Consider the following 72,089-nt stretch of genomic DNA (forward strand, 5'->3'; position numbering starts at 1 on the left):
TGTGCTGGACTCTGATTTTGCTGTTTTTATTACTCTGGGCACTTTACCACTGCTAACCAGTGCTAAAGTGCAAGTGCTCCTGTTTAAAATGTGTACGTAATTGGTTCTCCATGATTGGCATATTTGTTTTACTGTTAAGTCCCTAGTAAAGTGCACTAGAGGTGCCAGGGCATGTAAATCAAATGTTACTAGTGGGCCTGCAGCACTGGTTGTGCCACCCACACAATGACCCTGTAATCATGTCTCAGACCTGCCACTGCAGTGTCTGTGTGTGTATTTCTACACTGTAAATTCGACTTGGCAAGTGTACCCACTTGCCAGGCCTAAACCTTCCCTTTTCTTATATGTAAGGCACCCCTAAGGTAGGCCCTAGGTAGCCCCAAGGGCAGGGTGCAGTGTATGGATAAGGTAGGACATATAGGGGGTCATTCTGACCCTGGCGGTCGGTGCTAATGCGGCGGCCAACCCGCCAACAGGCTGGCGGTCTAAAAAATGGAATTCTGACCCTGGCGGGAACAGCCAACACAGCCCGCCGCTTTAACACTCTGACCGCCACGGCGGCACAAACAAACAGCGCGGCGGTCACCGCCAACAGCCAAGCGGCAGACCAGACAATGTACCGCCCATCCTATCACGACTCACCAATCCGCCACCTTTTCCGGGGCGGGAGCCCCGCCGATAAAAACACGGCGGAAACAGACTTTTCTAACGGAAAACGCTCACCTCGACACACTCCACGCGGAATCGGGACAGCATGGAACCGGAACTCCACATCCTCCCAGCCACTGCCTTCCTGCTCTTCTACCAGGAGCACGAACGTCGCCGCAGACGACAACGGTGAGTACTGCACCTACGACACAGGGGAGGGGGGAGGAGGAAAGGTTACGGGCACACACATACGCGATACACCCACCCCCCCACACCCCCACCCAAATACCTACACACCAATGCAGATTAACAAGTCAGAGTGACACCCCCAAACCCCAAAGAATAATGCCAAGACAAAAGGAAATGATTGTAAAAATTGAAGTATATTATAGGAAATGTTAAGTATTGTGAAGTATGAAAAATATTAATTTTTTTTTTACATCATTAACTATATATAGATGTTGCAAAAGTCCGGCACAGTTTGGCAAACTTCTAATGTTCGTGGGCCAATGTGCATCAACACATGGGCAAAGCCCACACACAAGACCGAGTTCATTGGAGAGAACACTGCTGGGGCATCACAAACATAAACTACAGGCACCTCAGGGGGAAGGGAAGGGGGGGCACCTCAGCCACATGAGTCAACGACGCCAGATCCACGAAGCTCCTCCATGCCCACTGTACCATCCTGGGGAGTGCAAAGCCTCAGTCTCTCAAGTCTCTACAGTGGGTGGGTTGCCCACTGGACCATCCTGGGGAGTGCAAAGCCACAGTCTCTCAAGTCTCTACAGTGGGTGGGTTGCCCACTGGACCATCCTGGGGAGTGCTAAGCCACAGTCTCTCAAGTCTCTACAGTGGGTGGGTTGCTCACTGCCATATCCTGGGGAGTGCAAAGCCACAGTCTCTCAAGTCTCTACAGTGGGTGGCTTGCCCACTGGACTATCCTGGGGAGTGCAAAGCCACAGTCCATCAGGTGAATTACAGACTCCACTGATCATGGAGGAGGCATGGTGGCCAGAGTGCCTCGTGAAGCCCTGCCCGACACAGATCCGGGCCTGCCAATGGTCCAGCGGTGTTTGAGATGAAGGGCCCAGCGAAGCGGTGCTTGAGATGAAGGGCCCAGCGGAGCGGTGCTTGAGATGAAGGGCCCAGCGGAGCGGTGCTTGACAGGAGGGCCCAGCGGAGCGGTGCTTGAGATGAAGGGCCCAGCGGAGTGGTGCTTGAGATGAAGGGCCCAGCGGAGCGGTGCTTGACAGGAGGGCCCAGCGGAGCGGTGCTTGAGATGAAGGGCCCAGCGGAGCGGTGCTTGACAGGAGGGCCCAGCGGAGCGGTGCTTGACAGGAGGGCCCAGAGGAGCGGTGCTTGAGATGAAGGGCCCAGCGGAGCGGTGCTTGACAGGAGGGCCCAGCGGAGCGGTGCTTGACAGGAGGGCCCATCGGAGCGGTGTTTGAGATGAAGGGCCCAGCGGAGCGGTGCTTGAGATGAAGGGCCCAGCGGAGCGGTGCTTGACAGGAGGGCCCAGCGGAGCGGTGCTTGAGATGAAGGGCCCAGCGGAGCGGTGCTTGACAGGAGGGCCCAGCGGAGCGGTGCTTGAGATGAAGGGCCCAGCGGAGCGGTGCTTGAGATGAAGGGCCCAGCGGAGCGGTGCTTGAGATAAAGGGCCCAGCAGAGCGGTGTTTGAGATGAAGGGCCCTGTTCAGAGGTGCTTGAGATGAAGGGCCCAGCGGAGCGGTGTTTGAGATGAAGGGCCCTGTTCAGCGGTGCTTGTCACGGCGGGGCCCTGTTCAGCGGTGCTTGTCTTGAAGGGCCCTGTTCAGCGGTGCCTGTCTTGGCGGGGCCCTGTTCAGCGGTGCTTCTCACGGCGGGGCCCTGTTCAGCGGTGCTTGTCTTGAAGGGCCCTGTTCAGCGGTGCTTGTCTTGAAGGGCCCTGTTCAGCAGTGCTTGTCTTGAAGGGCCCTGTTCAGCGGTGCTTCTCATGGCGGCCCCTGTTCAGCAGTGCTTCTCACGGCGGGGCCCTGTTCAGCGGTGCTTCTCACGGCGGCCCCTGTTCAGCGGTGCCTGTCTTGCGTTTCGAGGGAACCACACCTGGCCAATACTTCCTGCTCAATCAGCATCGGACCTTTCCGTTGCGGGGCCCTCCTGTGATGGAGTCCTGGGACCCTTGGTGTCCTCTGACACACCCGGAATGGGGCTGGTGGGGCCCTCCTGGCCAGGTCGGCTGCTTCCTGACTTGTCCGCCCTGCTGCCCTTGCCCTCCTTGGCAGAATCTCCGTGGCCCTTGCCTCCCTTACTGGATGTGGCAGGTGACGGGGCAAGGCTACTGTCCTTGGGGGCAGCCGTCTCAGGCCTGTCGTGCCGGCAGTTCACTTTCTTGGTCCTCTTCCCAGGGGGGGGGGCTTGCTGTCCCCTTGCTGCTGGCCGATGTTCCTTCCCTAGGAGCTGGCGGACTCCAAAAGCCAGGCAAGATGGTCTTCGGAGTTGCAGGGCTGGTGGTGGCTGAGGTGTTTTTGGAACTCTTACGAGATGGAGGGGGTGGGTCAGGTGATGGAAAGAGGTTCAATTTTGACAGGAAAAGCTTTTTGGGAGCAATGGGAAGGGTAGCTGGAGTGGGTGTGGGTGTGGAGTAAGAGGATGTGGTTGTAGGAGAGTCAAGTGTGCTGTCTTTGGGTGCAGGTGCTTGTGACGGAGGCTGTCGTGAGGTGGATGGCTGTTGGGTGACGTGGCTGCCTGCGTTTGTGTGGTTTGGAAGAGGGGGTGACAGACACACTGGGAGAGGACACAGGGGACGTGTACATGGCAGTGGGGGTGGTGACTGCACGTGTGCGGACTGGTCTGGAGGGTGTGCTGGTGATGGGCGTACTGGCTGATGGTGGTGTGCATGCAGGTGTGAGTGGAGACGTCACAGGGAGGGAGGAGGGAGACGAGGAGGTGGGAGACACAGAGGAGGTAGTGGCTGTTCGCATGTCTGCATCTGGATGTTGCTTGGGTGAATGTTTGTGTGATCTGTGGTGCTTATGTCAGGATGAGCTGCCCTTGGGTGTTGAGGTGTGTGCAGGCTGGTCTGTAGGTGTGGATGGGATAGGCAGAGGAACAGGGGAGTGGGAATGGGTGGAGGGAGTTGGAAGAGGGAGGCTGGAGACAGGGACAATGGCTGCCGTCAGTGCTGAGGCCAGAGCGTTGAACGATCGCTGCTGGGCAGCCTGACCCGAATGAAGGCCCTCCAGGTATGCATTGCTTTGATGCACCTCCCTCTCCACACCCTGGATGGCATTCAAAAGGGTAGACTGCCCAACAATGATGGTCCTCAGGAGGTCAATGACCTCCTCACTGAGGGCAGCAGGGGTGACTGGGGCAGGGCCTGAGGTGCCTGGGGCGAAGGAGATGGCCGGCTTCCAGGCCGTGCGGGGACAGGAGGGCGGAGCTGGTGTGCAGGGTGGCGGCTGTACCTGTAGTAGCGGTGGGCACGGATGTTGCCGCCACCGCAAGGGAGCTCCCATCCGAGGACGTGTCGGTGTCGCTGACGTCTGCACCGGTCCCCGTGGTGGAGCCCCCCTCGCCCTCCGTCTCACTGGTCAACTCGGAGTCGGTTGCATGGCCCTCTGGGGCCATGTGAGATGCAGCTCCCTCTTGCGCCGATCCCACTTCTCCTCCGCCTGATGATGCTAATGCACACATTAACAGAATGACAAAGAAAATGGGGGGGGTAGAGAAATAAAGACAAGTTGAGTGCATGCATTGGGGACACCGTTGGCGGAGAGGACAGACACAGAAGCCCCCTGCACTACGCTGCGCACTTGGGGTACACTACTCAATCACTGGGACATGCCCTACAAGCCTATGGGCGACAACTGCCCACATAGAACACACAGGTCCAGGACTAGCTTTACTAGGCACCCTACAGAGGTGGGGGGCGGGGGCACAGGGCCATGCCTCACGGAGGGGCCTAGACTACAGAAATCGCCCTGGCCAAGGATAACCCACAGCCCTCCTCCCCCAACCAGGCATCTCCACTGCACGCAAATATAGCTGAATGTGCTGGTACTCACCCCCTTGTGTCTGCTGTGATGTCCTCAAGCGCCCATCCAAATCGGGGTAGGCCACCGCCAGGATCCGTGACATCAGGGGGGTCAAGGTACGACTGGCAACCCTCCTAGGTTGGGAGGCCATCCCCAGGAGAGATTGGCGGTCTTCCTGCTCCCGCGGCGGATGTCCTCCCACCTCTTGCGCCAGTGGGTGCCCCGTCTGTTGTGGACCGCCAGGGCCCGGACGTCCTTGGCGATGGCACGCCAAATCTCGATCTTCTGATGGGCGCTGACCTATGTGACATGTACAGGGGGGGAAAATAAACATCATCACTTTTCTGCATGGTCGATGTGAGTGCCCCCCCCACCCCAAACTTGCCATGTGGCACATGCTCTCATCTGTCGTGCGATGCATTCCTCATTCGCTCCCCTCCCCTCCATCGTACATCCACCCCACTCATCCCAGGCATTGGCCACTAAGCATTGGCCCCCGTGTACTCACCTGTTGGTCTGGAGGACCGTAGAGTAGCGCATACTGGGGGAGGACCCCATCCACGAGCTTCTCCAACTCTTCGGAACTGAAGGCGAGGGCCCTTTCCCCAGTCGCAGCAGCCATTATCACTTCCAGACCGAGTTCACAGCAGCACTTGCAGTATAGGTCCTCTCCTGTGGATGATCAGGTCTCGAGTGATTAAGCAGATAGAAAATGGCGGTTACGGCCGCGGCGGTGCGTACCGCGGCGGTGCGTACCGCCGGCGCACATCGCCATTGGCTCCTGAAACCCATAGGGTTCAATGTTATCCAATGCGGCTTTGCGCCGCGGTCTTCGACCGCCTACCGCCACGGTGTGCCACGCCAGCGCAATGAGCTCACATCACATTGTCACACTTCACAGGTCAGGCAGCCGCCATTTCAAGGGCCCACATGGCTTGATTCCTACTGCGTCACACATGCCTAGGCCTTGCATCGACACTCATACAAGCCATTCACTGCATAGAGATTAGTGTACTGTGCAATCTGTGGAAACGTACCTGTGGGTTGATTGACTCTGTGCTCCATGTTGTCCTTCCTAGGCACCGTCCGCTGGGACTTGCGAGGAGACGGAGGAATGTTCCCGTGTACAGACCGCTGGTGGACCTGTCGACAATGGAAGAACGACATATCATACTCACCTACAGACTTAACCGTGCCACTATACAGGAACTGTGTGCCCAGCTGGAGCCAGACCTGATGTCACCCATCCGCCAACCCACAGGGATTCCGCCTCTAGTGCAGGGGCTGTCAGTACTCCATTTTTTGGCGAGTGGATCATTTCAAACTACAGTGGCCATTTCATCTGGGATGTCTCAGCCTATGTTTTCCAAGGTATTGTCCAGAGTGTTGTCTGCCCTGATGAAATACATGCGGAGCTACATCATTTTCCCTGAGGTGGGGGAATTGCCTACAGTGAAGGGTGATTTCTATGCCCTTGGACACATTCCCAACATCATTGGTGCCATTGATGGGACCCATGTGGCTTTGGTCTCCCCAAAAGACAGTGAACAGGTGTACAGGAACCGAAAAAGTTTTCATTCCATGAATGTCCAGGTGGTCTGTTTGGCTGACCAGTACATCTCCCATGTAAATGCCAAGTTCCCTGGGTCAGTGCATGACGCGTACGTCATGCGAAATAGCAGCATCGCTTATTTGATGGAACAGCTACAGAGACACTGTGTGTGGCTAATTGGTGACTCTGGTTACCCCAACCTGCCGTGGCTACTGACCCCAGTGAGGAATCCCAGGACAAGGGCAGAGGAACGGTACAATGATGCCCATGGGCGTACTAGGAGGGTGATCGAGCGGACTTTCGGCCTCCTGAAGGCCAGGTTTAGGTGCCTGCATATGACAGGTGGATCCCTAATGTACTCACCAAAGAAGGTGTGTCATATCATCGTGGCCTGCTGCATGCTTCACAACCCGGCTTTGCGACGCCAGGTGCCTTTCCTGCAGGAGGATGGTCCAGATGATGGTGTTGTGGCAGCTGTGGAGCCTGTGGAGCCTGCGGAGAGTGAAGAGGAGAAAGACGAAGAGGACAACACAGACAACAGGGACACAGTGATACTGCAGTATTTTCAATAACACACAGGTAAGACTCCACACCAGCATTTTAAATTAACTTTTACAGTACTGGCTTTCTACTGTCTGACCTTTCCCCCCAGTGTATGGTAACTGAGTTGTGATTTTCCCTTCCAATTTCAGAGTTGTGGGCCCCACGGCGTGACCTCTGCTTTGTTTCCCCATGGAATACAGCTGTGTGACAGTGGTATGTTGTCATTACAATGTCACTGGACAATCTTGGTTGGTTTTGTCTAATACATTTGGTTTAAAAAAAAAGGCAGACTCCAGATGGATTTTGTGCAATAATTGTGTTTATTGAAGTGCAAATATTGTGGAATAGTTTGAAAAGGGGGATGGGTGATGGTGGAGGACTGTCCATGGCAGAGTCCAGACTCTCAGTCTCACAGGTGCATTGTCCATATGGCTGTGGAAGATGGAGCAGAGGCAATCTAAGGTTGGACAGGGTGAACAAGTGGGACAGTGGGATGACATCCGGGGGTATCCTTGCTGGGGGTGGTCTTGACACCCTACTCTTTCTTCTTCCTAGATCTCAGGCCTTTCTTGCGGGGTGGTTCTTGTTCTGCAGGGGGTGGGGTTCGGGTGGCCCGTTGCTGTTGTGTAGGGGCCTCCTGTCCACTAGCGCCGGCGGATGTGGTCGGCTGTTCTTCCTCCATGCTAGTGGCAGGGGCCCTTTGGGGGGCCACATGGTCCCGCAATGTGGTGACAATCAGGTTGAGTGCCACCACGATTGTACCCATTGCGGAACTGATGCTGCGCAGTTCTTCCCGGAACCCCATGTACTGTTCCTCCTGCATGGCCTGGATCTCCTGGAACCTGGCCAGGACCGTCGCCATCGTCTCTTGGGAGTGGTGGTACGCTCCCATGATGGTGGTGAGGGCCTCTTGGACAGTGGGTTCCCTAGGCCTGTCCTCCCTCTGTCGCACAGCAGCCCTCCCAGTTCCCCTTTGTTCCTGGGCCTCTGTCCCCTGGACGGTGTGCCCACTACCACTGCCCCCAGGTCACTGGTGTTGTTGGGGTGGTGGGTTACCCTGGGTGCCCTGTAGTGGTAGACACACCGCTGCTTGACCTGTCCTGGAAACAGAGGCATGGGCCCGCTGGGTGGGTGCTGTGCTGGTGTTCCCAGAGGGGGGTAGGTCTGCTGTGGCCTGTGCCTGTCTGAGGGGAACCGACTGTCCAGATGTCCCCGATGGTCCGGGCTGGTCATCTGGTTCCAGGTCGACAGAGCTGCTGTCATCACTGGGGGCCTGTTCTGGGGGTGGGATGGGCATTTCTGGACCCTCCTGGCCGGTGTGTTGGAGTTCGGGTCCTGCAGGGGTAAAAGAATATGGTTATTGGTTCTGTGTGTGCTATAGCGTGCAATTTGGGGGTGCCCTTGTACCCCAGTGCTGGCATTCCCTTGGGGGAGGTGTTGTGAGGGTGGTTTGTGGGGGGGATGGGTATGTGCAGTGGTCATGCTTAGGTGATGGGTGTCCATGGTTTGTGGTGGCATGCAGGGCTTGGTGTTGGGATGGGTGGGTTGTGCTGGTGAGACATTAGCTAGGAGGATGTGTGATGGGGGGGTTGGGGGTGAGGGTGGGGGTGTGGGTTGGCATGCTGGTGGGTGGGGGGGATGAAGTAGTTGAGATTAGACTTACCAGAGTCCATTCCTCCGCCTACTCCTGCGCGGCCCTCAGGATGCAGGATGTTCAAGACCTGTTCCTCCCATGCTGTGAATTCGGGTGGAGTGGGTGGGGGTCAGCCGCCAGTCTTCTGCACGGCGATGTTGTGTCGCGACACCATCGACCGCACCTTCCCCCGTAGGTCGTTCCAGCGCTTTCGAATGTCTTCCCGATTTCTGGGATGCTGTCCCACAGCGTTGACCCTGTCGACGATCCTTTGCCATAGCTCCATCTTCCTGGCTATTGTGGTGTGCTGCACCTGTGTGCCGAAGAGCTGGGGCTCTACCCTGATGATTTCCTCCACCATGACCCTGAGTTCTTGGTCCGAGAACCTGGGGTGTCTTTGGGGTGCCATGGGGTGGTGTGGATGAGGTGTGGGGTGGTGTTTGTGGTGATGAGTGTGGTGGTGTGTGGTGTTTTGTGCGTGGATGTAGTGTGGGTGATGATGTTGAGTTCCTCTGTGTGTTGTGGTTTGCGTTCGCTGTGCTCTCTCTCTGTGTATCTCTCCTTCTCTCCGATTTTCTAGTAGTGGGGGTTTGTGGGTGATGTGGGTGTGTGTTTTATAGTTGATTGGATGTGTGTGAGTGGTGCATGTATGTGTATCAGGTGTGTGTATTTCAAATTGTCCAATGTGGCTATTTTTTGGAGCTGGTGCGTATTTTGACCGTGGCGGGGTATACCGCCAATGGAATACCGCGTTTGAAAGACCGCCGCGTGGATTTGTGGGTCGGAATGGCATGGGCGTATTTCTGTTGGCGTGACGGTGGAGGTTTGGTCATCTCCAGTTTATCGCTGACCGATGGTGTGGCGGCCTTCAGTGGAGGTCGGGTTTTTGGCGGTTTGGCAGTTGCGGGTCAGAATGACCGTGGCGGTTTACCGCGGCCGCGGCGGTGTTATGGCGGTCTTCTGACCGGCGGTAAGCGCCTTTTACCGCCGAGGTCAGAATGACCACCATAGTAATGTGGTTTATATGTCCTGACAGTGAAATACTGCCAACTTCGTTTTTCACTGTTGCAAGGCCTGTCTCTCTCATAGGATAATATGGGGGCTACCTTTAAATATGATTAAAGTGTAGATTCCCCTAGAGAGTAGATGGACATGTGGAGTTTGGGGTCCCTGAACTCAAAATTTAAAAATACATCTTTTAGTAAAGTTGATTTTGAGATTGTGCGTTTGAAAATGCCACTTTTAGAAAGTGAGCATTTTCTTGCTTAAACCATCCTGTGACTCTGCCTTGTTTGTGGATTCCCTATCTGGGTCAGTTGACAGTTGGGTTGTTTTTCACCTCGCACTAGACAGTGACACAAAGGGGGCTGGGGTGTAACCTGCATTTCCTGATTAGCCATCTCTGCTAGGAGGGAGGGGTGGAGTGGTCTCTCTCATCTGAAAGGACTGTGCCTGCCTCTGACAATGCAGACTCCAACCCCCTGGTGTGTGTCTGAGGCCTTGCCTGGGCAAGGCAGGATTTCACAAGTAGGTGTGAGTCCCCTTTGAAGAAAGGTGACTTCAAAGACTAAAATGTGTATAAGAAGGGCACCCAAATCTACAGACTTTAGAAACACTTCTGGAACCAAGAGGAACCTCTGCCTTGAGAAGAGCTGATAGCTGAGGAAGAAGTGCTGCCCTGCCTGTGACTGTGCTTTGTGGAGCTTTTCTGCAGTGCTGCTTCTGCCAGAGTAAGAGGGCAAAGACTGGACTTTGTGTGCCTTCCATCTTGTGAAAAAATCTCCAAGGGCTTGAGTTAGAGCTTGCCTCCTGTTGTTTGAAGTCTCAGGGACAGCAAAGACTTCTCTCTGCCAGCACCTGGAGTCTCTGGAGAGACTCCTGCCCCGACAAGTAGTGCCCTATCCAGACCCTGGGCCCTTGAAAGGAAAGCTGGTGGAAATCCAAGGAAATCGACTTCGGACGACTCCGGACCAACGCCGCTGCTAAATCTGGTAGCGCCACCTGCACCCGACGCCGTGACCTTCGCTGGAACGCGACGCTCTTCGCAGGCCCGACGCCGCAGCAGCCCGCTGAAGTCCGCGACTCCGTGGAAGTCACCGCATCACGTGACTGACGCCGCTCGAAGTGCACGGATTCAACGTTTCGCACAGACGCTGCGATCCCCGACCTAGCGCATCGGCTTGTTTTCACTCTTCACCAAAGGTACTGTACTTGGGGGTCTACACGACTTTGTGTCCGGCGCCGCTGGTGTCGGCTTGTTGGGAATGACTCCGTCACGATGCCGTGTTAACATCTCATCGAAGCATTTTTGTTTCTAAGCGCTATTTTTGAGTTTAATCTCTAAAAATTCATAACTTGACTTGTGTATGTCGGATTCTTGTCGTTTTGGTCTTGTTTTGTTTAGGTAAATATTTCCTATTTTTCTAAACTGGTGTTGTGCCATTTTGTAGTGATTTCATTGAGTTACTGTGTGTGTTGGTACAAATACTTTACACCTAGCACTCTGAGGTTAAGCCTACTGCTCTGCCAAGCTACCAAGGGGTTAAGCAGGGTTTAGCTGAGGGTGATTCTCTTTTACCCTGACTAGAGTGAGGGTCCTTGCTTGAACAGGGGATAACCTGACTGTCAACCAAAGACCCCATTTCTAACATACCCCAACACTGCCTCCACCAATACCACACCATCAACACTGCCTCCACCAAAATCACCCAAAAACGCTGCCTCCAACAATACCATACCATCAACACTGTCTTCACCAATACCACTCCAACAACCCTGCTTCCACCAATACCACCCCACCACTGCCTCCACCAATACCACCCAAAAACACTGCCTCCACCAGTACCACCCAAAAACACTCCCTCCAAAAACACTGCCTCCACCAATACCACACCATCAACACTGCCTCCACCATTACCACCCAAAAACACTCCCTCCATAAACACTGCCTCCACCAATACCACACCATCAACACTGCCTCCACCAATACCACCCAAAAACACTCCCTCCAAAAACACTGCCTCCACCAATACCACACCATCAACACTGTCTCCACCAATACCACCCCAACAACACTGCCTCCACCAATACCACCACAACAACACTGCCTCTATTAATACCACCCCAACAACACTATCATCACCACCACCACAGTTCTTACACCAATAGTATACCATCAGCACTTTCCCTAATACCACCACCAATAGAACACATGACCTGTACCACACACTGCCAATACCACCACTGCAGAAACCATAGTAACATTCCCAGCACCATAGCAATGCCAGTATCACTTTACTACCAATACCAATACTACCACAAATAGTGATAGCAGCTCCGGCAACACTGGGAACTGGCAGAGAAAATAGTTTCGGCTTTGATGAGCTATTTTATGAAAAAATAATTTCTGCTTGGTTGTGTCTCCTTGCATTGTTCCGGTTAACTCAGACCTATTGACTTTGCCAATGGTTGTTTTGAAAATCACCTTGTCTTTAAAGTAGCAGTCGTTAAATCAGTGGACATCTCGAATATCCAGTTTAAATTTGTAGAAGCTTTCATAACAGTTTGAAGGATGTAGCGAGCTTTAATTCTACTTAATTTGCTTACAGAGAACAGCATTCAACGACCAATCTTTTATAGCACCAAACCAGAGCCTCATTTTAATACAATAAACATATTCAATAACACCTCTGTGAAAGACCTGTTCCTCCCATGCTGTGAATTCGGGTGGAGTGGGTGGGGGTCCGCCGCCAGTCTTCTGCACGGCGATGTTGTGTCGCGACACCATCGACCGCACCTTCCCCCGTAGGTCGTTCCAGCGCTTTCGAATGTCTTCCCGATTTCTGGGATGCTGTCCCACAGCGTTGACCCTGTCGACGATCCTTTGCCATAGCTCCATCTTCCTGGCTATTGTGGTGTGCTGCACCTGTGTGCCGAAGAGCTGGGGCTCTACCCTGATGATTTCCTCCACCATGACCCTGAGTTCTTGGTCCGAGAACCTGGGGTGTCTTTGGGGTGCCATGGGGTGGTGTGGATGAGGTGTGGGGTGGTGTTTGTGGTGATGAGTGTGGTGGTGTGTGGTGTTTTGTGCGTGGATATAGTGTGGGTGATGATGTTGAGTTCCTCTGTGTGTTGTGGTTTGCGTTCGCTGTGCTCTCTCTCTGTGTATCTCTCCTTCTCTCCGATTTTCTAGTAGTGGGGGTTTGTGGGTGATGTGGGTGTGTGTTTTATAGTTGATTGGATGTGTGTGAGTGGTGCATGTATGTGTATCAGGTGTGTGTATTTCAAATTGTCCAATGTGGCTATTTTTTGGAGCTGGTGCGTATTTTGACCGCAGCGGGGTGTACCGCCAATGGAATACCGCGTTTGAAAGACCGCCGCGTGGATTCGTGGGTCGGAATGGTGTTATGGCGGTCTTCTGACCGGCGGTAAGCGCCTTTTACCGCCGAGGTCAGAATGACCACCATAGTAATGTGGTTTATATGTCCTGACAGTGAAATACTGCCAACTTCGTTTTTCACTGTTGCAAGGCCTGTCTCTCTCATAGGATAATATGGGGGCTACCTTTAAATATGATTAAAGTGTAGATTCCCCTAGAGAGTAGATGGACATGTGGAGTTTGGGGTCCCTGAACTCAAAATTTAAAAATACATCTTTTAGTAAAGTTGATTTTGAGATTGTGCGTTTGAAAATGCCACTTTTAGAAAGTGAGCATTTTCTTGCTTAAACCATCCTGTGACTCTGCCTTGTTTGTGGATTCCCTATCTGGGTCAGTTGACAGTTGGGTTGTTTTTCACCTCACACTAGACAGTGACACAAAGGGGGCTGGGGTGTAACCTGCATTTCCTGATTAGCCATCTCTGCTAGGAGGGAGGGGTGGAGTGGTCTCTCTCATCTGAAAGGACTGTGCCTGCCTCTGACAATGCAGACTCCAACCCCCTGGTGTGTGTCTGAGGCCTTGCCTGGGCAAGGCAGGATTTCACAAGTAGGTGTGAGTCCCCTTTGAAGAAAGGTGACTTCAAAGACTAAAATGTGTATAAGAAGGGCACCCAAATCTACAGACTTTAGAAACACTTCTGGAACCAAGAGGAACCTCTGCCTGGAGAAGAGCTGATAGCTGAGGAAGAAGTGCTGCCCTGCCTGTGACTGTGCTTTGTGGAGCTTTTCTGCAGTGCTGCTTCTGCCAGAGTAAGAGGGCAAAGACTGGACTTTGTGTGCCTTCCATCTTGTGAAAAAATCTCCAAGGGCTTGAGTTAGAGCTTGCCTCCTGTTGTTTGAAGTCTCAGGGACAGCAAAGACTTCTCTCTGCCAGCACCTGGAGTCTCTGGAGAGACTCCTGCCCCGACAAGTAGTGCCCTATCCAGACCCTGGGCCCTTGAAAGGAAAGCTGGTGGAAATCCAAGGAAATCGACTTCGGACGACTACGGACCAACGCCGCTGCTAAATCTGGTAGCGCCACCTGCACCCGACGCCGTGACCTTCGCTGGAACGCGACGCTCTTCGCAGGCCCGACGCCGCAGCAGCCCGCTGAAGTCCGCGACTCCGTGGAAGTCACCGCATCACGTGACCGACGCCGCTCGAAGTGCACGGATTCAACGTTTCGCACAGACGCTGCGATCCCCGACCTAGCGCATCTGCTTGTTTTCACTCTTCACCAAAGGTACTGTACTTGGGGGTCTACACGACTTTGTGTCCGGCGCCGCTGGTGTCGGCTTGTTGGGAATGACTCCGTCACGATGCCGTGTTAACATCTCATCGAAGCATTTTTGTTTCTAAGCGCTATTTTTGAGTTTAATCTCTAAAAATTCATAACTTGACTTGTGTATGTCGGATTCTTGTCGTTTTGGTCTTGTTTTGTTTAGGTAAATATTTCCTATTTTTCTAAACTGGTGTTGTGTCATTTTGTAGTGATTTCATTGAGTTACTGTGTGTGTTGGTACAAATACTTTACACCTAGCACTCTGAGGTTAAGCCTACTGCTCTGCCAAGCTACCAAGGGGTTAAGCAGGGTTTAGCTGAGGGTGATTCTCTTTTACCCTGACTAGAGTGAGGGTCCTTGCTTGAACAGGGGATAACCTGACTGTCAACCAAAGACCCCATTTCTAACATACCCCAACACTGCCTCCACCAATACCACACCATCAACACTGCCTCCACCAAAATCACCCAAAAACGCTGCCTCCAACAATACCATACCATCAACACTGTCTTCATCAATACCACTCCAACAACCCTGCTTCCACCAATACCACCCCACCACTGCCTCCACCAATACCACCCAAAAACACTGCCTCCACCAGTACCACCCAAAAACACTCCCTCCAAAAACACTGCCTCCACCAATACCACACCATCAACACTGCCTCCACCATTACCACCCAAAAACACCCCCTCCATAAACACTGCCTCCACCAATACCACACCATCAACACTGCCTCCACCAATACCACCCAAAAACACTCCCTCTAAAAACACTGCCTCCACCAATACCACACCATCAACACTGTCTCCACCAATACCACCCCAACAACACTGCCTCCACCAATACCACCACAACAACACTGCCTCTATTAATACCACCCCAACAACACTATCATCACCACCACCACAGTTCTTACACCAATAGTATACCATCAGCACTTTCCCTAATACCACCACCAATAGAACACATGACCTGTACCACACACTGCCAATACCACCACTGCCGAAACCATAGTAACATTCCCAGCACCATAGCAATGCCAGTATCACTTTACTACCAATACAAATACTACCACAAATAGTGATAGCAGCTCCGCCAACACTGGGAACTGGCAGAGAAAATAGTTTCGGCTTTGATGAGCTATTTTATGAAAAAATCATTTCTGCTTGGTTGTGTCTCCTTGCATTGTTCCGGTTAACTCAGACCTATTGACTTTGCCAATGGTTGTTTTGAAAATCACCTTGTCTTTAAAGTAGCAGTCGTTAAATCAGTGGACATCTCGAATATCCAGTTTAAATTTGTAGAAGCTTTCATAACAGTTTGAAGGATGTAGCGAGCTTTAATTCTACTTAATTTGCTTACAGAGAACAGCATTCAACGACCAATCTTTTATAGCACCAAACCAGAGCCTCATTTTAATACAATAAACATATTCAATAACACCTCTGTGAATGACTCAAACCCTTGCACCTTCTCAAGCTCCCTCCCTCCCTCACTCCCTCCACCCCTCCCTCCCTCCTCCCTCCCTCTCTCCCCTCTGTGGTGAAAGGCTCACGCTGCTGTGTCTGGCCTCAGCCGAGGAGCCCACATTCAGAGAACACGATCTTCCAGTGAGATAGAAACATCCGGATATGGCTTCTGCAAAGATATTCAATCAGAACACGAGGAAATAAACACCACAGACCTCCTGATGACAATCACACAGGAACCTCCTGCAGCCTCAGTGTGGAGGAAAAGAACATTGAACGCTGAGGCTGGCACCAGGAGAGGGTTGAGTGGTACCTCCCACCCTTGTGATCTGTCAGTCACTCCCAAAGGTGAAGTCTTTACCTCTATTAAACACCACAACCCACCTGGTGATGATCAAACAAGAACCTCCTGCAGCCTCAGCACATTCCACCTAGTGCCGTCTGCACATCCCTGGCTGTGGCCACAGCACATTCCACCCAGTGCCGTCTGCACATCCCTGGCTGTGGCCACAGCACATTCCACCCAGTGCCGTCTGCACATCCCTGGCAGTGGTCACAGCACATTCCACCCAGTGCCATCTGCACATCCCTGGCTGTGGACACAGTGTGGAGGGAGAGAACATCAGACCATGAGGCTGGCACCAGGAGAGGCCTGAGTGATGTCTCCCCTCGTGATCTGTGAGTCAGTCACCCCGAAGCTGAAGTCTTTAGACCACCACAGACCGCCTTCCTCTCACTCAATGTAAACAGTGAACAGTGCACAGACCACCACAGATCGCCTTCCTCTCACTCAATGTAAACAGTGAACAGTGCACAGACCACCACAGACTGCCTTCCTCTCACTCAATGTAAACATTGAACAGTGCACAGACCACCACAGACCGCCTTCCTCTCACTCAGTGTAAACAGTGCACAGACCACCACAGACCGCCTTCCTCTCACTACCACAGACCACCTTCCTGTCACTCAATGTGCACAGTGAACAGTGCACAGACCACCACAGACTGCCTTCCTCTCACTCAATGTAAACATGCACAGACCACCACAGACCACCTTCCTCTCACTACCACAGACCGCCTTCCTCTCACTCAATGTAAACATTGAACAGTGCACAGACCACCACAGACCGCCTTCCTCTCACTCAGTGTAAACAGTGCACAGACCACCACAGACCGCCTTCCTCTCACTACCACAGACCACCTTCCTGTCACTCAATGTGCACAGTGAACAGTGCACAGACCACCACAGACCGCCTTCCTCTCACTACCACAGACCACCTTCCTGTCACTCAATGTGCACAGTGAACAGTGCACAGACCACCACAGACCGCCTTCCTCTCACTCAATGTAAACATGCACAGACCACCACAGACCACCTTCCTCTCACAACCACAGACCGCCTTCCTCTCACTCAATGTAAACATTGAACAGTGCACAGACCACCACAGACCGCCTTCCTCTCACTCAGTGTAAACAATGCACAGACCACCACAGATCGCCTTCCTCTCACTCAATGTAAACAGTGAACAGTGCACAGACCACCACAGACTGCCTTCCTCTCACTCAATGTAAACATGCACAGACCACCACAGACCACCTTCCTCTCACTACCACAGACCGCCTTCCTCTCACTCAATGTAAACATTGAACAGTGCACAGACCACCACAGACCGCCTTCCTCTCACTCAGTGTAAACAGTGCACAGCCCCACCACAGACCGCCTTCCTCTCATTCAGTGTAAACAGTGCACAGACCACCACAGATCGCCTTCCTCTCACTCAATGTAAACAGTGAACAGTGCACAGACCACCACTGACTGCCTTCCTCTCACTCAATGTAAACATGCACAGACCACCACAGACCACCTTCCTCTCACTACCACAGACCGCCTTCCTAAACATTGAACAGTGCACAGACCACCACAGACCGCCTTCCTCTCACTCAGTGTAAACAGTGCACAGACCACCACAGACCGCCTTCCTCTCACTACCACAGACCGCCTTCCTGTCACTCAATGTGCACAGTGAACAGTGCACAGACCCCCACAGACCGCCTTCCTCTCACTCAATGTGCACAGTGAACAGTGCACAGACCCCCACAGACCACCTTCCTCACACTCAATGTAAACAGTGAACAGTGTGCACAGGCCACCACAGACGCCTTCCTCTCACTCAATGTAAACAGCGAACAGTGCACAGACCACCGCAGACTGACTTCCTCTCACTCAATGTAAACAGCGAACAGTGCACAGACCACCGCAGACCGCCTTCCTCTCACTCAATGTAAACAGTGAACAGTGCACAGACCACCACAGACCGCCTTCGTCTCACTCAATGTAATCAATGTAAACAGCGAACAGTGCACAGACCGCCGCAGACCAGTGCACAGACCACCACAGACCACCTTCCTCTCACTTAATGTAAATAGTGAACAGTGCACAGACCACCACAGACCACCTTCCTCTCACTTAATGTAAATAGTGAACAGTGCACAGACCACCACAGACCGCCTTCCTTTCACTCGATGTAAATAGTGAACAGTGCACAGACCACCACAGACCGCCTTCCTGTCACTCGATGTAAATAGTGAACAGTGCACAGACCACCACAGACCGCCTTCCTGTCACTCGATGTAAATAGTGAACAGTGCACAGACCACCACAGACCGCCTTCCTGTCACTCAATGTAAATAGTGAACAGTGCACAGACCACCACAGACCGCCTTCCTGTCACTCGATGTAAATAGTGAACAGTGCACAGACCACCACAGACCGCCTTCCTCTCACTCATCATCCTTGGCTTGGTAGTTGGGTCCAGGGGCCCTGGCTCGGGTCTGCTGTCTTTGTGTCGGTTTTTCTCGTGGTGAGCAAAGAACGAAACAGGGACTTTAATGTAAACGGGAGAGAGAGGGAGAAAGAGACAGAGAGAGAGAGAGACAGAGAATGAAAGATAGAGACAGAGAGAGAGTAGAGAGAGAGAGAGCGACAGGGAGAGAGAGTGAGAGAGAGGAGAAAAAGAGAGATCTAGAGAGAGAGAGAGAGAGAGAGTGAGAGGGGAGAGAGCGAGAGAGAAAATGAGAGAAATAGAGAAAGAGCGAGACATGCAGAGAGAGAGCAAGAGACATGGAGAGGGAGAGAGAGTAGAGAGAGATAGCGACAGGGAGAGAGAGTGAGAGAGAGGAGAAAAAGAGAGATCTAGAGAGAGAGAGAGAGGGAGAGTGAGAGCGGAGAGAGCGAGAGAGAAAATGAGAGAAATAGAGAAAGAGCGAGACATGCAAGAGAGAGCAAGAGACATGGAGAGGGAGAGAGAGAGAGACAGCGAGAGAGAGTGACAGAGAGAGACAGAGAGAGAGAGGAGAGATAGAGAGCGACAGTGAGAGAGAGAAAGTGAGAGAGGAGAGAAAGAGACAGAGACTAGGAGAGAGAGCGAGACAGAAAGAGCGAGGGAGAGAGAGAGAGCAAGAGACAGAGAGAGGGAGAGAGAGACAGCGAGAGAGAGAGAGAGAGCGAGAGGGGGCGAGAAAGAGATATACCCATCCTGTGGCTGAATTGCAAAATGTGAACCAGATAACTGGGAGTCAATGCTTAGCTCCCTGGTGGCCAAAATGCGTGACTCTAGGTGTAGGAGGCTGGCCTGGCTTGTAGTGGGTACCTTGGGTACTTACACCTCACACCAGGTCCAGTTATCCCTTATTAGTGAAGTAGTAGTGTTCTAGCAGCTTAGGCTGATAGAGGTAGCTATAGCAGACAAGCTTAGGCTGATCTAGGAAACATGCAAAGCTCATGCAATACCACTTACAGTTACACAGTACTACATACACAAGTAAAGACAATGCTCAGTGTTACAAAAAATAAAATAAAAAATAAAAAATAAAAGTATTTGGGTGACACAGTACCAAAAATATCTTGGAGGCAATACTCCTTCTGGAGGTAAGTATTATACACAATATATACACTAGACACCAAAATTAGACAATTAAATAGTCATAGAACAATGCTATAGGAGGTGTTCTTCTCCTCTGTTCTTCTGTGTTCTTCCGGTCTTCTGTGTTCTTCTCTGCTGTTCTTCTGTATTCTTCTGTTCCTCGGTGTTCTTCTCTGCTGTTCTTCCAGTCCTCTGTGTTCTTCTCTTCTGTTCTTCTGTCTTCTTCCGGTCTTCTGTGTTCTTCTCTGCTGTTTTCCTGTCTTCTTCCGGTCTTCTGTGTTCTTCTCTGCTGTTCTTCTGTGTTCTTCTGTTCCTCTGTGTTCTTCTCTTCTGTTCTTCTGTCTTCTTCCGGTCCTCTGTGTTCTTCTCTGCTGTTCTTCCGGTCCTCTGTGTTCTTCTCTGCTGTTCTTCTGTCTTCTTCTGGTCTTCTGTGTTCTTCTCTGCTGTTCTTCTGTCTTCTTCCGGTCTTCTGTGTTCTTCTCTGCTGTTCTTCTGTCTTCTTCCGGTCTTCTGTGTTCTTCTCTGCTGTTCTTCCGGTCTTCTGTGCTCCTCTCTTCTGTTCTTCGGTCCTCTCCGACCCCTGTCTCTTCCCGCCCCTGTCTCTGCCCTCCTGCTCCTGCCTCACCCCCCTCTATCTCTCCACCTATCTCTCACTATCACCCACATCTACCCTTTCGCTACCTGCCTCCCTCGCTCCTCTACCTATCTCTCCATCTAACTCCCTCACTGACCCCCTCCTCCTATCTACCTATTTTTCTATCTCTCCACCTATCTCCATCTATTTCCCTATCTCTCCACCCGTCCCGACACCCCCTCTGTTACCTATCTTCCTATCCTCTCACGCTACCTCTCACCCTCACCCACCTCTACCACCTCCCTCCCCTATCTTTTCAACCATACTCCTATCTATCTCCCTATTCTCCTAAAACTCTAACACTTACCCCCCTCCACCCTTAAAGCTCCCTCCCCCAGCACTTCTCACTCTACCTGTCCCCCCTTCCCTCACGCTTTACCGCCGCGACCTCCTGCACGCCCCCGCCCCCCAGCTCCCATTCGCCCCCAGCTGACCCCTCCCCCCCTCCTCCCTCTTATGGCGCCCGCTGCGCGACAGTGGTAGCGACCCTTGATCCAAGGGTAGGTCGTTCCCCCTGCCGCTGCAGCTCCTCCAGCTCCTCCAGGTTCCTGAGTTCCTGAGACCCACCTCACAGTAAGTACCCCCCACCTCCCAGCCCCTCACCCTGCCCCGCGCTACTCACCCTCTCTCCTGCTCCTGCTTCTTTTCCTCCTCTCTGTCTCTTCCTCCTCGCTCCTCCTCTGCAATCTTCTTCTGTACTCTTCTTTTCCCCGTCTTCTCTCTTCTTCTGTGTGCTTCTCTGCCTCTCCTATCGCCTCTCTTCTTTCTCATCTTCCTCTGTGTCCCTCTGTTCTTCTGTGTTCTTCTCTGCTGTTTTTCTGTGTTCTCCTGTTCCTCGGTGTTCTTCTCCTCTGTTCTTCTGTGTTCTTCCGGTCTTCTGTGTTCTTCTCTTCTGTTCTTCTGTCTTCTTCCGGTCTTCTGTGTTCTTCTCTGCTGTTCTTCTGTGTTCTTCTGTTCCTCAGTGTTCTTCTCTTCTGTTCTTCTGTGTTCTTCCGGCCCTCTGTGTTCTTCTCTGCTGTTCTTCTGTGTTCTCCTGTTCCTCGGTGTTCTTCTCCTCTGTTCTTCTGTGTTCTTCTCTTCTGTTCTTCTGTCGTCTTCCGGTCTTCTGTGTTCTTCTCTGCTGTTCTTCTGTGTTCTTCTGTTCCTCTGTGTTCTTCTCTTCTGTTCTTCTGTGTTCTTCCGGCCCTCTGTGTTCTTCTCTGCTGTTCTTCCAGTCCTCTGTGTTCTTCTCTTCTGTTCTTCTGTCTTCTTCCGGTCTTCTGTGTTCTTCTCTGCTGTTCTTCTGTCTTCTTCCGGTCTTCTGTGTTCTTCTCTGCTGTTCTTCTGTGTTCTTCTGTTCCTCTGTGTTCTTCTCTTCTGTTCTTCTGTCTTCTTCCGGTCCTCTGTGTTCTTCTCTGCTGTTCTTCCGGTCTTCTGTGTTCTTCTCTTCTGTTCTTCTGTCTTCTTCCGGTCTTCTGTGTTCTTCTCTGCTGTTCTTCTGTCTTCTTCCGGTCTTCTGTGTTCTTCTCTGCTGTTCTTCCGGTCTTCTGTGCTCCTCTCTTCTGTTCTTCGGTCCTCTCTGACCCCTGTCTCTTCCCGCCCCTGTCTCTGCCCTCCTGCTCCTGCCTCACCCCCCTCTATCTCTCCACGTATCTCTCACTATCACCCACATCTACCCTTTCGCTACCTGCCTCCCTCGCTCCTCTACCTATCTCTCCATCTAACTCCCTCACTGACCCCCTCCTCCTATCTACCTATTTTTCTATCTCTCCACCTATCTCCATCTATCTATTTCCCTATCTCTCCCCCGTCCCAACACCCCCTCTGTTACCTATCTTCCTATCCTCTCACGCTACCTCTCACCCTCACCCACCTCTACCACCCCCCTCCCCTATCTTTTCAACCCTACTCCTATCTATCTCCCTATTCTCCTAAAACTCTAACACTCACCCCCCTCTACCCTTAAACCCCCCTCCCCCAGCTCTTCTCACTCTACCTGTCCTCCCCTCCCTCGCGCTTTCCCGCCGCGACCTCCTGCACGCCCCCACCCCCCAGCTCCCATTCGCCCCCAGCTGACCCCTACCCCCCTCCTCCCTCTTATGGCGGCCGCTGCGCGACCGCGCCGCTGGCGCGCCGGAGGCTCACCAGAGGCAAGCCCGTCTGCGCCCGTCCGTGCCTGGCCCGCGCCCAGCGCCACGACCCCTGGTCCCCAGCTCTCCCATACCCCGCTGACCCGCTACGACCCCACCACCCTCCACGCCCTCAACCCCGGGCGCTCCAACACCTGCTTCCAAGCCCACCCCAAGCGCACCCATGGACCCTTCGCCTGTAACTCCTGCAAACGCATCTTCCACCACGCAACTACCACGACCACCAGCCAACGCGCCATCAACCACCTCAAGTGCATCCTGGTCAACGCTCGCTCTGTCCACAAGCACGCCGTTGAACTCTGGGACCTCCTGGACTCCACAGCTCCGGACGTCGCCTTCATCACGGAAACCTGGATGAACGCCTCATCAGCTCCAGACATCGCCACTGCTATCCCCGAAGGCTACAAGATCTCCAGAAAAGACCGCACCAACCAAGCAGGAGGAGGTATCGCCATCGTCTTTAAAAACTCCATCAGTGTCACCACCTCCACCGAAGACACCCCTCTCGCCGCTGAACATCTGCATTTTCAAATTCGCACTGACCCCAGGACCACCCTCAGAGGATCCCTCGTCTACCGTCCCCCCGGACCGCGTGCCCCTTTCAGCGATGCCATCGACGACTTCATCTCCCCGCACACCCTCGCCTCGCCGGACTACATCCTTCTAGGCGACCTCAACTTCCATCTGGATCAGAACAATGACCCCAACACCACCGCCCTGCTCGACAACCTCGCCAACCTCGGACTCAAGCAACTGGTGAACACCGCCACCCACATCGCCGGACACACGCTTGACCCTATCTTCTCCGCCAGCAAACACATCTTCTTCAGCCACACCTCCGCTCTACACTGGACCGACCACAGCTGTGTCCACTTCACATTCCGACGCGAGACCCGCCACCTCCGCACTCAACCCATCCCTCGTCGACAGTGGAACAAGATCCCCGAAGAGCAACTCTTCTCCGCACTCGCCGCCAACCAACCCACCCTCACCACCGACCCCAACGACGCAGCCCTGAGCCTCACAAACTGGATCTCCACCTGCGCAGACAACCTTGCTCCCCTCTAACACACGCATCGACAGACCAACACCAAAAAACCTCTCTGGTTCTCTGACACCCTCAAAGAATCAAAGAAAACTTGTCGCACCCTCGAGAAGGCCTGGCTCAAGGACCACACCGCTGACAACACGACCGCCATCAAGAACGCTACCCGCGAACACCACCACCTGATCCGCGCTGCCAAAAGGAACTTTTTCACCGACAGACTGGACAAAAACAGCCACAACAGCAGAGAACTTTTCAGCATCGTCAAGGAGTTCTCCAACCCCAACGCCAATGCCAACGCCGTCACGCCCTCACAGGATTTGTGCGAATCCCTCGCCACCTTCTTCCATCGCAAGATCAGCGACCTCCACGACAGCTTCGGACACCAGACCCAACCAAACATCACCGAACCCGCACCCCCGGCCATCACCCTCAACAACTGGACCCACATCAACACTGAAGAAACCAAATCCACCATGAACTCGATCCACTCCGGCGCCCCTTCGAACCCCTGCCCTCACTTCATCTTTAATAAAGCTGACGACATCATTGCCCCGCACCTCCAGGCCGTCATCAACTCTTCTTTTTCTTCTGCTACCTTCCCCGAATGCTGGAAACACGCCGAAGTCAACGCCCTACTAAAGAAACCTACGGCTGACCCGAGCGACCTGAAAAACTTCCGCCCCATCTCTCTCCTGCCTTTCCCAGCCAAGGTAATAGAAAAGACCGTCAACAAACAGCTGACCACCTTCCTGGAAAACAACAACCTGCTCGACCCTTCACAAACCGGATTCCGAAGCAACCACAGCACGGAAACTGCCCTCATCTCAGTCACAGACGACATCAGAACCCTGATGGACAACGGTGAAACAGTCGCCCTCATCCTCCTCGACCTCTCGGCTGCCTTCGACACCGTCTGTCACCGCACCCTAATCACCCGCCTCCGCTCCACCAGGATCCAAGGCCAGGCCCTGGACTGGATCGCCTCCTTCCTCTCAAACCGCTCCCAAAGAGTTTACCTCCCCCCGTTTCGCTCAGACCACACTGAGATCATCTGCGGCGTACCTCAAGGCTCATCGCTCAGCCCGACACTCTTCAATGTCTACATGAGCCCCCTCGCCAACATCGTACGCAAGCACGACATCATCATCACCTCCTACGCCGACGACACCCAACTTATACTCTCCCTCACCAAGGACCCCGCCAGCGCCAAGACCAACCTACAAGAAGGTATGAAGGACGTTGCAGATTGGATGAGGCTCAGCCGCCTAAAGCTGAACTCTGACAAAACGGAAGTCCTCATCCTCGGCAACACCCCGTCCGCCTGGGACGACTCCTGGTGGCCCACGGCCCTCGGCACCGCACCGACCCCCACAGATCACTCCCGCAACCTCGGCTTCATCTTGGACCCTCTTCTCACCATGACCAAGCAAGTCAACGCCGTGTCCTCCGCCTGCTTCCTCACCCTCCGCATGCTCCGCAAGATCTTCCTCTGGATGCCCGCCCACACTAGAAAAACAGTGACCCACGCCCTCGCCACGAGCCGCCTGGACTACGGCAACACCCTCTACGCTGGGACCACCGCCAAACTCCAAAATCGCCTCCAACGCATCCAAAACACCTCGGCCCGCCTCATCCTCGACGTACCCCGCAACAGCCACATCTCCGCACACCTGAGACACCTGCATTGGCTCCCAGTCAGCAAAAGGATCACCTTTCGACTTCTCACCCCCGCACAGAAAGCCCTCCACAACAAGGGACCGGAATACCTCAACCGACACCTCAGCTTCTACGTCCCCACCCACCTCCTCCGTTCCTCTGGCCTCGCGCTCGCTGCCGTCCCTCGCATCCGCCGCTCCACGGCGGGTGGGAGGTCTTTCTCCTTCCTGGCAGCCAAGACCTGGAACTCCCTCCCCACCAGCCTCAGGACCACCCAGGACCACTCCGCATTCCGAAGACTCCTAAAGACCTGGCTTTTCGAGCAGCAGTAGCCCCCCCTTTCCCCTAGCGCCTTGAGACCCGCACGGGTGAGTAGTGCGCTTTATAAATGTTAATGATTTGATTTGATTTAAAATGCAAAGGGAGAAAATGGGTCTAGGGGCAACAAAAACCATATACTAAGAAAGTGGAATGTGAATCACAAATTCCTCCCTAGACAAGTGTAGTGTGTGCAGAATCGCTGGAAGAGTAAGAATACAGTAAAGGTAAGTAAATTACCCCCCCCCCCCAGAGCCCAGAAAAGCAGTAGTAAAGTACTGCATGTTTCCTTAGGACACACTACAAGATGTCCCACGGCGTGAAGATCGTTGCAGACGAGATTTCGAGTTTGAAGGTGTAGGAAAGTACCATCTTGCCTGGCATGTTACCCCCATTTTCACTGTATGTATGTTTGTTTTTGCCCATGTGTCACTGGGGTCCTGCCAGGCAGGACCCCAGTGCTCATAATGTATGCCCTGTATGTGTTCTCTGTGTGGTGCCTAACTGTATCACTGAGGCTCTGCTAACCAGAACCTCAGTGTTTATGCTTTCTCTGCTTTCTAAAATTGTCACTGCAGGCTAGTGACTAATTTTACCAATTCTCATTGGCACACTTATAATTCCCTTGTATATGGTACCTAGGTACCCAGTGTATTGGGGTTCCAGGAGATACATATGGGCTGCAGCATTTCTTTTGCCACCCATAGGGAGCTCAGACAAACCCTTGCACAGGCCTGCCATTGCAGCCTGCATGAAATAATGCACACGTTATTTCACAGCCATTTTCACTGCACTTAAGTAACTTATAAGTCACCTATATGTCTAACCTTCACTTGCTGAAGGTTAGATGCAAAGTTACTAAGTGTGAGGGCACCCTTGCACTAGCAAAGGTGCCCCCACGTAGTTCAGGGCCATTTCCCCGGACTTTGTGAGCGCAGAGACACCATTACATGCGTGCACTACATATGGGTCAATACCTATATGTAGCTTCACAATGGTAACTCCGAATATGGCCATGTGACGTGTCTAAGATCATGGAATTGTCCCCCCATTCCAAGTCTGGTTTTGGGGAGCCAATTCCATGCATCCTGAGGGCTCCACCATGGACCCCCAGTATTGCCAAGCCATTTCTCTTTGGCTTGCACTGCAGCTACAGCTGCTGCCACCTCTCAGGCAGGGTTCTGCCCTCCTGGGGTCTGGGCAGCCCAGTCCCAGGAAGGCAGAACAAACCATTTCCTCGGAGAGCAGGGTGTTACGTCCTCTCCCTTTGGAAATAGGTGTTACAGGCTGGGGAGGGGTAGCCTCTCCAGCCTCTGGAAATGCTTTGAAGGGCACAGATGGTGCCCTCCTTGCATAAACCAGTCTACACCGGTTCAGGGACCCCTTCTCCCCTGCTCTGGTGGGAAACTGAACAAAGGAAAGGTGAGTGACCACTCCCCTACCCATCACCACCCCAGGGGTGGTGCCCAGAGGTCCTCCAGTGTGTCCCATACTTCAGCCATCTTGCTTTGCAAGGTGTGGGGGCACTCTGGAGGGTTCTGAGTGTCCAGTTGCAACAGGTGACATCAGAGACCCCTCCTGATAGGTCCATATCTGATAAGGAAGCCAATCCCCCTCTCAGGGCTATTAAGGGTCTCTCCTGTGGGTTCTCTTCAGATTCTGTTTGCAAGTTTCCTTCAGGAATCCTCTGCAACAACTTCAGACTCTTCTGACCTCGGATCAACAGCAGCCTGCTCCAAGAAACGCTGTAACTGCAACAAAGTGTCTACAAGAGACACTTTTCTTCAGCAACCTCAGCTCCAAGTCAGCGACTACAACAGTTTCCATGGTGTGCATGCTCTGGGGACTTCCTGTCTTCATCCTGCACCAGAAGGACCAAAGAAATCTCCCGTGGAGTGATGGAGTCACTGCCCTGCTCCAAGCAGGCACCTTCCAAGACGATGACCGGTACCCAGGGACTCCTCTCACAGCGACAAGCGTGCTCCTATGGACCCAGAGGGTGGACATCATTGACATAGACTGTCCTGAGGACTTGCTGACGCATTTTGGAGGTAAGACTTTGCCTTCCCCGAGAGCGACAGTACCCCTGTGTACTCCGTCTCCTTCGCCTCCTGAGGCTTCTGTGCACTCTTTGCAAAATTCCTTCGTGCACAGCCTGGCCCAGGTCCCTAGCACTCCATCCTGTGATGCACAACTTGCTGAGTTGATCTCCGGCTGCGTGGGACCTTCTTTTGTTGTGCTGCATCAACTGTGTTTTGCACCTCATTTGAACCCGGATCCTGCGACTCCTGGAGGTGCTGGCTGGTATCCTGAGGGCTCCCTAAAGTGCTGAGAGCCGTCTCTTTCTCCTCACACAGAAGTGAGGCCCCCAAGTCCCTCCTGGGTACATCCAGTGCCATTTTGACACAAAACACCCTTTTGTCGAATCCATGGCTTGTTGGCGCCTTCTGTAGGAGGCTGGCCTGGCTTATATGGGTACCTTGTGGTACTTACACCCTGTGCCAGGTCCAGTTATCCCTCATTAGTAGAATAGAGGTGTTTCTAGCAGCTTAGGCTGATAGAAGGTAGCTATGGCAAAGCAGCTTAGGCTGAACTAGGAGACATGCAAAGCTCCTACTATACCACTTATATCATATAGCACAATATCACAAGAAAACACAATACTCAGAGTTACTGGCATATTTTAGTGACAATATGCCAACAGTATCTCAGAGGATACCTTCACTTAGGAGGTAAGTAATATACAAAAATTATATGTACACAAACCCAAAACAGGTAAGTAACAGTAAGAAAAGTAGTGCAAACAATGTAGAATCACAATAGGATGCAATAGGTAGACATAGGTCTAGGGGCAACACAAACCATATACTCCAAAAGTGGAATGCGAATCACGAATGGACCCAAGACCTATGGCAAGTTGTAGAGGGTCGCTGGGACTGTAAGAAAACAGTAAGGGTGTCCAAGATACCCCACCCCAAGACCCTGAAAAATAGGAGTTAAGTTAACCTACTACCCCAGAAGGACAGAAAAGTCGTGATAGGGAATTCTGCAAGAACCACTAGCACCAGCAAAACACTGAAGACGGATTCCTGGACCTGAGGAACTGTAAAGGAAGGGGACCAAGTCCAAGAGTCACGCAAGTGTCCAGGGAGGGGCAGGAGCCCACCAAACCCCGAATGAAGGTGCAAAAGGGCTGCCTCAGGGTGGAAGAAGCCAAAGATTCTGCAACAACAAAAAGGGCTAGGAACTTCTCCTTTGGATGGAAGATGTCCCACGGCATGCTGAAGGTTGCAGAAGTGTTTCCATGCAGAAATACCGCAAACAAGCCTTGATAGCTGCAAGAGCTGAAGTTAAGGATTGTGGGTGCTGCTGGGGACCAGGAAGGACAAGGATGTCGCACCTTGGAGGAGGAGACAGAGGGGGTGCTCAGCAACTCAGAGAGCCCCTGCAGAAGCAGGCAGCACCCGCAGAAGTACTGGAACAGGCACTTAGAAGATCTGTGGACAGCAGTCGAATCAGAGTCACAAAGGAGGGTCCCACGATGTCAGAGTCCAACTCAGCGAGTTGGGCAATGCAGGATGGAGTGCTGGGGACCCAGGCTAGGCTGTGCACAAAGGAATCCTTGGAAAAGTGCACAGAAGCCGGAGCAGCTGCAGATCACGCAGTACACAGGATTACTGTCTGGCGTGGGGAGGCAAGGACTTACCTCCACCAAATTTGGACAGAAGGGCCACTGGACTGTGGGAGACCCTTGGACCCAGCTCCTGTGTTCCAGGGACCACGCTCGTCAGGATGAGAGGGGACCCAGAGGACCGGTGATGCAGAAGTTTGGTGCCTGTGTTAGCAGGGGGAAGACTCTGTCAACCCACGGGAGATTTCTTCGGGATTTCCAGTGCAGGGTGAGGGCAGACAGCCCTCAGAGCATGCACCACCAGGAGACAGTCGAGAAAGCCAGCAGGATGAGGCGCTACAATGTTGCTGGTAATCATCTTGCTACTTTGTTGCGGTTTTGCAGGTGTCCTGGAGAAGTCAGCTGTTGATCCTTGGCAGAAGTCGAAGAGGGAGGTGCAGAGGAACTCTGGTGAGCTCTTGCATTCGTTATCTGAGGAATAGCCCAGAGGAGAGACCCTAAATAGCCAGAAAAGGAGGTTTGGCTACTAAGAAAGGAGGCTTGGCTACTGAAAGAGGTACCACTCCAACAACCAAGCCCTGCATGCAACAACAATGCATGGACACCCATCACAGACATGCATGGACACCCATCACCAAAGCATGTCCAATAGAGAGACTCACCCAGGGCACACAATCACCACTCACACAAGGGACAACGCGATAGTGCAAGCACAGTAATAGAGAAAAACACACCTATTGCACAAGATGCCACACACAGACCAAATAACAATGCATTTACTCCCCAACAGGACCCCTACCCAACGTCACCGGACAGGAGGTGTCAGCTATATCCAGTCCCCCCACAGAAGAGGCCCACAGTGACGACAGCAGCTCTGCATGCCTGGATCAAGATGACCAGCCTGGCCCATCAGGGGCCTCTGGATAGTCGGTTCCCCTGCCACAGTCCCAACCCACCACAGAACCTCCCCCCTCAGAAAACACCAGCACAGCACCCACCCAGTGGACCCATGCCACTGTCCCCAGGACACGTCAATCAGCAGTGTGTCCACCACTACAGGGACCCCAGGCAACCCCACTAACACAGCACGATCAGGGACCTGGGATCAGTGGCAGTGGGCACACGGTTCAGGGGACAGAGGCACAGGACAACAGGGAAGCTGGGAGGACTGCTGTGCGACAGGTGGAGGGCAGGTCCAGGGAACCCACCCTCCAAGAGGCACTATCAAACATCATGGGAGCATACCTCCATTCCCAGGAGACCATGGGAACGGTACTGGCCAAGTTGCAGGAGACCCAGCGGCTGCAGGAGGAACACTACCTTGGGATCAGAGAGGAGTTCAAGTCCATTAACACCACCCTGGCCACCATTGTAGGGGTGCTGGCAGACCTTCTCAACACCAGGAGGGACACAGTGGCACAACAAGGGGCTCCTGACACTAGCCAAACCGATGAACAGCCTTCCACCTCCGCCGGCGCTAGTGGACAGGTGGCCCCGCCACAGGACCAACAGGCCACAAGCACCCCACCCCCGGCAGAAGGAGAACCACCCCGCAAACGGTCCCTGCAATCCAGGCACAAGACAGAGAACATTGCCAAGACCCCGTCAGGAAATAGGACCCTCCTGGTTGTCACCCTTCTGTCCCACTATGTCACCCTGTCCACATTGAACTGCCATTACTCCACCTCCTATGCCCCCTTGGACAAGGCACCTGTGATACCAAGAGACTGGACTCTACTATGGACCTTCCTCCACCATCATCCCAGCCCCTTCCACATACCCCTATACACATTAGCCCCTAAATAAACACCCTTGAACCACAAACCAATCTGGAGTCAGTCTGATCTTTCACAAATGTACCCAGATCTGAAAGATTGAAAGGCAAGGTGAACTGCCAGTGTCCATAGACAGAAGTTACAAGGCTGACTTGTACAATGTCCTACAGTATTCAGAAATGTGAGGAGCACTTACAGTCTGTTACCTGTGTGTCACTGGAAGTACTGCATGATGATGTTATTTCGGTTGTCAATCTCTTCTCCCTCTGCCTCCTCTTCCTCACTGTCCACAGGCTCCTCTGCTGCCACAAGACCATCATCAGGCCCATCCTCCTGCAGAAAAGTCACCCGCCATTGCAATGCAGAGTTGTGCAACATTCAGCATGCCACGATGACCTGGCACACCTTCTTGGGTGAGTAGTACAGGGATCCACCTGTCAGATGGAGGCACCGGAATCTGGCCTTCAGGAGGCCGAACGTCCTCTCAATAATATGCCTAGTTCGCCCATGTGCCTCACTGTAACGTTCCTCTGCCCTTGTCCTGGCATTCCCCACTGGGGTCAGTAGCCAGGACAGGTTGGGGTAACCAGTCACCTGCAAATGTCGAGGGATAACTGTTAAACACACACTAACCCTTAGGTACTACCCCATACCCAGAGACCTACTCATATACTGTGTGGGGACCTTGGGTTCACCTATTAGCCACACACGGTGCCTCTGGAGTTGGCCCATCACATAAGGGATACTGCTATTCCTCAAAATGTAGGTGTCATGCACTGAGCCAGGAAACTTGGAATTCACATGGGAGATGTACTGGTCCGCCAAACACACCATCTGCACATTCATCGAATGGTAGCTTTTCCGGTTTCTGTACACTTGTTCAGTTCTGCTGGGGGGACAAATGCCACAAGTGTACCACCAATCGCACCTATGATGTTGGGGATATGTCCCAGGGCATAAAAGTCAGCTTTCACTGTGGGCAAATCCTCCACCTGGGGAAACACGATGTAACTGCGCATGTGTTTCAGCAGGGCAGACAACACTCTGCTCAACATGTTAGAAACATTGGCTGAGACATCCCAGATGCCATGGCCACTGTAGTTTGAAACGACCCACTTGCCAGGAAATGGAGCACTGACAGGACCTGCAATAAAGGGGGGATTCCTGTGGTCTGGCTCAAATTGGGCACACAGCTCTTGGACTGTGGCACGATCAAGCCTGTAGGTGATAATGATGTGTCTGTCTTCCATTGTCGCTAGGTCCACCAGGGGTCTGTACACCGGAGGATGACGTTATCTCATCATCTGGCCCAGCGGATGTGCCCTATGGAGGAGAGTGGTGAGCAGATGGTCATGTACCACATAGGTTGCACAAGTGTGTTTTCAGTAATGTGATTAAATCGGTGTGTGGCGTAGTTTGTCCGCATATCTGCCAAATTGTGCTGTGACGCAGTTAGGTGCCATGCCATGTGCCCCCTGAAAATGGCGTCTGCCTGACTTGTGAGGAGGGACAAGGGGAAAGGAGGTAACTGCGCTGGCGTTGTGCAGCGTTGCGGTAGGTGGTGGAAGACCGCTGCGCAATTCAGCATTGGTTATCATTGGGCCCTATGACTTCCAGGAGCCAATGACAATGTACGCCTGCGGTGACAGTACGCACCACCACGGACGTTACTGCCATTTTCTATCTGTTCACTCGCTTGATACATGGCCTTCAACAGGAGAGGACCTACACTGCAAGTGCTGCTGTGACCTGAGTCTGGACGCTACAATGGCCACAGTGTCTGGGGAAAGGGCCCCTGCCTTCACCATGGAGGAGTTGGACAAACTGGTGGATGGGGTCCTCCCCCAGTTCACGCTACTCTACAGTCCTTCAGACAAACAGGTGAGTACACTGTGAGCATGATGTATGGGCAATGCCTGTTTGGAGTGGTGTGGATGGAAGATACATGTGGGGAGTAGGTCTGAGGCCTGCATGTGAGGATGGGGAATGTATGTGCGTCAGGGCATGGTTGGGAACTGGTGGGCAATGAGTATGACTGTCTGGGCGGGTGAGTAATTTCCTTTCCTCCTGTACCTTTCCTCTAGGTCAGCAGCCACCAGAAGAAGGGTATTTGACATGCCATCACTAAGGAAGTGCGGACCCTTGGGGTCTATCATGGACGGAGCACCCACTGCCGCAAGAGATGGGAGGACCTGCGCCGCTGGAGCAAAAAGGCAGCGGAGGCCCAGCTGGGGCTGGCCTCCCAACCTGGAAGGGGTACCCGTCGCACCATGACCCCCCTGATGTTCCGGTTCCTGGCGGTGGCATATCCGGAGTTGGATGGGCGCTTCAGGCCATCACAGCAGCCACAAGGGGGTGAGTACAGTATCATTAAGCTGACTCTGCGCGCTTTACGAAGTGTCTGGGTGGGGAATGTGGGCTCCCTTAGGCCTTGGCGAACTTGGTAGGGTAGGTCCCTTGTTGGGCAGGCTCTGAGGCACCTCAACTCCAATATTTTTAGTGGGCATCTACAACTGGGCAGGCTCCTGTGGGTTTCAAGTGTGCAGCAAATGGTGTGAGGCATTGCACCCCATGGCCTGGTGAATTTCCTACTAACTGTTAGTGCATGGCCTAGCGCATAGGGCTGCTCCCTGTGTGTTGTGTCCGCCAACTGTAGTGGTGTTGCTGGCATTGACCATGTGTGTTTTCTGTCTTTCTCCCCCTTCTTGTTTTGTCACCCTGTCCTTGTGTGCATTAGCATCATCTGGCGGAGGAGCAGAGGCACCGGCGATGGAGGGAGCTGCATCCCACATGTCCCTGGAGGGTGAATCCACGGAGGGTGAAGGCACCAGTGGGATGGAGGGCGAGGGGAGCTCCACGACGGGGACAGGAGGGGATACCAGCGACAGTGACTGCTCCTCTGATGGAAGCTCCCTGGTTCTGGCGGACACCTCTGTGCCCACCCCAACAACAGGTACAGCTGCCACCCCCCTACCAGCACCGCCCTCCCAGCAGGCCCTCAGTGTGTTTCCCGTGCCCCCTCACCCAGGAGGGTGGGCATCTCCTTTGCCGCAGACACCTCAGGCCCTGCCCCTGTCAGCCCTGCTGCCCTCAGTGAGGAGGCTATTGACCTCCTGAGATCCTCACTGTTGGGCAGTTAACCATTATGAATGCCATCCAGGGTGTCGAGAGGCATTTGCTGCAAACAAATGCATACCTGGAGGGCATTAATTCTGGCGTGGCGGCCCAACAGAGAGCATTTCAGGCTCTGGCATCAGTACTGATGGCAGCCATTGTCCCTGTGCCCAGCCTCCCCCTCCAACTTCCACTACCCAAACCCAATCCCCTCTACCTCAGCCTATCCCAAGCACACCATCAGACCAGCATGCACACACATCAACACACAAACGTGGCTCAGGCAAACATAAGCACCACACATCCCACAGACACTCACACAAGCACCATACCCATGCACACATACCAACATCCACTTCCTCCACTGTGTCCCCCTCCTCCACGTCCTCCACCTCCCTCCCAGTCTCGTCTCCACTCACACCTGCATGCACTACCTCATCAGCCACTGCCTCCATCACCAGCACGCCCATCACTACACACCGCTCATGTGCAATCACCACCCCACTAACATTCACATGTCCCCTGTGTCCTCTCCCAGTGTGTCTGTGAACCCTCCTCCAAAATTCCACAAACGCAGGCACACACCCACTCAACAGCCATCTGTAGGAGGCTGGCCTGGCTTGTAGTGGGTACCAGAGGTACTTATACCTTGTGCCAGGTCCAGTTATCCCTTATTAGTGTAGAAGAGGTGTTTCTAGCAGCTTAGGCTGATAGAAGGTAGCTATGGCAAAGCAGCTTAGGCTGAAGTTGGAGACATGTAAAGCTCCTATTATACCACTGGTGTCATATGCACAATATCATAAGAAAACACAATACACAGAGTTACTAAAAATAAAGGTACTTTATTTTTATGACAATATACCAAAAGTATCTCAGTGAGTACCCTCAGTATAAGGATAAGATATATACACAAGATATATGTCCATAAACCAAAATTAGGTAAGTCATAGCAAGAAAGGTAATACAAACAGTGTAGAATTACAAAAGATTGCAACAGGAGCACATAGGTATAGGGGCAACAAAAACCATATACTCCAAAAGTGGAATGTGAACCACGAATGGACCCCAAACCTATGTGAGCTTGTAGAGGGTCGCTGGGACTGTGTGAAAACAGGGAGGGTTAGAAAAATAGCCTACCCCAAGACCCTGAAAGGTAGGTGTAAAGTGCACCTACTACCCCCAGAGAGCACAGAAGTTGTGATAGGGGGATTCTGCAGGAAGAACAAACACCAGCAATGCAACAACAGTGGATTTCCAAACCTGAGTACCTGAAAGATAGGGGACCAAGTCCAATAGTCGCAACAGTGTCGAGAGTGGGCAGAAGCCCAGGAAATGCCAGCTGAGGGTGCAAGGAAGCTGCCACTGGTTGGAAGAAGCTTGGAGTTCTGCAAGAAAGATGAGAGCTAGGGACTTCTCCTTTGGAAGATGGATGTCCCACGGCGCGATGAAGCTTGCAGAGGTGTTACCACGCAGGAAGACTGCAAACAAGCCTTGCTAGCTGCAAGGGTCACAGTAGAGGTTTTTGGGTGCTGCTGTGGCCCAGGAGGGACCAGGATATCGCCACTTGGAGGAGGAGACAGAGGGGGTGCCCAGCAACTCAGGGAGCCCTCACAGAAGCAGGCAACACCCGCAAAAGTACCTGAACAGGCACTTAGAAGGAAAGTGAACTGGAGTCCATGCGAAGACACAAAAGGGAGTCCCACAACGCCAGAGGACAACTCAGAAGGTTGTGCACTGCAGGATAGAGTGTTGGGGACACAGGCTTGGCTGTGCATGAAGGAAATCCTGGAAGAGTGCACAGGAGCCGGAGCAGCTACAAATCACATGGTACCCAGCAATGCAGTCTAGCGTGGGGAGGCAATGACTTACCTCCACCAAGCTTGGACTGAAGAGTCACTGGACTGTGGGAGTCACTTGGACAGAGTTGCTGAGTTCCAGGGACCACGCTCGTCAGGCTGAGAGGGGACCCAGAGGACCGGTGATGCAGTCTTTTGTTGCCTGCATTAGCAGGGGGAAGATTCCGTCGACCCACGGGAGATTTCTTCAGAGCTCCTGGTGCAGAGAGGAGGCAGGCTACCCCCAGAGCATGCACCACCTGGAAACAGTTGAGAAAGCCAGCAGGATGAAGCGACACAAGGTTGCTAGTAGTCATCTTGCTACTTTGTTGCAGTTTTGCAGGCGTCCTGAGCAGTCAGCGGTCGATCCTTTGGTAGAAGGTGAAGAGGGAGATGCAGAGGAACTCTGGTGAGCTCTTGCATTCGTTATCTGGTGAGATCCCCAAAGCAGAGACCCTCAATAGCCAGAAAAGGAGGTTTGACTACCTAGGAAGGAGGATGGGCTACCAAGAGAGGTAAGAGCCTATCAGAAGAAGCCTCTGACGTCACCTGCTGGCACTGGCCACTCAGAGCAGTCCAGTGTGCCACAGACACCTCTGTTTCCAAGATTGCAGAGGTCTGGGACACGCTGGAGGAGCTCTGGGCACCTCCCCTGGGAGTTGCAGGGCAGGGGCGTGGTCACTCCCCTTTCCTTTGTCCAGTTTCACGCCAGAGCAGGGCTGGGGGATCCCTGAACCGGTGTAGACTGGCTTATGCAGAGAAGGGCACCATCTGTGCCCATCAAAGCATTTCCAGAGGCTGAGGGAGGCTACTCCTCCCCAGCCTTCACTCCTATTTCCAAAGGGAGAGGGTGTTACACACTCTCTCAGAGGAAGTCCTTTGTTCTGCCTTCCTGGGCCAGGGCTGCCTGGACCCCAGGAGGGCAGAAACCTGTCTGAGGGGTTGGCAGCAGCTGCAGTGGAGCCCCGGAAAGGCAGTTTGGCAGTACCCGGGTTCTGTGCCAGAGACCCGGGTGATCATGGAATTGTCCCCCCCAATGCCAGAATGGCATTGGGGTGACAATTCCATGATCTTAGACATGTTACATGGCCATGTTCGGAGTTACCATTGTGACGCTGTACATAGGTAGTGACCTATGTACAGTCCACGCGTGTAATGGTGTCCCCGCGCTCACAAAGTCCGGGGAATTTTCCCTCAACGATGTGGGGGCACCTTGGCTAGTGCCAGGGTGCCCACAAACTAAGTAACTTTGCACCCAACCTTCACCAGGTGAAGGTTAGCCATATAGGTGACTTATAAGTTACTTAAGTGCAGTGGTAAATGGCTGTGAAATAACGTGGATGTTATTTCACGCAGGCTGCAGTGGCAGGCCTTTGTAAGAATTGTCAGAGCTCCCTATGGGTGGCAAAAGAAATGCTGCAGCCCATAGGGATATGCTGGAACCCCAATACCCTGGGTACCTCAGTACCATATACTAGGGAATTATATGGGTGTACCAGTATGCCAATGTGAATTGGTAAATTTAGTCACTAGCCTGTTAGTGACAAATTTAGAAAGCAGAGAGAGCATAACCACTGAGGTTCTGGTTAGCAGAGACTCAGTGAGACAGTTAGGCATCACACAGGGAACACATACAGGGCACATACTTTTGAGCACTGGGGCCCTGCCTGGCAGGGTCCCAGTGACACATAGACTAAAACAACATATATACAGTGAAATATGGGGGTAACATGCCAGGCAAGATGGTACTATCCTACACCATCCACTTCACAACAGCCTCCAGCCCATGCACCTTCACCCAAACTCAGCAGACGTACACCTCCTACAACCACTACCTCTTCCTCCACTCCCACACTCCCTCCATCTTCCCGTCCCAGTGTGTCCCAAAAACTTGACCTCTTCCCTACAACTCCCCCCGTCCTTCCCCTAGGGCCAGGATGTCTAGATCCCAGTCCAGCACCTCAGCCACCAAATCTGCATCCGCTGTGGTCCCTGCTACACCAGTACGGGTGCTGCCAGTGTGCCACCAACAGAACCACCCTATTCCACCACCTGCAAAGGTCAAAAAGGGGCCGGCTTCCAGCAGGGGACAGTCACACCACCCACCCAGCAAGGCCTCACCCAAACCCAGAGTGGACAGTGCCAAGGTCCCTGCAGCGACTGTCAAGATGGGGAAAGGCAACAAGCCAAAGGGCACATCACCTATGGGCACGATGTCTCCTTGTGTGGGGCTGGTGACCACCAGATCATCAGGGATGGCAGCCACATGCACCACAGTCACCACCACCGCAACAACCGCCACTTGCACCGCCACCTGCACTGCAGCTGCCACAACGTCAGTCAGCAGCATCCTCCTCAAGGATCAGCCATCCGAGGCTGCCGGAGACGGTATGGTGTCTCCATCTATAACAACAGTCACTTGCACCATGGCCAGCACTGGCAGCATCTCCTCCGCAGACACCGCCACCTGCACCACCATCAGCACTGCCACGTGCACAGCCGATGCTACTCTGTCGGACCTCAGCTCCCTCCCCAATGTGCAGCAGTCCGAGTCTGCAAGTGACATCCTGGACCCTGGACACGCCACTTAAGACACCACCTCCAGCACTGACATGAACCAGCAATTGGCACCCAGTCCTTGGGCAGGATGAAGCACTCTGGGCACAAAGCCCCATCCAGAACCAGTGGAGACAGACATCCACTCACCCAGTCCTTGGCAGGATGAAGCACTCTGGGCACAAAGCCCCCTCCAGAACCGGTGGAGACAGGCATCTGTTTGAGAGACTGTGGCTTTGCACTCCCCAGGACCAGGCAGTGGGCAGTGAACCCACTTGAGAGGCTTGTGAGACTGTGGCTTTGGACTCCCCAGGACCAGGCAGTAGGCGGTGAACCCACTTGAGAGACTGGTAAGACTGTGGCTTTGCACTCCCCAGGACCAGGCAGTGGGAGGTGAACCCACTTGAGAGACTCTGGCTTTGCACTCCCCAGGACATCGCTGTGGGCATGTTGCCCCTCGAGGAGCAGCGGCGTCATACCATCTTCCGGCTGAGGTGCCCCCCCTCCCCTTCCCCTGAGGTGCCTGTGTTTATTTTGACCTGATGCCCCTGCAGTGTTCTCTCCATTTTGAGGCAGGTGTTGGACTTGTGTACTTGCTGTAAATATTTGTGTATTCTAATTATTTGCTGTTCTCTTGCTCTTTCTGATTATTCCAATATTACACTAGTTAAACTCATTTCGTTTGGTCCTTGCGTACTTCCAGGGGGTGACGGGGTGTACCTGTGATGTTATTGGATATGTGTATGTGTATGTTGTTGTAGGTGGGAGTGGAGGTGTTGTGTGTCACGTGTGTGTGTCACTCTCTTTTCCCTCCTCCCATCACCTGTGTGCGAGGTGCAGTATTCACCGTTGTCCTTGCCGCCACCACCTTTTTTCCACTTCGTGGTGTATTAATAGATGCAGCAAAATGGGCAGGATGTGCAATTCAGGCTCCATGGCGTCCTGGTTCTTCCTTGGGTGTCAAGAAGTGAGAGGTTTCCCTTCTGTGTTCTGTTTCCACCGTGGTTTTGATGTCGGTGATACTGCCCCGGAAAAGCTGGCGGATTGGTGCCTTGTAGTACCGTGGGCGGTGCATTGTCTTCCGTCTGTTTGTAGGCGGTAACCGCCGCGGTGTTTGTGTGAGTGTTAAAATGGCTGTCTATATTGGCGGTTTCCGCCATGGTCGTGATCCCATTTTTTTTACCGCCGGCCTGTTGGCGGTAATACCGCCACTTTAACACTGACCGCCAGGGTTGTAATGAGGGCCTTAATTCCCTCACATCAGCCTCAACTTGCCTCACATCAGCCCCTACTTCCATCACATCAGCCTGACTTGGACCAGGAGGTCGCTGGTCTCCATGGCTGAACAGTCATTTGACCATCATCCTCTTTCTGACGATCTGGAGCCATCACCAGGTGAACCCTCTGTCTCAGTTACGCATACGTGACAGGGGTCACATGGGTTTGCTGTGAATGCTCCCATCACATGAATCACTAGGTCTGCATACATGCCAACATTGTACAGGTGGAAAGTGACAGATGTTGAAAGAATGCATTTTCCTCCTTGACACACATTGGATCAAAGGCAATTTCAGGCGGGAGACAAATAAAATATCCCCTTTGGTGGCTTCAAATATTGAGAAGCTCCCACCTGAATCTGGTTTGCTGACATGTATGGGTCGGGTCTCTGTGACCCCACCATCCTCGGCTCCTCATGCCTGATGAAGCTGTGCTTGTACACACATGACCATAAGGGTCACAGAATGTCAGGGTTTCTGGTAGCAGCGGGTAGAGCTCAACCTATGTGACGGTCCGTCTAGGAATAGGCCCTGTGGCTGTCAGGACCTCCACAAAGAGATATCATGTCTGCTCTCTGCCCATACAGTCCTAACACTATCTTTATTCTTGGATGGTAGGGCTGAGCAGTGACAGGAATGGAGATCCACGCCAGACCAGTGTGATCCTGGGCAAACATTCCCAGATTCATCCATCACACCATCATCAGCTGGTCCATGCAAGCAGAGAACATCAGACCAAAGTTAGCTTTGTGTAGATGACGAGACATTCAGACTTTCCATCACAGTTCCACTTTCTGAATATCTGTATTGGCATCCAACATTTTTCACTACACCCACTGCAGGTGTTCAGGAATCATAAGTTTCCACTCCATGAATGTGCAGATGGTGAGCTTGGCGGACCAGTATATCTCTCACGTCAATGCTAAGTATCCAGGGTCGGTGCATGAGGCCTTTGTCCTGAGGAATAGCAGCATCCCAAATGTGATGTCCCAACTACAGAGGCACAGGGTGTGGCTAATAGGTGAGCCCTGGTTCCCACCCAGTATATGTTGGTGTATGCCTATGGTGTTGGAAATATAGGATATTGTGTGGCTAAATGTTGTCCCTCAATATTTGCAGGTGACTCTGGTTACCCAAACCTATCATGGCTGCTTACCCCTGTGCGGAATGCCAGGACAAGGGCAGAAGAACGTTATAATGAGGCACATGGATGAACCAGAAGGATCATTGAAAGGACCTTTGGCCTCCTGAAGGCCAAGTTCAGGTGGCTCCATCTGACAGGTGTATCCCTGTGCTATTCACCCAAGAAGGTCTGCCAGAAAGTAGTTGTAGGAGGCTGGACTGGCTTGTAGTGAGTACCAAGGGGTACTTGCACCTTGCACCAGGCCCAGTTATCCCTTATTAGTGTATAGGGTGTCTAGCAGCTTAGGCTGATAGATAATGGTAGCTTAGCAGAGCAGCTTAGGCTGAACTAGGAGACGTGTGAAGCTAATACAGTACCACAAGTGTCATTTGCACAATATCATAAGAAAACACAATACACAGTTATACTAAAAATAAAGGTACTTTATTTTTATGACAATATGCCAAAGTATCTTAGAGTGTACCCTCAGTGAGAGGATAGGAAATATACACAAGATATATGTACACAATACCAAAAATATGCAGTATAGTCTTAGAAAACAGTGCAAACAATGTGTAGTTACAATAGGATGCAATGGGGACACATAGGGATAGGGGCAACACAAACCATATACTGCAAAAGTGGAATGCCAACCACGAATGGACCCCAAACCTATGTGACCTTGTAGAGGGTCGCTGGGACTATTAGAAAATAGTGAGAGTTAGAAAATTAGCCCTCCCCAAGACCCTGAAAAGTGAGTGCAAAGTGCACTAAAGTTCCCCCAAAGACAAAGAAGTCGTGATAGAGGAATAATGCAGGAAAGACACAAACCAACAATGCAACAACTGTGGATTTCCAATCTAGGGTACCTGTGGAACAAGGGGACCAAGTCCAAAAGTCACAAGCAAGTCAGAGATGGGCATATGCCCAGGAAATGCCAGCTGTGGATGCAAAGAAGCTTCTACTGGACAGAAGAAGCTGAGGTTTCTGCAGGAACGAAAAGGGCTAGAGACTTCCCCTTTGGTGGACGGATCCCTCTCTCTGTGGAGAGTCATGCAGAAGTGTTTTCCCGCCGAAAGAACGCCAACAAGCCTTGCTAGCTGCAAATCGTGCGGTTAGCGTTTTTGGACTCTGCTGTGGGCCAGGAGGGACCAGGAGGTCGCATATTGGACCAGGAGAGAGAGGGGACGTCGAGCAAGACAAGGAGCCCTCTCAGCAGCAGGTAGCACCCGGAGAAGTGCCCGAAACAGGCACTACGAGGATGTGTGAAACAGTGCTCACCCGAAGTTACACAAAGGAGTCGCCGGAGACCAACTTAGAAAGTCGTGCAATGCAGGTTAGAGTGCCGTGGACCCAGGCTTGGCTGTGCACAAAGGATTTCCGCCGGAAGTGCACAGGGGCCGGAGTAGCTGCAAAAGTCGCGGTTCCCAGCAATGCAGTCTAGCGAGGTGAGGCAAGGACTTACCTCCACCAAACTTGGACTGAAGAGTCACTGGACTATGGGAGTCACTTGGACAGAGTTGCTGGATTCTAGGGACCTCGCTCGTCGTGCTGAGAGGAGACCCAAGGGACCGGTAATGCAGCTTTTTGGTGCCTGCGGTTGCAGGGGGAAGATTCCGTCGACCCACGGGAGATTTCTTCGGAGCTTCTAGTGCAGAGAGGACGCAGACTACCCCCACAGCATGCACCACCAGGAAAACAGTCGAGAAGGCGGCAGGATCAGCGTTACAGAGTTGCAGTAGTCGTCGTTGCTACTTTGTTGCAGTGTTGCAGGCTTCCAGCGCGGTCAGCAGTCGATTCCTTGGCAGAAGGTGAAGAGAGAGATGCAGAGGAACTCTGATGAGCTCTTGCATTCGTTATCTAAAGTTTCCCCAGAGACAGAGACCCTAAATAGCCAGAAAAGAGGGTTTGGCTATCTAGGAGAGAGGATAGGCTACTAACACCTGAAGGAGCCTATCAGAAGGAGTCTCTGACGTCACCTGGTGGCACTGGCCACTCAGAGCAGTCCAGTGTGCCAGCAGGACCTCTGTTTCCAAGATGGCAGAGGTCTGGAGCACACTGGAGGAGCTCTGGACACCTCCCCTGGGAGGTGCAGGTCAGGGGAGTGGTCACTCCCCTTTCCTTTGTCCAGTTTCGCGCCAGAGCAGGGCTAAGGGGTCCCTGAACCGGTGTAGACTGGCTTATGCAGAATTGGGCACATCTGTGCCCAAGAAAGCATTTCCAGAGGCTGGGGGAGGCTACTCCTCCCCGGCCTTCACACCATTTTCCAAAGGGAGAGGGTGTAACACCCTCTCTCACAGGAAGTCCTTTGTTCTGCCATCCTGGGACAAGCCTGGCTTGACCCCTGGGGGGCAGAAACCTGTCTGAGGGGTTGGCAGCAGCAGCAGCTGCAGTGAAACCCCAGGAAAGGCAGGTTGGCAGTACCAGGGTCTGTGCTACAGACCACTGGGATCATCGAATTGTGCCAACAATGCCAGAATGGCATAGAGGGGGCAATTCCATGATCTTAGACATGTTACATGGCCATATTCGGAGTTACCATTGTGAAGCTACATATAGGTATTGACCTATATGTAGTGCACGCGTGTAATGGTGTCCCCGCACTCACAAAGTTCAGGGAATTGTCCCTGAACAATGTGGGGGCACCTTGGCTAGTGCCAGGGTGCCCTCACACTAAGTAACTTTGCACCTAACCTTTACCAGGTAAAGGTTAGACATATAGGTGACTTATAAGTTACTTAAGTGCAGTGTAAAATGGCTGTGAAATAACGTGGACATTATTTCACTCAGGCAGCAGTGGCAGGCCTGTGTAAGAATTGTCAGAGCTCCCTATGGGTGGCAAAAGAATTGCTGCAGCCCATATGGATCTCCTGGAACCCCAATACCCTGGGTACCTTAGTACCATATACTAGGGGATTATAAGGGTGTTCCAGTAAGCCAATGTAAATTGGTAAAATTGGTCACTAGCCTGTTAGTGACAATTTAGAAAGAAATGAGAGAGCATAACCACTGAGGTTCTGATTAGCACAGCCTCAGTGAGACAGTTAGTCACTACACAGGTAATACATTCAGGCACACTTATGAGCACTGGGGCCCTGGTGAACAGGGTCCCAGTGACACATACAACTAAAACAACATATATACAGTGAAAAATGGGGGTAACATGCCAGGCAAGATGGTACTTTCCTACAGTAGTGTAATGCTGCATGTTGCACAACCTCGCACTCAGACGGCATGTACCTTTTCTGCCGGAGGAGGAGACTGGAGATGCCCCTGTGGCAGCAGTAGACCCTGAGGACAGTGAAGATGAGGAGGCAGAGGATGAGGATGTGGACAACAGAACATCTGTGATACGTCAGTACTTCAAATGACACACAGATGAGACAGTGCAACTTTACATTTCTATGACTATTGTATTCTGTGTGACATTGCCATGCTGGCATTACCCACTTCTTTGCACTACTTACTGTTACCTCTGGATATTTATTTTGCGGATATTGGTGATATGAAAAATGTTCCTTGTGTGATCACAACAGCCAGCTACAGGTCATTAAATCTATGCTCATTCTCTGTACAGTTCAATTGCAATGGTTGTAGCTGTTTCAATCAATACAAATTTGCAATACATTAATGTAGGAGGCTGGCTTGGTTTGTAGTGGGTACCAAGGGGTACTTACACTCTGCACCAGGTCCAGTTATCCCTTATTAGTGTATAGGGTGTCTAGCAGCTTTGGCTGCTAGAAAAGGTAGCTTAGCAGAGCAGCTTAGGCTGAACTAGGAGGCGTGTAAAGCTCCCACTGTACCACTGGTGTCATATGCACAATATCAGAAGAAAACACAAGACACAGATATACTAAAAATGAAGGTACTTTATTTTTATGACAATATGCCAAAAGTATCTCAGTGAGTACCCTCAGTATGAGGATAGCAAATATACACAAGATATATGTACACAATACCAAAATTATGCAGTAATAGCAAAATAAAACAGTGCAAGCAATGTACAGTCACAATAGGTTGCAATGAGAGCACATAGGTATTGGGGCAACACAAACCTTATACTCTAGAAGTGGAATGCGAACCACGAATGGACCCCAAACCTATGTGAGCTTGTAGAGGGTCGCTGGGACTGTAAGAAAACAGTGAGGGTTAGAAAAATAGCCCACCCCAAGACCCTGAAAAGTGGGTGCAAAGTGCACCTAAGTTCCCCAAACAGCACAGAAGTAGTGATAGGGGAATTCTGCAAGGAAGACCAACACCAGCAATGCAACAACAATGGATTTCTGGACGAGAGTACCTGTGGAACAAGGGGACCAAGTCCAAAAGTCACGATCAAGTCGGGAGTGGGCAGATGCCCAGGAAATGCCAGCTGTGGGTGCAAAGAAGCTGCCACCAGATGGTAGAAGCTGAGGATTCTGCAAGAACGAAGAGGACTAGGAACTTCCCCTTTAGAGGATGGATGTCCCATGTTGTGAAGAAGCTTGCAGAGGTGTTTCCGTGCAGAAAGACCGCAAACAAGCCTTGCTAGCTGCAAGAGTCGTGGTTAGAGTTTTTGGATGCTGCTGTGGCCCAGGAGGGACCAGGATGTCGCCAATTGCGTGAGGAGACAGAGGGGGCGTCCAACAAGACAAAGAGCCCACTCAGAAGCAAGCAGCACCCACAGAAGTGCCGGAACAGGCACTACAAAGAAAAGTGAACCAGAGCTCACCCGAAGTCACAAAAGAAGGTCCCACGACGCCGGAGGACAACTCAGGAGGTCGTGCACTGCAGGTTAGAGTGTCGGGGACCCAGGCTTGGCTGTGCACAAAGGAAATCCTGGAAGAGTGCACAGGAGCCGGAGCAGCTGCAACTCACACAGTACCCAGCAATGCAGTCTAGCGTGGGGAGGCAAGGACTTACCTCCACCAAACTTGGACTGAAGAGTCACTGGACTGTGGGAGGCACTTGGACAGAGTTGCTGAGTTCCAGGGACCACGTTCGTCGTACTGAGAGGGGACCCAGAGGACCGGTGATGCAGTCTTTTGGGTGCCTGCGATTGCAGGGGGAAGGCTCTGTCGACCCACGGGAGATTTCTTCGGAGCGTCTAGTGCAGAGAGGAGGCAGACTACCCCCACAGCATACACCACCAGGAAAACAGTTGAGAAGGCGGCCGGATCAGCGTTACAAGGTCGCAGTAGTCGTCTTTGCTACTTTGTTGCAGTTTTGCAGGCGTCCAGAGCAGTCAGCGGTTGATTCCTTGGCAGAAGGTGAAGAGAGAGATGCAGAGGAATCTGATGAGCTCTTGCATTCGTTATCTAAAGAATTCCCCAAAGCAGAGACCCTAAATAGCCAGAAAAGGAGGTTTGGCTACTTAGGCAAGAGGATAGGCTAGCAACACAGGTAAGAGCCTATCAGAAGGAGTCTCTGACGTCACCTGCTGGCACTGGCCACTCAGAGCAGTCCAGTGTGCCAGCAGCACCTCTGTTTCCAAGATGGCAGAGGTCTGGAGCACACTGGAGGAGCTCTGGGCACCTCCCCTGGGAGGAGCAGGTCAGGGGAGTGGTCACTCCCCTTTCCTTTGTCCAGTTTCGCGCCAGAGCAGGGCTGGAGGATCCCTAAACCGGTGTAGACTGGCTTATGCAGAGATGGGCACCATCTGTGCCCATCAAAGCATTTCCAGAGGCCGGGGGAGGCTACTCCTCCCCAGCCCTGACACCTTTTTCCAAAGGGAGAGGGTGTAACACCCTCTCTCTGAGGAAGTCCTTTGTTCTGCCTTCCTTGGCCAAGCCTGGCTGGACCCCAGGAGGGCAGAAACCTGTCTGAGGGGTTGGCAGCAGCAGCAGCTGCAGTGAAACCCCGGGAAAAGCAGTTTGGCAGTACCCGGGTCTGTGCTAGAGACTCGGGGGATCTTGGAATTGTCTCCCCGATGCAAGAACGGCATTGGGGTGACAATTCCATGATCTTAGACATGTTACATGGCCATGTTCGGAGTTACCATTGTGACGCTATACATGTGTAGTGACATATGTATAGTGCACGCGTGTAATGATGTCCCCGCACTCACAAAGTCCGGGGAATTTGCCCTGAACAATGTGGGGGCGCATTGGCTAGTGCCAGGGTGCCCACACACTTAGGGGGTCATTCTGACCTCGGCGGTAAAAGGCCCTTACCGCCGGTCAGAAGTCCGCCAGTATACCGCAGCGGCCGCGGTAAACCGCCACGGTCATTCTGACCTCCAACTGTGAAAGCGCCAAAAACCCGACATCCACGGAAGCCCGCCACATCAGCGGGCAGCGATAAACTGGAGAAGACCAAACCTCCACCGCCACGCCAACACAAACACGCCCATGCCATTCTGACCCACGAATTCACGCGGCGGTCTTTTAACCGCGGTATTCTATTGGCGGTACACACCGCCGCGGTCAAAATACACACACCCATACAAAACACAGCCACATTGGACAATTTGAAATACACACACCTGATACACATACACACAACACTCCCACACACCCAATTAAATATAAAACACACACCCACATCACCCACAAACCCTTACGACCAAAAATATCTGAGAGAAGGCGCATTACACTGAGAGAGAGCACAGGGAACGCAAAGCACAACACACACAGGAACCTAACATCATCACCCCCACCACATCTACGCACACATCACCACGCACATAACCACAAACACCACCCCACACCTCATCCACACCACCCCATGGCACCCCAAAGACACCCCAGGTTCTCGTACCAAGAACTCAGGGTCATGGTGGAGGAAATAATTAGGGTAGAGCCCCAGCTCTTCGGCACACAGGTGCAACACACCACAATAGCCAGGAAGGCAGAGCTATGGCAAAGGATCGTAGACAGGGTCAACGCTGTGGGACAACATCCCAGAAATCGGGAAGACATCCGAAAGCGATGGAACGACCTACGGGGGATGGTGTGCTCAATGGTGTCAAGACACAACATCGCTGTGCAGAAGACTGGCGGCGGACCCCCACCCACTCCACCCCAATTCACAGCATGGGAGCAAGAGGTAGTAAACATCCTGCATCCTGATGGCCTCGCTGGAGTAGCCGGAGGAATGGACTCTGGTAAGTCTAATCTCAACTACTTCACCGCCCCCAACCACCAGCATGCCAACCCACACCCCCACCCTCACCCCCAACCCCCCAGCACACATCCTCCCTGCCAATGTCTCACCAGCACAACCCACCCAACCCAACACCAACCCCTGAATGCCAACACAAACCATAGACATCCATCACCAAAGCATGACCACTGCACATACCCATCCACCCCCCCCAACCACCCTTACAACACCTCCCACAAGGGAATGCCATCACTGGTGGACAAGGGCACTCACAAAATGCACGCCATGGCACACACAAAAGCAATAACCATACTCTTTTACCCCTGCAGGGCCCAAACGCCAACACACCGCCACAGAGGGTCCAGATTTGTCCATCCCACCCCCAGAACAGGCCCCCAGTGAGGACAGCAGCTCTGTCGACCTAGAACCTGATGACCAGCCCGGACCATCGGGGACCTCTGGACAGTCGGTTCCCCACACAGAGACACAGGCCACAGCAGACCCAAGCCCCTCCGGGAATATCAGCACAGCTCCCACCCAGCGGGCCCATGCCTCTGTCTCCAGGATGCGTCAATCAGCGGTGTGTCCGCCACTACAGGGCACCCAGGCTGACCCAACACCCCAACAACAACAGGGACCTGGGGGCAGTGGTAGTGGGCACACCGTCCAGGGGACAGAGGCCCGGGGAAACAGGGCAACTGGGAGGGCTGCTGTGCGACAGGGGGGGGAGGACAGGCCCAGGGAACCCACTCTCCAAGAGGCCCTCACCACCATCATGGGAGCATACCACCACTCCTAGGAGACGATGGCGACGGTACTGGCCAGGTTCACGGAGATCCAGGCACAGCAGGAGGAACGCTACATGGGGTTCAGCAATGAACTCAGGAACATCGGTACCGCTATGGGGACCATAGTCCAGGCCCTCAACCGGATAGAAAACACATTGCGGGACCATGTGGCACCACAAATGGCCCCTGTCACTAGCCAGGACCAGGAACAGCCTACCACCTCCGCCGGCGCTAGTGGACAGGAGGCCCCACCACAACGACAGGCCACCAGAACCCCACCTCCTGCTGAAGAAGAACCACCCCGCAAGCGGAACCTGAGATCTCACAGGAAGACAGAGTAGGATGCCAAGACCCCTGCCAGCATAAGATACCCCCTGATGTCATCCCACTGTCCCACATTGTCACCCTGTCCAACCTTGAACTGCCCCTGCTCCATCCTTCCACAGGCATATGGACAATGCACCTGTGAAACTGAGAACTGGACTCTGCCATGGACATTACTCCACCATCACCCATCACCGTTTAAATATCATGTACCAATATCTAGCACCAAAAATAAATCACTCATTGCACTGAAATTATTCAGGAGTCAGCCTGTATTCTTTACAAATGTATTACACATTACTGTTCAATAATGTTCAGTCAATTTGTGATGACAACATAGCGATGTCAATAAGCTTTAGTCCATGGGCTAACCAAGCAGAAGTCACGCAGTGGGTCATACAGCACTGAAAAGGGAAGGGAAAATCAAAAATCAGTTAAAAAGAACTGTGGGAAAATACACAAAGTAGAGATGCAGGAGGCTTTAAGTAAATGTTAAATGGCGTGGGTGATTCTTACCTGTGTGCTACTGAAAATATTGTTGTATGACTGTGTCCCTGTTGTCTGTGTCGTCCCCGTCGTCTTCCTCCTCTTCACTCTCCACAGGCTCCACAGCTGCTACAACACTGTCATCTGGACCATCCTCCTGCAGGAAAGGCACCTGGCGTCGCAATGCAAGATTGTGCAACATACAGCAGGCCACGATGATCTGGCACACCTTCTTTGGTGAGTACATCAGGGATCCACCTGTCATATGCAGGCAACTAAACTTGGCCTTCAGAAGGCCGAAGGTTCTTTCTATGATCCTCCTAGTTCACCCATGGGCCTCATTGTACCGTTCCTCTGCCCTGGTCCGGGGATTCCTCACTGGGGTCAATAGCCAAGGCAGGTTGGGGTAACCAGAGTCACCAATTAGCCACACACGTTGCCTCTGTAGCTGTTCCATCACATAAGGGATGCTGCTATTACGCATAACATACGCGTCATGCACTGACCCAGGGAACTTGGCATTTACATGGGAGATGTACTGGTCAGCCAAACAGACCACCTGCACATTCATAGAATGGTAATTTTCTGTACACCTGCTCATCGTCTTTTGGGGGTACTAAAGCCACATGGGTCCCATCAATGGCACCAATGATGTTGGGGATATGTCCAAGGGCATAGAGATCACCCTTCACTGTGGCCAAATCATCCTCCTCAGGGAAAACAATGTAGCTCCGCATGTGTTTCATCAGGGCAGACAACACTCTGGACAAAATCTTTGAAAACATAGGCTGAGACATTCCAGATGACATGGCCACTGTTGTCTGGAATGAGCCACTTGCCAAAAAATGGAGTACTGACAGAACCTGCACTAGAGGGGGAATTCCTGTGGGTTGGCGGATGGGGGACATCAGGGCTGGCTCCAACTGGGCACACAGTTCATGTATAGTGGCTCTGTCAAGTCGGTAACGTAGTATGATATGGCGTTCTTCCATTGTCGACAGGTCCACCAGCGGTCGGTACACGCGAGGATTCATCCTTCTCCTCGCAAGTCCCAGCGGACGGTGCCTAGGAAGGACAACATGGAGTATGGAGTCAAGCAAATCACAGGTACGTTCACCACAGCTTGCATAGCACACGGTTATCTATGTATTGAAAGGCGTGTATGTGTGGCAATGCAAGGCCTAGGCCTGTGTGACGCAGTTGAAATTAAGCCATGTGGGCCCTTGAAATGGCGGCTGCCTGACCTGTGAAGTGGGACAATGGGATGTGAGGTCAATGCGCTGGCGTGGCACACCGTGGCGGTAGGCGGTCGAAGACCGCTGTACGAAGCCGCATTGGTTAACATTGAAGCCTATGGGTTTCAGGAGCCAATGAGGATGTGCGCCTGCGGTCGCGGTACGCACCGCCGCGGTACGCACCGCCGCGGGCGTGACCGCCATTTTCTATCAGATTAATCACTAGAGACCTGATCATCCACAGGAGAGGACCTATACTGCAAGTGCTGCTGTGACCTCGGTCTGGAAGAGACAATGGCTGCTGCGACTGGGGAAAGGGCCCCTGCCTTCACGTCTGAAGAGTTGGAGAAACTTGTGGATGGGGTCCTCCCCCAGTCGTCGTTACTCTACGGTCCTCCAGACCAACAGGTAAGTACACTGGGTGCACATTGAATGGGCTATGCCTGTGTTGAGTGAGGTGGATGTAAGATGGTGGGGTGGGGAGCGAATGAGGAGTGCAACGCACAACAGATGAGAGCATGTGCCACATGGCAAAGTTGGGGAGGGGGAGGCAACCACATCTAACATGCAGATAAATGATGATATTTCCTTTCCCACCCTGTACATGTCAAATAGGTCAGCGCCCATCAGAAAGTCGACATTTGGCGTGCCATCGGCAAGGAAGTCCGGGCCCTGGGGGTCCACATCAGACGGGGCACCCACTGCCGCAAGAGGTGGGAGGACATCCGCCGCGGGACCAGGAAGACTGCTGAGTCACTGCTGGGGATGGCCTCCCAACCTAGGAGGGGTACCAGTCGTACCCTGACCCCCCTGATGTCCCGGATCCTGGCGGTGGCCTACCCTGATTTGGATGGGCGCTTGAGGACATCACAGCAGACACAAGGGGGTGGGTATCAGCACATTCTGCTATCTTTATGCGCAGTGGAGGCGTCTGGGTGGGGGAGGAGGGTTGTGGGTGACATTAGGCCAGGGCGCTTTCTGTAGTGTAGTCCTCTCCTTTAGGCATGGCACAGTGCCCCCGCCAACCACCTCTGTAGGGTGCCAAGTACAGCTATCCATGGTCCTGCATCATCCATGTGTGTATTTGTTGTGCATAGACCTGTAGGCCTGGTCACAAGTACTGAGTAGTATACCCCGATTGCGCAGCGTAGTGCATGAGGCTCCTGTGTCTGTCCTCTCCGCCAACGGTGTTGACATTGCATGCACTCAACCTGTTGTATTTTTTTTTTCCCCCACCCTTTTTCTTAATCTTCTTGTGCATTAGCATCATCAGGCGGAGGAGAATTGGCATCGGAGCACGAGGGAGCTGCAACTCACAAGGCCCCGGTGGGCCGTGGTACAGACACCGAGGGCACCAGTGATACGGAGGGCGAGGGGAGCACCACAACCGGGACCGGTGGTGACATCAGCGACACCGACACGTCCTCGGATGGGAGCTCCCTAGCGGTGGCGGCAACATCCGGGCCCCCCGCCTCTACAGGTACAGCCGCAACCCAGCGCACCAGCCCCGCCCTCCCAGCAGCCCCTCAGCCTACGCTCCGTGCCCGCTCGTCCAAGAAGGCGGGCATCTCCTTCGCCCCAGGCACCTCAGGCCCTGCCCCTGTTACCCCTGCTGCCCTCAGTGAGGAGGTCATTGACCTCCTTCAGACCATCGTTGTTGGGCAGACTACCCTTTTGAATGCCATCCAGGGGGTAGAGAGGGAGGTGCATCGGAGCAATGCCTACCTGGAGGGCATTCATTCGGGTCAGGCTGCCCATCAACGATCGTTCAATGCTCTGGCCTCAGCACTGACGGCAGCCATTGTCCCTGTTTCCAGCCTCCCTCTTCTAACTGCCTCCACCCTGTCTCTGTCTCCTGTTCCTCAGCCTATCCCATCCACACCATCAGACCAGCCTGCACACACCTCAACACCCAAGGGCAGCTCATCCAGACACAAGCACCACAGATCCCACAAACAGTCACCCAAGCAACACCCAGATGCAGACATGGCAACAGTCACTACCACCTCTGTGTCCCCCTCCTCCTCGTCTCCCTCCTCCCTCCCTGTGACGTCTCCACTCACACCTGCATGCACACCACCATCAGCCAGTGCTTCCATCACCAGCACACCCTCCAGTACAGTCCGCACACGTGCAGTTACCACCCCCACTGCCATTTACACGTCCCCTGTGTCCTCTCCCACTGTGTCTGTCACCCCCTCTTCCAAGACACACAAACGCAGGCAGCCACCCACCCAACAGCCATCCACCTCACGACAGCCTACGTCACAATCACCTGCACCCAAAGACAGCAGACCTGACTCTCCTACAACCACATCCTCTTCCTCCACTCCCATCACCACTACTCCCACCCTTTACCTTGGTCCTAAAAATGTTTACCTCTCCAATCTTAACCTCTTTCCCTCCCCTGACCCACCCCCTTCATCTGCTAAGAGTCCCAAGAGCACCTCAGCCACCACCAGCCCAGCTCCAAGTGTCACTATAGTGCATGGGTTCTGGAGTCCACCCTTTGGCAGCAGTGACACATCTGTCAGCAGCATCGGGACAGCCAGCCCCCCCCCTGGCAAGAGGACCCGGAAACTCAAGGGCCGCCGTGAGAAGACTGACACGGCTACCCCCAAGGACCAAAGTTCGGCCACTTCACCTGCCACAACATCCAGGGGAGGCAAGGGTCAGAGAGCCTCATCTAAGGAGCGAAAGGGCAGCAGGGCGGAGAAGTCAGCCAGCAGGAGCGCGGAGCAGGAAGGCCCCACAAGCCCTATCCCGGGTGTAAGGGAGGACACCCAAGGGCCCAGGACTCCGTCACCGAAGGGTCCAGCAACTGCACGGTCGGAGGGCGACTGAGCAGGGAGTCCAGGCCAGGTCTGGCTCCCTTGAATTACTGGACAAGCACCGCTGAACAGGGCCCCGCCGTGCAGAAGAGCACCGCTGAACAGGGCCCCGCCGTGCAGAAGAGCACCGCTGAACAGGGCCCCGCCGTGCAGAAGAGCACCGCTCAACAGGGCCCGCCGTGAAGAAGAGCACCGCTGAACAGGGCCCCGCCGTGCAGAAGAGCACCGCTGAACAGGGCCCCGCCGTGCAGAAGAGCACCGCTGAACAGGGCCCCGCCGTGAAGAAGAGCACCGCTGAACAGGGCACCGCCGTGCAGAAGAGCACCACTGAACAGAGCACCGCTGAACAGGGCCCCGCCGTGAAGAAGAGCACCGCTGAACAGGGCACCGCCGTCTCAAGCACCGCTCCGCTGGGCCCTTCCTGTCAAGCACCGCTCCGCTGGGCCCTTCCTGTCAAGCACCGCTCCGCTGGGCACCGCCGTCTCAAGCACCGCTCCGCTGGGCCCTTCCTGTCAAGCACCGCTCCGCTGGGCCCTTTCTGTCAAGCACCGCTCCGCTGGGCACCGCCGTCTCAAGCACCGCTCCGCTGGGCACCGCCGTCTCAAGCACCGCTCCGCTGGGCCCTTCCTGTCAAGCACCGCTCCGCTGGGTCCTTCCTGTCAAGCACCGCTCCGCTGGGCACCGCCGTCTCAAGCACCGCTGGCACAATGACAGTGCCGGTTCTGTGTCGAGCTACTGTTCACGGTTCACTGTGCCCACCATGCCTCCTCCATCACCAGTGGTCTCTGTAATCCACCTGATGGACTGTGGCTTTGCACTCCCCAGGATGGCACAGTGGGCAAACCACCCACTGTAGAGACATTGAGAGACTGTGGCTTTGCACTCCCCAGGATGGCACAGTGGGCAAACCACCCACTGTAGAGACATTGAGAGACTGTGGCTTTGCACTCCCCAGGATGGCACAGTGGGCATGGTGGCCCCTTCGTGGATCTGGCGTCGTGGACTTATGTGGCTGTGGTGACCCCCTTCCCCCTGAGGTGCCTGTAGTTTTATCATCAGATGCCCCAGCAGTGTTCTCTCCAACGGACTCAGGTCTCCTGTGTGGGCTTTGCCCTTTTGGTGATACACTTTGGCCCACGGACACTTGGAATATCGTTAAATGTGCAGGACTAATTGCCTCGGTTTATCGATTGCACAAAATATTTATTTTATTTTGTATTATTTTTATTGCTATTTGACCATGACTTATCAGAGGCTATTTTTTACATAAATTTTGTTTCTCTATTTAATTATGTCTTTGCATTTTTCCGGGGGATTTGGGTGGTGTCACTGTGACTTGTTGCTCTGCATTGGTGTGTACATAGTTTGGGGGGGGGGGTGGGGGTCGCATATGTGTGTGCCGTAACCTTTCCTCCTCCCCCCTCCCCTGTGTCGTAGTTGCAGTACTCACCGTTGTCGTCTGCGCCGACGTTCGTACTTGTGGTAGATGAGCAGGTAGACGAGAGCAGGTAGGATGTTTAATTCGGGTTCCATGCTGTCCTCCGTCCTCGTGGAGTGTCTAGAGGGAGATCCCTATGGGCTGCAGCATTTCTTTTGCCACCCATAGGGAGCTCTGACAATTCTTACACAGGCCTGCCACTGCAGCCTGAGTGAAATAACGTCCACGTTATTTCACAGCCATTTTACACTGCACTTAAGTAACTTATAAGTCACCTATATGTCTAACCTTTACCTGGTAAAGGTTAGGTGCAAAGTTACTTAGTGTGAGGGCACCCTGGCACTAGCCAAGGTGCCCCCACATTGTTCAGAGCCAATTCCCTGAACTTTGTGAGTGCGGGGACACCATTACACGCGTGCACTACATATAGGTCACTACCTATATGTAGCTTCACCATGGTAACTCCGAATATGGCCATGTAACATGTCTATGATCATGGAATTGCCCCCTCTATGCCATCCTGGCATAGTTGGCACAATCCCATGATCCCAGTGGTCTGTAGCACAGACCCTGGTACTGCCAAACTGCCCTTCCTGGGGTTTCACTGCAGCTGCTGCTGCTGCCAACCCCTCAGACAGGCAGCTGCCCTCCTGGGGTCCAGCCAGGCCTGGCCCAGGATGGCAGAACAAAGAACTTCCTCTGAGAGAGGGTGTGACACCCTCTCCCTTTGGAAAATGGTGTGAAGGCAGGGGAGGAGTAGCCTCCCCCAGCCTCTGGAAATGCTTTGTTGGGCACAGAGGTGCCCAATTCTGCATAAGCCAGTCTACACCGGTTCAGGGACCCCTTAGCCCCTGCTCTGGCGCGAAACTGGACAAAGGAAAGGGGAGTGACCACTCCCCTGACCTGCACCTCCCCTGGGAGGTGTCCAGAGCTCCTCCAGCGTGCTCCAGACCTCTGCCATCTTGGAAACAGAGGTGCTGCTGGCACACTGGACTGCTCTGAGTGGCCAGTGCCACCAGGTGACGTCAGAGACTCCTGCTGATAGGCTCCTTCAGGTGTTAGTAGCCTATCCTCTCTCCTAGGTAGCCAAACCCTCTTTTCTGGCTATTTAGGGTCTCTGTCTCTGGGGAAACTTCAGATAACGAATGCAAGAGCTCATCCGAGTTCCTCTGCATCTCTCTCTTCACCTTCTGATAAGGAAACGACTGCTGACCGCGCTGGAAGCCTGCAAACCTGCAACATAGTAGCAAAGACGACTACTGCAACTCTGTAACGCTGATCCTGCCGCCTTCTCGACTGTTTTCCTGCTTGTGCATGCTGTGGGGGTAGCCTGCCTCCTCTCTGCACCAGAAGCTCCGAAGAAATCTCCCGTGGGTCGACGGAATCTTCCCCCTGCAACCGCAGGCACCAAAAAGCTGCATTACCGGTCCCTTGGGTCTCCTCTCAGCACGACGAGCGAGGTCCCTCGAATCCAGCGACTCTGTCCAAGAGACCCCCACAGTCCAGTGACTCTTCAGCCCAAGTTTGGTGGAGGTAAGTCCTTGCCTCACCTCGCTGGGCTGCATTGCTGGGAACCGCGACTTTGCAGCTACTCCGGCCCCTGTGCACTTCCGGTGGAAATCCTTTGTGCACAGCCAAGCCTGGGTCCACGGCACTCTAACCTGCATTGCACGACTTTCTAAGTTGGTCTCCGGCGACATGGGACTCCTTTGTGCAACTTCGGCGAGCACCGTTTCACGCATCCTCGTAGTGCCTGTTTCTGGCACTTCTCCGGGTGCTACCTGCTTCAGTGAGGGCTCTTTGTCTTGCTCGATGTCCCCTCTCTCTTCAGGTCCAATTTGCGACCTCCTGGTCCCTCCTGGGCCCCAGCAGCGTCCAAAAACGCCAAACGCACGATTTGCGACTAGCAAGACTTGTTGGCGTTCTTTCAGTGGGAAAATACTTCTGCACGACTCTCCACGGCGAGAGGGATCCGTCCACCAAAGGGGAAGTCTCTAGCCATTTTCGTTCCTGCAGAAACCTCAGCTTCTTCTGTCCAGTCGAAGCTTCTTTGCACCCGCAGCTGGCATTTCCTGGGCATCTGCCCATCTCCGACTTGCTTGTGACTTTTGGACTTGGTCCCCTTGTTCCACAGGTACCCTAGATTGGAAATCCACAGTTGTTGCATTGCTGGTTTGTGTCTTTCCTGCATTATTCCTCTAACACGACTTCTTTGTCCTTAGGGGAACTTTAGTGCACTTTGCACTCACTTTTCAGGGTCTTGGGGAGGGTTATTTTTCTAACTCTCACTATTTTCTAATAGTCCCAGCGACCCTCTACAAGGTCACATAGGTTTGGGGTCCATTCATGGTTCGCATTCCACTTTTGGAGTATATGGTTTGTGTTGCCCCTATCCCTATGTTTCCCCATTGCATCCTATTGTAACTATACATTGTTTGCACTGTTTTCTAAGACTATACTGCATATTTTTGCTATTGTGTATATATATCTTGTGTATATTTCCTATCCTCTCACTGAGGGTACACTCTAAGATACTTTGGCATATTGTCATAAAAATAAAGTACCTTTATTTTTAGTATAACTGTGTATTGTGTTTTCTTATGATATTGTGCATATGACTAAGTGGTACTGTGCTAGCTTCACACGTCTCCTAGTTCAGCCTAAGCTGCTCTGCTAAGCTACCATTATCTATCAGCCTAAGCTGCTAGACACCCTATACACTAATAAGGGATAACTGGGCCTGGTGCAAGGTGCAAGTACCCCTTGGTACTCACTACAAGCCAGTCCAGCCTCCTACATTGGTTGTGCAGTGGTGGGATAAGTGCTTGAGACTACTTACCACTCTTGTCATTGTACTTTTCATAAGAGAAAAATATACAAAACAAGGTCAGTGTATATACACATAGCCAAAAAGTTTTGCATTTCCTCTTTTCACTCTTTTCTAAGTGCTGAAAAGTACTTCTAAACTTTCAAAAAGTTCTTAAAAGTTTAAAAAGTTTTTTTCTGTCTTTCCAAAAAGTTCTGAAAACTTTTTTCTCTTTTTCTATCACTTTAACTCTCTCTAAAAAATGTCTGGCACAGGCCAAAGTGTTGATCTGTCCAAACTTGCATATGACAACCTTAGCTGGAAAAGAGCAAGGAGTCTCTGTATAGAGAGAGGTTTGAGTGTAGGGAAGAATCCTTTCTTGGAACTGTTACTTAACATGCTTAGAGAACAGGATAAGGCCATAGGTGCCCCATCTGTTGAAAAAGTACCTAATAGTTCCCAATCTGATTCAGGGACTCCCCCAGGAAAAGATTCAGGAAAGAAACTTCCTAGCCTGCCCATTACTAGACAATCTAGCATAGATGGTAATGATGATGAGCCACACCAAATAAATAGTGTTGTCTCACATCATAGCAAAAGCATTTATTCTCACCATACTGGTAGTAATGTTTCTGTAAACCAAGCTGTTAGGTTGGCTTCTGTAAGGGACAGGTCTCCTTCTGTTCATTCCCATCATAGCTCTGTTTCTAGAAATGTCCCTCCCACCAACCCTGATGACAGAATGTTAGAGAGGGAACTCAATAAGTTGAGGGTGGAACAAACCAGACTGAAGCTTAAAAAGCAACAGCTGGATTTGGATAGACAGTCTTTTGAATTAGAGAAGGAAAGACAGAAGTTGGGTTTAGATACCCATGGTGGCAGCAGCAGTATTCCCCATAGTCATCCTGCAAAAGAGCATGATTCCAGGAATCTGCACAAGATAGTTCCCCCTTATAAGGAGGGGGATGACATTAACAAGTGGTTTGCTGCACTTGAGAGGGCCTGTGTTGTACAGGATGTCCCTCAAAGGCAGTGGGCTGCTATCCTATGGCTATCATTTAGTGGAAAAGGTAGGGATAGGCTCCTTACTGTGAAAGAAAATGATGCTAATAATTTCCAAGTTCTTAAGAATGCACTCCTGGGTGGTTATGGCTTAACCACTGAACAGTACAGGATAAAGTTCAGAGAGACCAAAAAGGAGTCTTCACAAGACTGGGTTGATTTCATTGACCAGGCAGTGAAGGCCTTGGAGGGGTGGTTACATGGCAGTAAAGTTACTGATTATGACAGCCTGTATAACTTGATCCTGAGAGAGCATATTCTTAATAATTGTGTGTCTGATTTGTTGCACCAGTACTTGGTGGACTCTGATCTGACCTCTCCCCAAGAATTGGGAAAGAAGGCAGACAAATGGGTCAGAACAAGAGTGAACAGAAAAGTTCATACAGGGGGTGACAAAGATGGCAACAAAAAGAAGGATGGTAAGTCTTCTGACAAGGGTGGGGACAAATCTAAAAATGAGTCTTCATCAGGCCCACAAAAACACTCTGGTGGGGGTGGTGGGTCCAAATCCTCCTTTAATCAGAACAAGGAAAAGAAACCATGGTGCTATTTATGTAAAATAAAAGGCCATTGGACAACAGATCCCAGTTGTCCAAAGAAAGGCACCACAGCTCCTACCACTACAACCCCTACTGCTACACCTAGTGTCCCTACTAATAGCAGTGGTGGTGGGAGCAAACCTACTAATAGCCAATCCAAGGGAGTAGCTGGGCTCACTTTTGGTAATTTAGTTGGGGTTGGTCTAATTAGGGAGACCACAGAGGCTACTTTAGTCTCTGAAGGGGCTATTGATTTAGCCACTTTGGTTGCTTGCCCCCATAACTTGGAGAAGTACAAGCAACTAACCCTAATAAATAGTGTTGAGGTCCAGGCCTACAGGGACACAGGTGCCAGTGTCACAATGGTGATTGAGAAACTGGTGCACCCTGAACAACACATACTTGGACACCAGTACCAAGTAACCGATGCTCACAACATAACACAAAGCCACCCCATGGCTGTTGTAAATCTCAACTGGGGGGGGGTAACTGGTCCAAAGAAAGTTGTGGTAGCTTCGGATTTACCTGTAGACTGTCTATTAGGGAATGATTTGGAGACATCAGCTTGGTCAGATGTGGAGTTGGAGGCCCATGCAGCAATGCTGGGCATCCCAGGGCATATTTTTGCTTTGACAAGGGCTCAGGCCAAAAAGCAAAAAGGACAGGGAAGCTTGGATCCTGGAACAATGGACCAAGTGCTCCCTAAAGCTAGGGCTAGTAGAAGCAAACCACTTCCTACTATCCCTCCCTCTACAGTGGATTCTAATTCTGAGGAAGAAGAATTCCCTCCCTGTGCAGAACCTACACCAGAGGAGCTGGAAGCAGACACTGCTGAGCTTTTGGGTGAAGGGGGGCCTGCCAGAGAGGAGCTGAGTGTGGCACAGCAAACCTGTCCCACATTAGAGGGTCTCAGACAGCAAGCTGTCAAACAGGCTAATGGGGATGTCAGTGACTCTCACAGAGTTTACTGGGAGGACAACCTCTTGTACACTGAGCATAGGGATCCTAAACCTGGAGCTGCCAGGAGATTAGTGATTCCTCAGGAGTACAGAAAGTTCCTCCTAACACTGGCACATGACATTCCCCTAGCTGGGCACCTGGGTCAAATGAAAACTTGGGACAGATTGGTTCCATTGTTTCATTGGCCTAGGATGTCTGAGGACACAAAGGAATTTTGTAAGTCCTGTGAAACCTGTCAAGCCAGTGGCAAGACAGGTGGCACTCCAAAGGCACCCCTTATCCCACTGCCTGTGGTTGGGGTTCCCTTTGAAAGGGTAGGGGTTGACATAGTTGGCCCCCTTGACCCTCCTACTGCTTCAGGCAATAGGTTTATCTTGGTGGTAGTGGACCATGCCACATGATATCCTGAAGCAATTCCTTTAAGGACCACTACAGCTCTTGCAGTGGCAAAGGCCCTCCTGGGAATATTTTCCAGGGTGGGCTTCCCAAAGGAAGTAGTATCAGACAGAGGAAGCAATTTCATGTCTGCATACTTAAAGGCCATGTGGAAGGAGTGTGGTGTAACGTACAAGTTGACAACACCCTATCATCCACAAACAAATGGACTGGTGGAGAGATTTAATAAAACTCTCAAAGGCATGATTATGGGTCTCCCTGAAAAACTCCGCAGGAGATGGGATATCCTTCTACCATGCCTCCTTTTTGCCTACAGGGAGGTACCCCAGAAAGGAGTGGGCTTCAGCCCCTTTGAACTTCTTTTTGGACACCCTGTTAGGGGTCCACTCACACTTGTAAAGGAGGGTTGGGAACAACCTTTAAAAGCTCCTAAGCAGGATATTGTGGATTATGTACTTGGCCTCAGATCAAGGATGGCTGAGTACATGAAAAAGGCCAGTAAAAACCTTCAGGCCAGCCAAGAGCTCCAGAAGCAATGGCATGATCAGAAGGCTGTTTTGGTTCAGTACCAACCAGGGCAGAAAGTGTGGGTCTTGGAGCCTGTGGCCCCAAGAGCACTCCAAGATAAATGGAGTGGACCCCACACAATTGTTGAAAAGAAGGGTGAAGTCACCTACTTGGTTGACTTAGGCACTGCCAGGAGTCCCCTTAGGGTGCTCCATGTCAACCGCCTGAAACCCTACTATGACAGGGCTGATCTCACCCTGCTCATGGCAACTGATGAGGGACAGGAAGAAGACAGTGATCCTCTACCTGATCTCTTCTCTTCCACAGAACAAGATGCTCTTGTGGAAGGTGTAGTTTTGGCAGATTGTCTTACTGCTGAGCAGAAAGACCATTGCATAAATCTCCTAGGACAATTTTCAGAACTCTTCTCTACTGTGCCAGGCACCACTTCTTGGTGTGAGCACACTATAGATACTGGAGACAGTTTACCTGTCAAAAGTAAGATCTATAGGCAGCCTGACCATGTCAGGGACTGCATAAAGCAAGAAGTTCAGAAAATGTTGGAACTAGGAGTGGTTGAGCACTCTGACAGTCCATGGGCTTCCCCTGTGGTACTGGTACCAAAACCCAATTCTAAAGATGGAAAGAAGGAAATGCGGTTTTGTGTAGACTATAGAGGTCTCAACTTGGTAACCAAAACTGATGCTCACCCTATACCCAGGGCAGATGAGCCTATAGATACACTGGCATCTGCCAAGTATCTAAGCACTTTTGATTTGACTGCAGGGTATTGGCAGATCAAATTATCAGAAGATGCTAAATCCAAGACTGCATTTTCTACCATTGGAGGACATTACCAGTTTACTGTAATGCCTTTTGGTTTGAAAAATGCACCTGCCACTTTTCAGAGGTTGGTGAACACAGTCCTGCAAGGGCTGGAAGCTTTCAGTGCAGCATATTTGGACGATATAGCTGTCTTTAGCTCCAGCTGGGATGATCACCTGGTCCACCTATGGAAAGTTTTGGAGGCCCTGCAAAAGGCAGGCCTCACTATCAAGGCTTCAAAGTGCCAGATAGGGCAGGGTAAGGTGGTTTATCTGGGACACCTTGTTGGTGGGGAACAGATTGCACCACTTCAGGGGAAAATCCAAACAATTATTGATTGGGTTCCCCCTACCACTCAGACTCAGGTGAGAGCCTTCCTAGGCCTCACTGGGTACTACAGGAGGTTCATTAAGAACTATGGCTCCATTGCAGCCCCTCTTAATGACCTCACATCCAAGAAAATGCCTAAAAAGGTATTATGGACAACAAACTGTCAGAAAGCTTTTGAGGAGCTGAAGCAGGCCATGTGCTCTGCACCTGTCCTGAAAAGCCCTTGTTACTCTAACAAATTCTATGTCCAAACTGATGCATCTGAATTAGGAGTAGGGGCAGTCCTATCACAACTTAATTCTGAGGGCCAGGATCAACCTGTTGCTTTTATTAGTAGGAGGTTGACCCCTAGAGAAAAGCGTTGGTCTGCCATTGAGAGGGAGGCCTTTGCTGTGGTCTGGGCTCTGAAGAAGTTGAGGCCATACCTGTTTGGCACTCACTTCATTGTTCAGACAGACCACAAACCTCTACTTTGGCTAAAACAAATGAAAGGTGAAAATCCTAAATTGTTGAGGTGGTCCATATCCCTACAGGGAATGGACTATACAGTGGAACATAGACCTGGGAGTAGCCACTCCAATGCAGATGGACTCTCCAGATATTTCCACTTAGACAATGAAGACTCATCAGGTCATGGCTAGTCTTATTGTCCTTCGTTTGGGGGGGGGGGGGGGGGTTGTGTAGGAAAGTACCATCTTGCCTGGCATGTTACCCCCATTTTTCACTGTATATATGTTGTTTTAGTTGTATGTGTCACTGGGACCCTGGTAACCCAGGGCCCCAGTGCTCATAAGTGTGCCTGAATGTGTTACCTGTGTAGTGACTAACTGTCTCACTGAGGCTCTGCTAATCAGAACCTCAGTGGTTATGCTGTCTCATTTCTTTCCAAATTGTCACTGACAGGCTAGTGACCATTTTTACCAATTTACATTGGCTTACTGGAACACCCTTATAATTCCCTAGTATATGGTACTGAGGTACCCAGGGTATTGGGGTTCCAGGAGATCCCTATGGGCTGCAGCATTTCTTTTGCCACCCATAGGGAGCTCTGACAATTCTTACACAGGCCTGCCACTGCAGCCTGAGTGAAATAACGTCCACGTTATTTCACAGCCATTTTACACTGCACTTAAGTAACTTATAAGTCACCTATATGTCTAACCTTTACCTGGTAAAGGTTAGGTGCAAAGTTACTTAGTGTGAGGGCACCCTGGCACTAGCCAAGGTGCCCCCACATTGTTCAGAGCCAATTCCCTGAACTTTGTGAGTGCGGGGACACCATTACACGCGTGCACTACATATAGGTCACTACCTATATGTAGCTTCACCATGGTAATTCCGAATATGGCCATGTAACATGTCTATGATCATGGAATTGCCCCCTCTATGCCATCCTGGCACAGTTGGCCCAATCCCATGATCCCAGTGGTCTGTAGCACAGACCCTGGTACTCCCAAACTGCCCTTCCTGGGGTTTCACTGCAGCTGCTGCTGCTGCCAACCCCTCAGACAGGCAGCTGCCCTCCTGGGGTCCAGCCAGGCCTGGCCCAGGATGGCAGAACAAAGAACTTCCTCTGAGAGAGGGTGTGACACCCTCTCCCTTTGGAAAATGGTGTGAAGGCAGGGGAGGAGTAGCCTCCCCCAGCCTCTGGAAATGCTTTGTTGGGCACAGATGTGCCCAATTCTGCATAAGCCAGTCTACACCGGTTCAGGGACCCCTTAGCCCCTGCTCTGGCGCGAAACTGGACAAAGGAAAGGGGAGTGACCACTCCCCTGACCTGCACCTCCCCTGGGAGGTGTCCAGAGCTCCTCCAGTGTGCTCCAGACCTCTGCCATCTTGGAAACAGAGGTGCTGCTGGCACACTGGACTGCTCTGAGTGGCCAGTGCCACCAGGTGACGTCAGAGACTCCTGCTGATGGGCTCCTTCAGGTGTTAGTAGCCTATCCTCTCTCCTAGGTAGCCAAACCCTCTTTTCTGGCTATTTAGGGTCTCTGTCTCTGGGGAAACTTCAGATAACGAATGCAAGAGCTCATCCGAGTTCCTCTGCATCTCTCTCTTCACCTTCTGATAAGGAAACGACTGCTGACCGCGCTGGAAGCCTGCAAACCTGCAACATAGTAGCAAAGACGACTACTGCAACTCTGTAACGCTGATCCTGCCGCCTTCTCAACTGTTTTCCTGCTTGTGCATGCTGTGGGGGTAGCCTGCCTCCTCTCTGCACCAGAAGCTCCGAAGAAATCTCCCGTGGGTCGACGGAATCTTCCCCCTGCAACCGCAGGCACCAAAAAGCTGCATTACCGGTCACTTGGGTCTCCTCTCAGCACGACGAGCGAGGTCCCTCAAATCCAGCGACTCTGTCCAAGTGACCCCCACAGTCCAGTGACTCTTCAGCCCAAGTTTGGTGGAGGTAAGTACTTGCCTCACCTCGCTGGGCTGCATTGCTGGGAACCGCGACTTTGCAGCTACTCCGGCCCCTGTGCACTTCCGGCGGAAATCCTTTGTGCACAGCCAAGCCTGGGTCCACGGCACTCTAACCTGCATTGCACGACTTTCTAAGTTGGTCTCCGGCGACGTGGGACTCCTTTGTGCAACTTCGGCGAGCACTGTTTCACGCATCCTCGTAGTGCCGGTTTCTGGCACTTCTCTGGGCGCTACCTGCTTCAGTGAGAGCTCTTTGTCTTGCTCGACGTCCTCTCTCTCTTCAGGTCCAATTTGCGACCTCCTGGTCCCTCCTGGGCCCCAGCAGCGTCCAAAAACGCCAAACGCACGATTTGCGACTAGCAAGGCTTGTTGGCGTTCTTTCAGCGGGAAAACACTTCTGCACGACTTTCCACGGCGAGGGGGATCCGTCCACCAAAGGGGAAGTCTCTAGCCCTTTTCGTTCCTGCAGAAACCTCAGCTTCTTCTGTCCAGTCGAAGCTTCTTTGCACCCGCAGCTGGCATTTCCTGGGCATCTGCCCATCTCCGACTTGCTTGTGACTTTTGGACTTGGTCCCCTTGTTCCACAGGTACCCTAGATTGGAAATCCACAGTTGTTGCATGCTGGTTTGTGTCTTTCCTGCATTATTCCTCTAACACGACTTCTTTTTCCTTAGGGGAACTTTAGTGCACTTTGCACTCACTTTTCAGGGTCTTGGGGAGGGTTATTTTTCTAACTCTCACTATTTTCTAATAGTCCCAGCGACCCTCTACAAGGTCACATAGGTTTGGGGTCCATTCGTGGTTCGCATTCCACTTTTGGAGTATATGGTTTGTGTTGCCCCTATCCCTATGTTTCCCCATTGCATCCTATTGTAACTATACATTGTTTGCACTGTTTTCTAAGACTATACTGCATATTTTTGCTATTGTGTATATATATCTTGTGTATATTTCCTATCCTCTCACTGAGGGTACACTCTAAGATACTTTGGCATATTGTCATAAAAATAAAGTACCTTTATTTTTAGTATAACTGTGTATTGTGTTTTCTTATGATATTGTGCATATGACACTAAGTGGTACTGTGGTAGCTTCACACGTCTCCTAGTTCAGCCTAAGCTGCTCTGCTAAGCTACCATTATCTATCAGCCTAAGCTGCTAGACACCCTATACACTAATAAGGGATAACTGGGCCTGGTGCAAGGTGCAAGTACCCCTTGGTACTCACTACAAGCCAGTCCAGCCTCCTACACCAGTTACCTGGGTTTAAGGGGTCCTCCGGCAGAAGACGGGACGGGGAGCTACTGCCAGCAGCAGCGTTCCCCCAGCAGAAAACCGCCAGGCCGTATTATTTGTCATAATACGGCTGACGGCGGTCTACTGGCGTGGCGCTGCTGCTGGCAGCAGAGCCACCTTGCCGCTATCCGCCGGCATGGCCACAGCCGGATTTCCAACATCTTTCTGGCGGAAATACGGCTGTCGTCATAATACGGCAGACAGTTGGTAGTCGCTGCAACAGTCTTTTGGTGGCTGTCACTGCGGCGGTAGGCAGTTTTTAGCACCAGTGTCAAAATGAGGGCCTTTGTCTTCTCACCGGTGGTTCCACTTTTGCACCTTCATCCGGATTAGCAGGGGCTCCTGTTCTCCCTGGACTCTTCAGTGCTTCTTGGACTTGGTCCCCTTCTTCCACAGGTCTTCAGGTCCAGGAATCCATTGTTGGTGTCTTGCGGTCTCTTTTGGTTCTTGCATTTTCCTGTATCACGACTTCTTGTGTGTTCTAGGAAACTTACTGTGATTTACTTCTGTTTTCCTGGGTTCTATTACTTACATTTGGTGTTTTCTTACACTCCCAGCAGCCCTCTACACACTACACTTGCCTAGGTAGGAAACCGACTTTCCCTTTCCACTATTTTAGTATATGGTTTGTGTTCCCCCAGGTCCTTTGCAACCTATTGTGATTTTCACTGTTTGCACTGTTTTCTAACTGTTTTTACCGCTAATAATGAATTCTAGTGTATATACTGTGTATACTACTTACCTCCTAAGGGAGTATAGTCTCTAAGGTATTTTTGGCATTTGTGTCACCAAAATAAAGTACCTTTATTTTTGTAACACTGAGTATTTTCTTTCATGTGTCTAAGTACTATGGGGGTCATTACAACATCGGCGGTAAAAGCCGCTTACCGCCGTGCAGAAGAACGCCAATACACCGCCACGGCTGCGGAATTCCGCCACAGCTATTGTGACCCACATCTCGGAAACCGCCAAAATTCAGACACCCACACAACTCCGCCACACCAAAGGTCAGTGATAAACTGGCGAAAACAAATCCTCCACCGCCACGCCAACAGAAACACGCCCATGCTATCACGACCCACGAATCCACACGCTCAAAATACACACACATCTAAAAAATACCGCCACATTGGACAATTCCAAATACACACACCTGATACACATACAAACACCACTCCCACACACCCAACACAATATAAAACACACACCCACATCACCCACAAACCCCTACGACCAAAAATTATAGACGAAGGCGACAGACAGAGAACACAGCAATAGACAACCCCACCTCACAGAGGCACACAACACCATCACCCATACAACATCCACGCACAAAACACCCCACACCACCACACATCACCACACTCATCAACACATACACCACCCCACATATCACCTGCACCACCCCATGTCACGCCAAAGACACCCCAGGTTTTCCGAGAAGGAGCTCAGGGTCATGGTGGAGGAAATCATCCGGGTAGAGCCCCAGCTATTTGGATCACAGGTGCAGCACACCTCCATAGCCAGGAAGATGGAGCTATGGCGAAGAATCGTCGACAGGGTCAACGCTGTGGGACAGCATCCAAGAAATCGGGAGGACATCAGGAAGAGGTGGAACGACCTACGGGGGAAGGTGCGTTCAGTGGTCTCCAGGCACAACATCGCGATTCAGCGGACTGGCGGCGGACCCCCACCTCCTCCACCACAACATGTAGGAGGCTGGACTGGCTTGTAGTGGGTACCAAGAGGTACTTACACCTTGCACCAGGCCCAGGTATCCCTTATTAGTGTAGAGGGGTGTCTAGCAGCTTAGGCTGATAGAAAAGGTAGCTTAGCAGAGCAGCTTAGGCTGAACTAGGAGACGAGTGAAGCTCCTACAGTACCACTAGTGTCATATGCACAATATCATAAGAAAACACAATACACAGATATACTAAAAATAAAGGTACTTTATTTTTATGACAATATGCCAAAGTATCTCAGTGAGTACCCTCAGTATGAGGATAGCAAATATACACAAGATATATGTACACAATACCAAAATATGCAGTAATAGCAATAGAAAACAGTGCAAACAATGTATAGTCACAATAGGATACAATGGAGGCACATAGGGATAGGGGCAACACAAACCATATACTCTAGAAGTGGAATGCGAACCACGAATGGACCCCAAACCTATGTGACCTTGTAGAGGGTCGCTGGGACTGTAAGAAAACAGTGAGGGTTACAAAAATAGCCCACCCCAAGACCCTGAAAAGTGGGTGCAAAGTGCACCTAAGTTCCCCAAACAGCACAGAAGTAGTGATAGGGGAATTCTGCAAGGAAGACCAACACCAGCAATGCAACAACAATGGATTTCCTGACGAGAGTACATGTGGAACAAGGGGACCAAGTCCAAAAGTCACGATCAAGTCGGGAGTGGGCAGATGCCCAGGAAATGCCAGCTGTGGGTGCAAAGAAGCTGCCACTGGACGGTAGAAGCTGTAGATTCTGCAAGAACGACAAGGGCTAGAAACTTCCCCTTTGGAGGATGGATGTCCCACGTCGTGAAGAGTCGTGCAGAGGTATTTTCGTGCAGAAAGACTGCAAACAAGCCTTGCTAGCTGCAAGGGTCGCAGTTAGGGTTTTTGGATGCTGCTGTGGCCCAGGAGGGACCAGGATGTCGCCAATTGTGTGAGGAGACAGAGGGGGCGTCCAGCAAGACAAGGAGCCCACTCAGAAGCAAGCAGCACCTGGAGAAGTGCTGGAACAGGCACTACGAAGTGGAGTGAACCAGAGCTCACCCGCAGTTACACAAGAGGGTTCCACGATGCCGGGGGACAACTCAGGAGGTCGTGCAATGCAGGTTAGAGTGCCGGGGACCCAGGCTTGGCTGTGCACAAAGGGAATCCTGGAAGAGTGCACAGGAGCCGGAGTAGCTGCAAAACACGCGGTTCCCAGCAATGCAGTCTAGCGTGGGGAGGCAAGGACTTACCTCCACCAAACTTGGACTGAAGAGTCACTGGACTATGGGAGTCACTTGGACAGAGTTGCTGAGTTCAAGGGAGCTCGCTCGTCGTGCTGAGAGGAGACCCAGTGGACCGGTGATGCAGTTCTTTGGTGCCTGCGGTTGCAGGGGGAAGATTCCTTTGACCCACGGGAGATTTCTTCGGAGCTTCTAGTGCAGAGAGGAGGCAGACTACCCCCACAGCATGCACCACCAGGAAAACAGTTGAGAAGGCGGCAGGATCAGCGTTACAAGGTCGCAGTAGTCGTCTTTGCTACTTTGTTGCAGTTTTGCAGGCTTCCAGCGTGGTCAGCAGTCGATTCCTTGGCAGAAGGTGAAGAGAGAGATGCAGAGGAACTCTGATGAGCTCTTGCATTCGTTATCTAAGGAATTCCCCAAAGCAGAGACCCTAAATAGCCACAAAAGGAGGTTTGGCTACTTAGGAGAGAGGATGGGCTAGCAACACCTGGAGGAGCCTATCAGAAGGAGTCTATGACGTCACCTGCTGGCACTGGCCACTCAGAGCAGTCCAGTGTGCCACAGCACCTCTGTTTCCAAAATGGCAGAGGTCTGGAGCACACTGGAGGAGCTCTGGGCACCTCCCAGGGGAGGTGCAGGTCAGGGGAGTGGTCACTCCCCTTTCCTTTGTCCAGTTTCACGCCAGAGCAGGGCTGGGGGATCCCTGAACCGGTGTAGACTGGCTTATGCAGAAATGGGCACCATCTGTGCCCGTGAAAGCATTTCCAGAGGCTGGAGGAGGCTACTCCTCCCAAGCCCTAACACCTTTTTCCAAAGGGAGAGGGTGTAACACCCTCTCCCTGAGGAAGTCATTTGTTCTGCCCTCCTGGGCCAAGCCTGGCTGGACCCCAGGAGGGCAGAAACCTGTCTGAGGAGTTGGCAGCAGCAGCAGCTGCAGTGAAACCCCGGGAGAGGCAGGTTGGCAGTACCTGGGTCTGAGCTAGAGACTCAGGGGATCATGGAATTGTCTCCCCAATGCCAGGATGGCATTGGGGTGACAATTCCATGATCTTAGACATGTTACATGGCCATGTTCGGAGTTACCATTGTGACGCTATACATATGTCGTGACATATGTATAGTGCACACGTGTAATGGTGTCCCCGCACTCACAAAGTCCGGGGAATTTGCCCTGAAGAATGTGGGGGCACCTTGGCTAGTGCCAGGGTGCCCACACACTAAGTAACTTAGCACCCAACCTTTACCAGGTAAAGGTTAGACATATAGGTGACTTATAAGTTACTTAAGTGCAGTGGTAAATGGCTGTGAAATAACGTGGACGTTATTTCACTCAAGCTGCACTGGCAGGCCTGTGTAAGAATTGTCAGAGCTCCCTATGGGTTGCAAAAGAAATGCTGCAGCCCATAGGGATCTCCTGGAACCCCAATACCCTGGGTACCTCAGTACCATATACTAGGGAATTATAAGGGTGTTCCAGTATGCCAATGTAAATTGGTGAAATTGGTCACTAGCTTGTTATTGACAATTTGGAAAGAAATGAGAGAGCATAACCACTGAGGTTCTGGTTAGCAGAGCCTCAGTGAGACAGTTAGGCATCACACAGGGAACACATACATATAGGTTACAAACTTATGAGCACTGGGGTCCTGGCTAGCAGGGTCCCAGTGACACATAACAAACATACTGAAAACATAGGGTTTTCACTATGAGCACTGGGCCCTGGCTGGCAGGATCCCAGTGAGACAGTGAAAACACCCTGACATACACTCACAAACAGGCCAAAAGTGGGGGTAACAAGGCTAGAAAGAGGCTACTTTCTCACACATGGGAGGAGCAAGTCTTGACCATCATGCATTCAGAGGGCCTCGGAGGAGTCGGTGGAGGAATGGACACTGGTAAGTCAAATCTTAACTATCATATCCCCCACCCTACCTGCATGCTATCACACACCCCCACCCTCACCCCCTTCCCTATCACTCCAACTCCTCACTAATGTACTAATATCACAAACCACACATCCCAACACCAAGCCCTGCATGACACAACTAAGCATGGAGACCCATCACTAAAGCATGCTCACTGCACATACCCATAACACCCCCCCAACCATCATCACACAAGCCCCCACACAGGAATGCTTGCACTGGGGTGCACGTACACCCACCCATTGTACACCATGACACACACACATGCAATAATCATGCTCTTATACCCCTGCAGGACCACTATGTAACGTCACCAGACAGGATGGTCCAGACATCTCCACCCCACCCACAGAAGAGGCCCACAGTGACGACAGCAGCTCTGGCCAACTGGATCCAGATGGTCAGCCCGGACCATCGTGGGCCTCGGGACAGACGGTTCCCCTCGCACAGGTACAGCCCAACACTGACCTTCCACCCTCTGGTAACACCAGCACAGCAACCACCCAGCGTGCCCATACCTCCGTCCCTAGGACACGTCAATCAGCTGTGTGTCCACCACTACAGGGAACCCAGGATAACCCACCATCCCAACAACAACAGGGACCGGGGCGTAGTGGTAGTGGGCATACGGTCCAGGGGATGGAGGCACAGGAACACAGGGGAACTGGGAGGGCTGCTGTGCGACAGGGGGTGGACAGGCCAAGGGAACCCACTCTCCACGAGGCCCTCTCCTCCATCATGGGAGCATACCACCACTCCCAGGAGACGATGGCTACGGTTCTGGCCAAGTTTCAGGAGACCCAGCGCCTGCAGGACGAACAGTATTTGGGCTTCAGGGAGGAGCTCAGAACCATCAGCTCCGCCCTGGGCACCATCGTTGGGGTGCTGAAGGACATACAAAAGACCATGAGGGACACCGTGGCGCTCCAAGGGGCCCCTGACACTAGCCTGGACGATGAACTGCCCACCACCTCCGCCGGCGCTAGTGGACAGGACGCCCCGCCACAGGACCACCACACCAGCCCCCCACCCCCTGCAGATGGGGAACCACCCCGCAAGCGGTCCCTGAGATCCAGGAACGGGACAGAGCAAGATGGCAAGACCCCCGCCAGGAAATGAGACCACCCTGATTGTCATCTCACTGTCCCACTTTGTCACCCTGTCCATACTTAAACTGCCCCAGCTCCACTTCCTATGCCCATATGGGCAGTGCACCTGTGACACTAATAGACTGGACTCCCCTATGGACATTCCTCCACCATCACCCATCACCATTTTGCCACCCCCTCCAA

The sequence above is a fragment of the Pleurodeles waltl genome, unplaced genomic scaffold (genome assembly GCF_031143425.1).
Source record: "Pleurodeles waltl isolate 20211129_DDA unplaced genomic scaffold, aPleWal1.hap1.20221129 scaffold_37, whole genome shotgun sequence".
Classification (NCBI taxonomy): Eukaryota; Metazoa; Chordata; class Amphibia; order Caudata; family Salamandridae; genus Pleurodeles; species Pleurodeles waltl.